This window comes from Manis pentadactyla, chromosome 4 (assembly GCF_030020395.1).
Source record: "Manis pentadactyla isolate mManPen7 chromosome 4, mManPen7.hap1, whole genome shotgun sequence".
In the NCBI taxonomy this organism is placed as follows: domain Eukaryota; kingdom Metazoa; phylum Chordata; class Mammalia; order Pholidota; family Manidae; genus Manis; species Manis pentadactyla.
This window is the reverse complement of record NC_080022.1, coordinates 185,758,824-185,826,792: the sequence shown is the minus strand read 5'-3', so window position 1 is coordinate 185,826,792 and position 67,969 is coordinate 185,758,824. Positions and strand designations below refer to the sequence as shown.

The 67,969-nt window shown below is 45.2% G+C and overlaps 1 protein-coding gene and 1 long non-coding RNA gene across 3 annotated transcripts in view; both read right to left on the bottom strand.

The window, feature by feature from the left end:
- Window positions 1-8,823: 8,823 nt before the first annotated feature.
- On the bottom strand, window positions 8,824-60,613 carry SEC14L1 (SEC14 like lipid binding 1). 2 transcript variants are annotated; one of them, XM_036899984.2, is made up of 18 exons: window positions 60,408-60,610; window positions 59,146-59,250; window positions 58,251-58,343; window positions 26,846-26,995; window positions 26,602-26,733; window positions 25,215-25,343; window positions 24,186-24,420; window positions 22,772-22,881; window positions 21,194-21,383; window positions 19,215-19,303; window positions 19,055-19,125; window positions 18,001-18,172; window positions 17,527-17,661; window positions 15,146-15,280; window positions 12,760-13,011; window positions 11,562-11,740; window positions 11,158-11,259; window positions 8,824-9,378 (listed from the first exon to the last, which is right to left on the bottom strand). In XM_036899984.2, exons 3-18 carry the CDS (start codon window positions 58,311-58,313, stop codon window positions 9,363-9,365), a joined length of 2,160 nt encoding a protein of 719 aa, XP_036755879.1. In that variant the 5' UTR covers window positions 58,314-58,343; window positions 59,146-59,250; window positions 60,408-60,610; the 3' UTR covers window positions 8,824-9,362. The 2 variants fall into 2 exon arrangements, with proteins under 2 accessions (XP_036755879.1, XP_036755880.1); XM_036899985.2 differs by lacking the exon at window positions 12,760-13,011 and having other exon boundaries at window positions 60,408-60,613.
- Window positions 60,614-67,572: 6,959 nt separating this feature from the next.
- Window positions 67,573-67,969, bottom strand: part of LOC130683617 (uncharacterized) — a 7,165-nt gene continuing 6,768 nt past the window's right edge. Inside the window, exon 4 of the long non-coding RNA XR_008997475.1 lies at window positions 67,573-67,969. This exon is cut by the window's right edge and continues 1,743 nt beyond it. This is a non-coding gene — a long non-coding RNA (uncharacterized LOC130683617).

Sequence of the window (67,969 nt, the reverse complement as noted above, 5' to 3'; positions counted from 1 at the left end):
AAATATATAAACCAGGGTGACATCACTAGCAAACAAACAAACTTGCCCTCGCATAGAACCCACTTGGGCTGGCAGGGCTGGCTTCCGCACACACGTGAGTCCTTGTTTGGTCTGGCTCCCGCCTTTGTGGCAGGAGAGGCTGCCCAGCACTGCTGCCGTCTGAGCTTATACACAGGTGACGCGTCTCCTCAGTGACGCGACCCGCCCCCAAGCAGCTCAGTCCTGCGGTGACAGTCAACTCCCATGGTAAGACAGAAAAAACCTAGAGGTGCCTAAACACAGAATGGCCAGATAGCTGTGCTTGTTCACTTTCTCATGAGTCACTCAGACCTTCCCTATTTCGCTTTCAGACACGCAGGCTTCCCACCTGCTCATTGGTCAGGGGGCCTGGCGGGGAGCAGGGGCTTGGAAATCAGCCCCCACACACCCCTCTGAGCTTCTGCGCACACAGACTCTTCCCTGCCCTACAGCCTGGACATTTTCTTGAAAGTGGCTCAATCCAGAAGCCAGCTGCACCTCTCCTGCTGCCTCAGTGGCTGGGACTGGATGGCGGGGCCTCTCCTCACCCCTCCAGCAGCTGTGGGCATCCGGGGGTCAGCGCTTCAATGGGCACTGGACACAGAGAAAAACCAGCAACCATCCCGGCCCCACAGAGGGCCCAGGCCCAGGCCAAGGCAGGCTGGGCCAGAATGAACCGAGGGCTGGGCACGAGCTCCTCACGCAGCAGAGAGGACGGCTCCCGGCTCCACTCTCCCGTTCGCACATACCTGCCCTTACCTTGCTGAAATGCTGGCAGTAGCCCGGGGCAGGCCGTGCATGCACACACTCCCATATGCCAGGGATCACGACTTCTCTGGAAACACTCTGGCCCACGAAACCTAGTCCGAGGACCCAGGACAAGCAGCAGACATGGGAGCCCACCCACCACGTTGGCACAACCCAACCCTATCACCGAGGGACCGCCCTCCACCACACAGGCCAGCGCCTTCCCTGGGCCAAGCGCTGTGCTGGGTCCCAATCAACAGACAGTCTCCCCCACCAGGGAGCTTCCAGTCTGGAACGGGGCGGCAGACACCTGACACGTCAGCTCCAGAAGGCCTTGGGGTGGCAGAGTCCCAGCAGGGCTCTGAGTGACACGAAGAGAGTCCTGGGGTCTCCTTCTCAGGAGGAGTTGGGGTTCCAGGTGGAGGGAAGAGCATGGGTAAAGCCAGGTGCCTGGCAAGTGTGGGGCTGGGGCCGGAGGTGTGGGGGCTGCTGGGGGCCAAGCAAGCTTAAGTGCTCAGATCCTTTTACAAATATCTTAGCGCCTCTGGGAAAAAGGATTAGCATGGATTCGGCTGGGGAGCTTTGGACTCGACTTTCAGAGTCAACAAAGAATCGATTAACTTGCCCATTGCTCCCCCAGACTCGTGCCGCCCGGCCCCCCGCAGCCTGGAGGCCGCAAGTGAGCCAAGCCCAGCTGCTCGAGAGCCCCAAGCAGATACCCCTGGATCGTGGGGTGCGCCAAGAGGCGGGAGGCAGCTGATGCAGGGAGCCCTCCGAGGCGAGGCCCACTGGTCTGCCCTCTGCACCTCTGCGGCCAGCCCTGCCCTTCTGCCCACCTCCCCACATGCTACCCTGAGCCCTCCTCAGGTTGGCTTTTTGACATTTTATGAGCCTTACTTAGGCAGAAAAGTAAAAATGAGAGACAGAGGAGGTGGGTGTATGGAGAGAGGACCCGAGGACTCCGGGGCAGCTCAGAACCAGCATGGCCTGCTGGAGATCACCAGGTCCCTCCCCAGACCATCCCAGGGCAGAGCGGGGGCAGTCCAAGCAGGGGCTGTCACAGTGCCCGACAACCCCAGCCCCCAGCCCCTGCACTCGAAGGCACGGTGGGCATGTGGAAGGGCGAGGGAGAAACTGCAACAGGCCCCAGCTCACCCAAGCCTCCAGGGAGCGCTCCTACAAAGCCTAGGAGCCTCAGACAAGCGGTCAGAACTGTGCCCCTCGGACGTTCAGACTGAGCTGGGGGCTGGCACCTCCCTCAGGGCATTCAGACAGCGTGGCCCAAGGGCCAAGTGACCCACAGGTGGGCCTGGAGACCCCAGGAACCCGGGCGTGTCGCCACCCCACACACCACAGGCCTCTGCAGGGAGCTGAGCTCTGCCCCCATCCCAGCGGGCAGGGGGCCAACACAGACACAGCCATGTGCCAATGCCCAGGACACTAGAGGGCACAAGGGGGTGCACCAGCCTGCAGGGAAGGGCTCAAGGATCACCTGCCAGTAGTGGGATCTGGACTATATCCGACTTTGTGCCACCCCAGTCATAAAATTGACCCATGAACATTTTTAATGGAGAAAGGCAAAATCGTTAGGGGCCCATGGGGCCCGGATGTGGCCACCTTCAAGGCCAGAACCTCTCACTCACTCCACTTTTATTCCTCAGATATTTGGGGGTGTTGACCCTGTGCCAGGCATCGTCCTAGGCCCCAATGGGGACAGATCCGTGACAAGGCAACGCTGCCTTGTGAGTTCAAAGAGCTGTGCCTCCTGTGCCTTCTGGCTGGCTGGGCCCCACGGAGGGCAGTGTGCGGGCCGACAGGAGGCCAATGCGCGGGGAAGGGAGGAGGTGTGGGAGGCCCGGGTCTGGCTCTCCAGGGCCCACCGTCTCCCTCCCAGCCCCTGGATCTAATAGGCGCTCAGTCTGACAAACTGTCTGCCCTCTCCTCCCATGGGCGCCCAAGCTGAGGGGCAGTCAGGTGACTTTAACTTCATCCCTGGGGTCACCTCATTTCCTTTCCTGAAGGAAGTGTATTGTTAAGCTGTTTTATTTGTAACTTCAAGTTGCTCTTTCTGATCCTCCCTCAGGGGCTTGTCTTCTGTTGGATGCCCAGGGGCCCTCACCCCACGGGCACAGGCAGACACAGGTATCTCCTTGGCCTGGGCCACCAGGCTGTGCTCCCAAACCCCTGGCACTTCCAAACCTGAACCAAACCCCTCACATATGCAGCGAGGACAACATGATCTGATCATCATTTGCTTGTTATGTCTTGACAACAACCCAGTGAGTTGACTTGCTTCCTCCTATTTCACAATCAGTGACAGCAAAGCAAGAGGAAGGGACTTTGGAGGTCTCGGACTTGGCCTTCACTGTTGACTGCAAGGCGGGCCTCTGGAAGGCTAAGTGTCCTGCCCGGCCTCCCTCAGCCGCTGCACCCACAGTCGCCTGCTGGGCAACAACCTCTCAGCTCTCTGGGCTTCACCTTTCTCAAGCTGCAAGAGCTGGAATTGGGTCATTCTAAGCTTTCCACCCCAGCTTTAACAGTCTCTAACTTTCTTCTACATTCAGAAGGCAAAGTCTAATAGAAAAAAACCCAAACCAAAACACACATACACACATAAACCCAAGAGAGACGATTCCAGATTTAACCAGTGTTTTTTGCAAAAGTCAAATGCTTTGCAGTTCTAGGATTCTGGAGCACACTTCCTGTATTAGTCAGGATTCTGCAGAGAAACAGAATCAATAGGATGTATATATATATATAGGGGGATTTATTATAAAGAATTGACTCACAAGATTACAGTGGCTGACAAGTCCCAAGATCTACAGTCAGCAAGCTGGAGACCAGGAGGGCAGGCAGTCTAATTCTAGCTGACCCATTTGAGCCCCAAGAAGACCCAGCAATGACAGTCTGAAGGCAAGAAAAAGTTAATATCCCAGTTTGAAGGCAATTAGGCAGGAAGAATCTCCCTGGATTCTTCGGGGAGAAGGGCCTTTTGTTCTATTCAGACCTTCAACTGGTTGGATAAGGCCTACCTGCATTAGGGAGGGCAACTGGCTTTACTCAGTCTACCCTTTTAACTTAATATGATCCAATAAACACCCTCACAGAAATATCCAGAATAATGTTTAACCAAATATCTGGGTATTGCATGGCCCAAACTTACACATAAATTAACCATCACACCCCTTCCGAGGGAAGATTTCAGTAGACATGAGGCTGGAGTGCTGTCTCCCACGCCTCCAACTCCAAGTGGCAGAGCTGAAGGGATCAAGGGCTTTACGGCCCAGCCGGGTGTCCAACATGTGCATCTCCGACCTGGCCACACGGTGGCGCCAGGAAGGCGCCATGCAGGCTCACAGACTGGTTCCAATCCAGCCCTGACCACCTTCGGTGTTCTCTAGGTGACACAAAGCACAGGCTCAAACAGTAACTACTGTTAGGTCTTCTTTCCCTTTCCAGCGGGCGGGAAAGAACGTGCTCCCCCTCGGGAGCTGAGGCTGGGTTTCACACTCTGGGTTGTCAGATCATGGGGGCACGGCAGGTAGACTGGCCATGCAAAAGGGAAGGCAGACAAGGCCTTAACATCCAACTTCCTGGAAATCCGGAGGCTCTACAGATGGAGCTGGAGGGTCCTGCTCTCTGCAGCCAGGCCTCTGGCCCCTCACTGGTCCCCAGAAAGAGCCCGGAGACATAAGACTTTTCCTCCTTCATGTCTCACTATGACACAGAGTGGCTGGGGATGGTGCACAGAGACTCGGAAATTGCACTATCCAAGGGCTCGTGATTGTTTCTGTGTTACTGTCAAAATTGGTCCCTGGTGATCAAGTTCTTAAATACAAAGGCAAGGTTAGTGTTCTATCTGAAGAGAGAAAGGACGGGTCATGGGCAGCATGCGGCAGGGGCAGAGCTTTAGCGGGACTGGCCTCACATTTTCTCCTGGAGATCAGCAGGGAGCCTCACTGCCAGCTGCCGCCAGCTAGTTTGCTCTGTTTTGCTGTCCTGGGCACCGACACAAAGCACAGGCTCAAACAGTAACTACTATAGGGTGCATCCCCCCAGCACAGACTCCAGCTGGCCGCTGCCCAGTAATTTGGGTGAAAAAAGGAAACCCAGGTCCCAGCTAATCCGTGTAAGCCCTAACTAAAAACAACCAACAAACCTTTTGACTGTAAAATAAAATAAATAGATATAGAAGAGCACACAAGTCAGATCAATGACTCAGTGAACTAGAAATGCCACGTGCCCCCACATACCATGTGCTTACAGTGAGGAAGGGTATTTTAAGGCCACAATCTGGGTGCTTGGGATTCTCAGTTACTGGGCTGGTCACTGTTTCCACGCAGGCACACAAGTGCGTGTGTATGTACACACTCATACCTGTATATTACAGACTAAGGCTCTTAGAATAACCATGTCAATACTGCCACTGATAGGATTACTAAAAGCTCCATCTTTGGCATATGCCCGCCCCATCCTCCCATTTTAATGTGTCTGATGTGGGCATTGTTAGAGACACATGTGCCACACTCTTCTGTGCAATCTTGGGCCTCGGTTCTAAGGCAGAGTAGCCCTACCGTCCAGCCCAGCTCCCGTCTCTGCCCTTGCTGGCGGTTGAGGCTCACCCTACTGGGAACAGGAGGCTGCACCACGTCATTCCCGGCTGGCTGCAGACACTGCCGTGGGCGTCCTTTATACCAAAAGGCAGTGTGGCTGGATGTACATTCTTAAGCTCACTCTTTCCTTCAATTTTCCCTTAATTAAACCATTTTTTCCCTGCATACAGCTCAGCCTTTGAGAAGCCTGATTTCCCCACTAGACACCTCAAGGGTTTCTTTTTCTTATAAAGTCCAGCACTTTCACTGACAGGCTTCTCAGGTACTTGGCCTCCCGCGACCACCATGTGCTTCATCATCTTTATCTTCATACGTGTTATGTTTTACATCTTTTCACCTTTTTCCATCCTTTCAGATTTATGACTTTCCTCTTTTGCACCTTCCATTTCTCCTAAAGGACCATCTCACTTTTTGTTCCTTCTAATTTGGTTTTATTTCTGAAATGATCTTTTCATTTCTAATTCTTTGTCACATTTCTGAGCTTTTCTAACTTTTCTAATTCATACTTTTCTTTCACGTCATGTTTTCGAAATGTCTTTTAGTTCACTAAAAACCAAACCAGGTGCATGTGTTTTGCAGGCATGTCTTTCTGCGCGGGCTGTAGGGTGCTGTTCTGCTCCTTACTCTCAAGCTTTTATTGATGCTCCTTTTCATGTAAAAGTATTTCATAAACTTTCAGAATGAAGTAGCCTTCAAGAAAGCTTTTCTAGTTCTACCGAGTTCCCTCTTCTGCTGTTCTATGAAATGTTTTAAAAATGGGTCCACTTGCTTCCCAAGCTTTCTGGCTCCTGTTCTCCCCTGCTTTGGCCTGGGTCCTTTCCTGTCACTGTCCTGTGCAATTTTTTTTTTTTTTTATCCAAAGTAGTTTTTTATTGCACCAGGAAGTTTCAAATTCGTGACCGAAGTTATTTAGTCTGGTTTTTTAAGCCCACCATAAATATTGAACTGCTTAAGGAATACGCCTTATTCATATTTACATCATAGATACATGATAAAGTTTTTTGACATACAATAGACATATTTGGAATTAAACATTATTTGCTGTCCTGTGCAATTTTAATTCCACTCCGGGCAGTTTTTCCTCAGTGTGGGGTCACTCCCTGGAAAGGAGCCCCACTCCTGTAGACCCCCCGGCGTGCCGGCCCAGCCCACCTGTTGTGCTCCCCTCTGGGCTGCCACCTCCCTGCTCCCCGGCTCCATCAGACGCCCACTGTTGAACACGTGGGTCTTGTGACTATTACTGGTTTGTGCCTCTATTTGGGGCTTACAGGGACAGGACACCTTATTGCCTAGTTTGCTGTAAAAGATGTCCACAGGGATTTTTGGTGGCAGGTAGTATATAGTAAATTTTGCCATTTTAACCACTCTTTTTTTTTTTAAGTATAGTTGATATACAATATTTTGGTTGCAAATGTACAACAGTGATTCGGCACATACATTATGAAATGCTCATCACAGTGAGGGCAGTTCCCACTGTCACAGTTATTACAGTATCAGTGACCATGTTCCCTCTGCTGCACTTTTCATTCTTGTGGCTTATCTATTTTATAACTAGAAGCTCATACCTTTTGGTCCCCTATTCCCCTCAACCATTCCACCTGTTCACCCATCTGTTCCCCTGTGGTGACCACCAGTTTGTTTTTTTTCTGTATTTATGAATCTTTTTTTTTTATTCCACATGTAAGTGAAATCATATGGTATTTGTCATTCTCTGCCTGGTTTATTTCACTTAGCATAATACCCTCTAGGTCCATCCATCTTGTTGCAAATGGCAAGATTTCATTCTCTTTTATGGCGGAGTAACATTCTATTGTGTGTATGTGCCATATCGTTACCCATTCATCGACCAATGGACACTGAGGTTGCTTCCCTATCTTAGCTACTATAAATAATGCTGCAATAAACATACAGGTGCATCTATCTTTTCAAGCAGTGATTTTGTTTTCTTCAAGTGAATACCCAGCATTACTGGGTCATATGGTATTTCTATTTCTAATCTGGGGAGACCTCCACAATTTTCCAGAGTGGCTGCACCTGCCACTTCACATTCCCCCCAGTGCACGAGGGTTCCCTTTTCTCCACATCCTCACCAGTACCTGTTACTTCTTGTTCCTCTGATACTAGCCATTCTGGCTGGCGTGAGGTGGTATCTTGCGGTTTTGATTTGCATGTCTCTAGTGATTAGTGATGTGGAGCATCTTTTCATGAGTCTGTCAGACATCTGTGTCTTCTTTGGAAAAATGTCTCTTCAGGTCCTCTGCCCATTTAAAATCAGATTATTTGGGGTTTTTTGGTGTTAAGCTGCATTTTAACCATTTTTAAGCCCATAATTTACATGTCCGAAGGTTTGTTTTAAAATCTAGTTGCTGGCTTTAAGTGTGGATCCCCCTACCATCTCCCTAGAATCCCCTGCTTTCCGAAGCCCTAACGTTTCAAACAAAATTAATTCACGAGTTTGCTTCACAACATTTTAACGAGAACAGCTCTGCCGTGATGCAAGGGCTGCAGGGCCCCACGAGTTCAGGCCCCGTCAACGTCAGGCAGAGACCTAGTTAGGCTGAGGGAATGACAGGTCTGGTGGCCCCATGTAGCAACACAGTGACCCCCGTTTAGGACATTGCATTTTACGCGGCACTGAGAGTCGGGACGACAGCAGGTCACAACCCTCACCTATTTTTTGTCGTACCTCTGGCTTCTACCGTGGGAATCTGATGCTAAATTAAAGGCTTGGTGAAGTAGGCCTACCTGGGTAGCAGGCACACCGGAGCACGAGAGGGATTCGTGGGAAAACCGTCCCCGTCCTCTGGGAAGAAGCTGGTTAAGTCATCAGGACATCATTTTGGTGCTGCCGAGGTAGGAATGCAGCACGTGACTTCTCCTGCTGCTGGCACAGTCAGGCATCACCTGCTCCCCACCCGTCCCGGCCCATCTCCTTGGCCAGCCCCTACCCAAGGCAGACCCAGTAGGAAAGGGGTGACCTCACAGTACACGCCTCCACTTGGCGCAGAGGCAGTGAGCTCCTGGGCCACGCCACCCCTGCACACCCACCTGGCAGGAGCCAGGGGCATGGTGGCCCAGGTTTCTGACGTTCCACAGCTGTCTGTTTTATCTTCTCTGAGGTCACCTGATTAAAGGATCCACTGTATTACTAAAGAAGCATCCCATCAGGCATCACGCCATCAATCAATCAGATCTCATGGAGTTTGAGAAAAACTGTCTTCTATGGAAGCAAGGATTCCAAATACTGAGTTTCACTTCTGTGTCAGCAGTTTGCAACGGCAATCTGTCTCTGGAGATGGTCCACGCTCCTGCAAAGTGGTCCCGGACGCCCCAGGCACTGCTCCAGAGCACTCTGACCCCAGAATCTCTTTCTGCAATCTCTAATGTCTCCTAAGAATGTCAAACTCTTCGAGGGAAACTGTCATTTCACAGTAAGAAAAAGACATTCTTTTCTTTAAACAGTTCACATTTATTATTGATAACAATAAAAAAATCTTTTAAAGACTATCAGTATTGTATTACCAAGAGTGAGGTAATATGTTTACAAAACATTTACAGAGTTTGATATGTAAATAATGAATTTAGGAAGGAAAAGTGAATTAAGACACTAGTAATAGAAAGGGAAGCAAAAGAACTATTAATGCTGAGGAAGGGAGAAATGACAGCAGCATTTTAAAAAGAGTGCAGGGCACTGAGAGTAGAGACCTAACGCAAACCACAGACCCCCAAGGACATGCCCCCCTCTCCCAAGGAGGGGCAGGGCTGTGTTCTCAAGAGTAAACCCTGTACGTGTTTGTGCAGTCATGTGCTTTGAACTCTTAAAGATGCATTCAACCCTTTGGGGACACAACGGTGCCACTTCTCAATCAACTTTAAAAGAATACATCTTCAAACTGGGGGGTAGGGGTGGCTGCAGTTCAAATAGTTTTACAAACATCCCTGGGCTGCTGTGGGCTGTTGAGTGAAGCATTTTCCTGGCGGCTGTCAGTAAAATCGCCATCTGAGACAGAGAAAGAAAGAAAGAGAAAGAAGGGACCGTCTTGGGGTCCTGAGAGTTTGGGAGCAGGAAGCACTGGCTGGAAGCAGTACGGACACTTGAAGCAGCCACTGTGCTTTCTGGAAACGGTCTGTAGATGCCAATGATGAGCTTATCTTTTGAAAGTAAATGCTTAGCTTTGCCCCAGGAAGGCCAGCGGGCATGGAGAAGCCCAAAGAGGTCTCCAGGGCACAGGCAGCCACTGGAGCTTCCTGGCGGCATGTCCCCCAGGCCCTCCCATCGCCACCCCCGGGGGCACACATGCCCTCCACAGTTCTCCAGCCACACAGCGCCCACCTGATGCCTTCAGAGCCAAATTAAAATATCACACCCCTAGGTTTGCCTGCCTGCCACACACTCCACTGATGGCCTTGTGGGTTTGGCACTCATCTTTAAAAGCACAGCCTCTGCTGCACACCACACATACCCGTCTTTATCCTGGAGGCTAACCCAGGGCAACCTCTGGACAGGTACACAAATAACCTGCTTTTCCCACAAAAAGCTGAAAAAAAAACGAGGGCTGACACAGGCAGACCAGGATTCATAACTGGGAATCAAAAGGAACATTTTAAGAGTAAAACCAATCTCATATTCTGATTTGCTTCCAGGAAGAATCCTTGTTATTTGCAGATTCCTGTTAATTTGCTTCCTCTTGCCCCACTCCCCCTACACCCACACTGCCATGCACCCACCCACATGCACACCCGCACCCCAAGTCACAATTCCCTTTTACAAAGAAGCAGGGTTCTGACAAGCCACACGCTATCCCCATGTACCCATGCGGCAAGAATGCTGGTTTGCTAAAATGAACAATGGACGGTTTCCAAACGGCAAATGGGCTTTACTCTGCCTTCCAGATGCCGTCTAGAAGCGAGAAGGACCATCAAGGCTCCGACACTATTAAGTAAACTGAGGAGCCCAGGAATCTAGAATGAGTTCAGAACTAACACCCGCAGGTAGGAAGAGCAACATACCAGAAAGAAAAGGGAAAGAATCCCCCTCACCCAAATTCACATACAGAAAACTCCTGCTCTGAAAGTATGAAAAAGATTTGAAAAGGAGGAAAGAGAAAATAATGTTTAATGATGGCGGTGTTTTTTCCTGGAGTCCCGGGGAAGCCCCGAGAGTCCCACCAGCACCCACATTACAGCGGTGGGTCCATCTGGCCCTCGGGCGCCAGGCTGGTGCTCCCAGACAGCCTCTGAGTCCTTCCAGTTTAAGTGGTGCCTGCTCAGAGGCAAAGGTACCTAGCAGGCTGCCCCTGTCCACGGGCCAAGGTGGCTGACAGCAGGGAGAAGGTGAGGACTGTGGTGCAGTTAGGGGAACGGCTGGCAGCTTCTGCTCCACGTCGGGAGGTGGGTCACCTCTGAAGGGTGGTGTAGGAATTCATCCACTAGAGGACAGTGTGGAGGTTGCTGGAAACATTTTTTGCATCGCCATTTGGGACAGTTAACCTCTTAATTGGCATAGAAACTACTTTTTTTTCAAGGGAGCCCTTGTGCTCTGGTTTGATTTTGTGCACACTGTATACAAAATCTATGGCTGCTGAGTGAGAGTCAGAGTTAAAACTACCTGCTGAAATAGTCGGGGACCGGGACTACAGTGACCGTCTGGAGAGCTACGTGCTGCCTAGAGGTGAGCGGAGCCTGCAGTGTGCCGCGGGGCAGGCGGCAGAGCGCGGCGGCCTGTCCGAGGCAGCGCACAGTCCCCTCCACACACTGGGCACGGGCGTCACGGCACTACCTGGAAATCATGGAGCTGGAGTGAGACTGGCTAGAGGAGGTGGTAGCGGCGCTCAGCTGGGAGAACCCGCTGTGGCTGGACTCCAGGCTGGTCATGGAACCTCTGCAAACAGCACAGGGAGGGGACGAGGTGTGAGGACCCCTCCGTGGGCCCCCGCACGTCCCACACTGCCTGCCGGGCTTCCTGCCAACCCTGCTCTCTGCTCCCCGCCTCAGCCCCCAGCAGCACTTAAAAAGCAGGATGACCGGGAAGACCCCCCAGCCCAGGACACGGCTCCCAGCTGCCCTCACACACAGCTAATGTAGTGAACTGAGCCATAAATGGCCCCGAGGCCACTCCTGCCCGTACCCAAGACTGGCGGGACCTGCCAAGCCTCCCCCGGCCATGCAGCACCCTGGCCACACCTGAAGTCTTCAGAGCCGATCACCTCTGTGTAGTACATCACTTTACACTTGTGTGAGGAGACCTGCAGGGAAGCCAGCACGTCATCCACCCGGGGCAGGTTGGTGGCGGCACACGCTGGCATACTGTGGAATTTCCACTGCAGGATGTAGAAGCCTGGCCACCGTGTCACGTGTGAGCCCTGCAACACATCAAGCAGTGCCAGCTGAGGACTTCCTCCCAAAAGTCCCTGTCTTCCGGCGGGTGTGACAGATGCCCAGGGGAGCCCACTCGGAGCTGGCAGTGACCACCAGCCAGCTCGGGGGTGAAGGGTTTTGGCTCATCATCAGGACCCTGCGGTGAGGCCTCGGCCTGGTGACGAGAGAGCAGGTCACCTGACCACCCCAAGGACGGCAGCCTCGTGGGGAGGAGAAGGCGCCTGGTGGGGAGGGAGTGCTCAGGGCCCTTCACTCGGCCTGAAGGGGGGTCACAAACGATCACGTGGACAAGGCCATGCTCTAACACGCTTCCAATGATCTTACTAGTGTGTTCTGGGTTAAAGGGTGTCTATCTGAAGTAGAGGTCAATCTCTGAAAATTACTTTCTCCATTAATTCTGGAATTAAAGGCTGTGATTCAGCTTAAAATGTTCATTATTTTTAAAACTGAATAAAACACCCTCTTTTTCTCTACCTCTAACACCACCAAAGCACTGACAGTCTTACCCCTGAAAACTGTAAAGGCAGCAAAATTATGCATCTGTTATGAGGCTAGAAGCACCCAAGAGCTGCCATTCTCGGCTCAAGCACTTAAGGTGATAGGTCAAATGTCAAAGTGAGCAGATAGAGCCTTTCTGGGTGAGTGAGACCGTTCGGCAGTGGCAGCGAACAGGCCCTAAGCACTTGCTCCTCTGGCTCCTCTCGGGTGCTTCTCCTCTGCCTGAGACACAGAGCAGCCACAGGGTGCCTCTGGGTGCGGCCCTTTGCACGAGGCCTTTTCCTGCCTTCCAGGCACTTCTGTGAAAGTACCTTTACATGCACTTTAGATATAAGTTGTGGATTCTGCCCAGAACCATGCTCAGATTTGAGTTCTCCTCTGGGACCTACTTGGCATCCCAGTCATTCCAACAATAACTAAAGGTGGACACAAGGAACTGCTTGTCCAGACACCCAGCGCCTGCCAGGCAAAAATCTTGCTTCCGGAGAGTCATAGGTGCTTTTACCTGCACGCTCTCCCCTTCTCTGCAGATCAGAGGTGATTCCACCGAGCTGTAGTCGCGGCCCAGCTGCCAGACCCTGTCTATTAGCTGCACATTATTCCCTCCTGGGGACGTGATGCTGTGTGCCCCCAGGGAGTCCTTTTTGGGTGGCTGTGGTGACCTCTTGGAGTGATAGATGTTGAAGACAATGTCTCCTTTGCACACGTCAAAGTCCCAAGTGATCACGGAAGAGGCGTCCACAATCTGAACGAGAATCTGGAAGAAGATACTCTGTCAACGAACCGAGGTAAGCACGAGGCCCCACGCAGTGTGCTGGGAGCACCGACCCCTTGGGGGGTCAGCCCTGCTGTGTGTGTTAAGGGGAGGGAGACATGTCCCATCAGCAGATCATTCAACCACCAGGTGTCCCACTCACTCTTCTTATTCTTTCAACCAATGGCTCCCACTATGTGTCCTGTGCTGAGCTCTGGGCTCTTGCTTAGCCACACCTACAGTCCAAAGTTTCCCACTATATGCTCCTGAGACAGCACTCTAAACTACCCGGCCCTGGATGTAAAAAATGTCTTAATACAAAACAGACACAGCTGAAGATGGTGCGAAGGGGTTCCATGGATTGCTCTGGGCCGGCGAGCACAGGGAAGGGCCCAGAGAAGGTGGAAGCGAAATGAAGAGCACTTGGAGGAGCAGAGCACAGAGGCAGCCTTTGCAGAGGCTCACACAGGGAGAGTGGCAGCTGGGGCCGGGTGGGAGGACAGGAGCCACACGGCGTGGGGGCCGGGGGAAGCGTGCGGGGTACTGAGTGCCAACCTAAATCTGGACTTTCTGTGGTGTCCCTCTGAAGTTCCCCAGCAGAGAATGATCAAAGTTACAGAGTTTCAGAAGATTACTGTGGGAGGGCTGTGAGAATTAAAACCAGCTGTAAAGTTATGCATTCGCTAGAAAACGACAGCAGAAGCCAGGGCCTGCGCCCCCTCCCTCCCTCCAAGGCGCCCGGCGAGCCCTCTGCGTGCATCTGCTGCGCTGTGCTTCTCGTCAAGGGAGCTCTTCCTCCAACGCCACCATGGCTGCTCCACGCTGCAGGAACACCACCATGGAATTCCGTTCAGAGCAGATCCCATGAAGCACGGGAGTCATGTCTAAGAACAGCAGTGGCGATGACATGGCCCACTCTTTCTTCAGCAAAGTGGCTCCCCAGGGGCAGATCTCTCCTGAGACCTGAGATGCCTCTGCTAAAGACACCCTCTTTCTTGCATTCACAACAGGGATACTTAATTTAGCCTTCATTTTAGGGCTACCACTGTCTTTGATTTACATTTTACTTAAACCCCCACTGGAGGGACTGAGGTTTCTACTGTTTTAATGTAGAAAAACCTGGCTGTGCATTTTCACAAATACCTGGTGACTCAGAAGCATATTATGTCACTAAGTTCTCTTCTGTGTACAAGAGCAACAGCTACCTAAAAAAGGACAAACAAGAACTCCGCCACCTGTAGACTCCCTCCAAATAAAGAATTAATACAATCCTCAAGACATAGTCATGACAATCTGAGATTTCCCCTACAGAATCTACGATCAGCCACACCAATTCGTCTGCTCATTCAAACCACAGCAACAGTACCCACCTGCCCCACAAGGGGTGGGCAGGCTGTACGAGGAGGTACACCTGAGAGGACAAATGGCAGATGGTCGAGCCACGTGGCAGGAGGTACTCAGGGGTCAGCTCCTGGCCACCACCATCGGCCTGAGCCAGAAGCCCGTCCTCACTGACCATCTGCTCTGTTCCAAGCTGCCGCCACCCTCAGCAACAACTCTGAGCCACAGACCTGCTCTGGAGCTCAAGGGAGGGTAGCTCACACCCAAGGTCACTTAGTGTCCCAGGACACACAGGGGACTCTTGCTTCTGCATCACAATGTAACAGTGAGAAGGGAAATGGGGATGTGCTAGTTTTGCCTCACTCCATTAGACTCACCAAAACGGGCAAGTGCCCTAAAAAATACAGATAACCAAAACCCAGTCAAGAAAACACAGAAAATAAAATTGGTCCTATAGAATCTTTAAATAAACTAGAGAGTCAAAAATCATCCCACAAGCTCAGACTTGCCTCTGTACCTCTGCCAAGGTCTCTGGGAAACCAAGGTCAGGGGACCTGGCTTCCCTCCCAGCAGCCCTGATCAAGTGTAACTACCTTCTAGCTGAGACGTGCCTTTCTTCAGGGTTGACATGTACCTAAACTAAAGCTCAAAAATCAAGAAAAGTCTAAGGACTGGACCAGAGAAAGCATGTGATTCTTGCAAACTAAATCCTACTGCGAACTGGGATGGTCACCCAAACAGCTTCTGTGTGGAGGAGCAGGGCCACAGCCGCCCTGTGCCCCCCACGCGGGTGTACCTCGTGCGGGGCTCCTTTGAAAACGCTTGCAGACTGGTAGATAGTCTCAGTCCACAGCCTGAGGTCTTCATTCTCCAGCTCCTCCGCAGTCCTGTACAGAGATTTGGGGACCAGTCCACCCTCGGGCACTTCACACTGGAGATGCAAACACAGCAATGAAAGATGTGCAGACCCGAGCGATTCCTCCAAGAACCTAACATGCCAGCAGGCGCCCCATCCCAACCCGCTCACCTCCTCACGGCTGCTCGGAGGGGACAACACTGGCAATGTCAGAAAACATTTTGTAGGACTTAGAAAATAATTTTTAAAAACCACTTAAATACATGTGTCTTACTTTATATAAATGTGAACACACTGAACCTGATTTACCACAGAATTCACACTAGTATGTATGTGGTACTGGACTCAATTACTAAAGCTGCTTTATGTAAGAATTACAAGTATTTATACTGCACTGTAAAGGGAAAACATGTTCAGAAAAGAGTTTTACTTTCAGCAGCTACAGGCATTATTTTTATTATATGAAATTAGAGTCAAGATATATAATCAACAGTTAAAGTTTCATGTCTAACCCAAGTCAAATGATCGGTGCATTAACACCAGCCCAAAAGTAATAAAGGAGAACGTCTTCTTGTGGATTTGCATGCAACAGGCTAAGCTGAATTAGAATTTGTGCATTTCATAAACGTCCTAATTGACCTTGATATAATGACTTAATACTAAAGTTCCTAAATTCCGAGTACTTCCCATATGATCAGCACTGGGAGGCAAGTACACAGAAAACAAACACTAAGTCTTCAGCGGACATGTCACAGCAATGATGTCACGTTAGGAGAAAGCAGAAGGACGTGGTTAAAACCCTGCAGGCGCAGGGGAGCAGAGGGGAGTGCCGCCTCTTCCCACCAGCCTCAGCAGTAGTACAGAACCAAGGAGGAGGCTGACAGGCCAGAGTGCGGAGACCTCCACTGGCGACAAGGACCCACCACAGGCAGTGCATTGAGAGGCGTGGGCACGTCTACCCGGAGCCGAGCTCCCTGCCCCGGCCCGGCTGCCGTAACCAGGAGGAGCGGCGCATGGGCTCCTGCTCACACACAACACAGGGCACTTCGGGGCTGCTCCGGATCTGGCCTCAGGTCCAATCTCATGGGCGCTTGGTAAGCTGGGCTCCTGCACTGCACTGTGCTTATGCCCACAGTTCCTCACAGCAGGCTTGGTGCACTGACTTCACGTGCTCTTTAAACTCCTCCACCCAACCAGGAAGACCCCCAAAAGCTCAGCTCAGGAGCTAAATACGAGTCAAATTAAATGTGTGCACATCTCAAAAGAATGAATTTATTTTCTATGGAGGATGATAGAGACCCTTTCTCTAATAAGAGCCAAATGTATGATACCATGACTGGCTGTTGGCTTCATCTGTCACCTCACTTGTCACCTGGACCTCTCCAGGCTACAGTTTCCTTCACCCTCACATCAGGCAGCCATGGCCTAGAGGCTAAAGGGTCCTCAAGGAACTGAACTTCTCAGATTCCCTCTTCACAAGGACAGGATATAAAAATGGAAGCATTCACTTGATAATTTGGCAACTCAATGTATTAAAACCCCTAATTACATAAAAGAAAACTAGTTCCCTTAACTTATCCCCTTTAAAATGTTACCTGATTTACTGTCAAAGGGAAAAACCTTTCTGAGAATCATTTTGATTTAATACTTTATCTAATAGCACAGCTCCTCTAAAAGGTAAAAATCTGATTCATACAAAGCTGACTAAATCAAGCTGCAACTATATTTAATTCTAAAACAAATTCCCATTAGTATTTAAGAATGAAAAAAATGTGCATGTTATCAACAATTACCTAAATGGTTCAATGTAGTTTGCCATGGATCAGATGCCAGCCAAGAAAACAAAAGAAAGGGAAAACAAATAATAAATATGGAAGCAACCTAAGTGTCCAGTGATACAGATGACGGATAAAGAAGATGTGGTACCTACGTACAATGGAGTGTTACCCAGCCATAACAAGAATGAGATCTCGCCATTTGTGACAAGACGGATGATGGACCTAGAGGGTATTATCCTAAGTGAAATAAGTCAGAAAAAGACAAATGCCGTATGATTTGACTTATATGTAGAAACTAAAAAACAAAGCAACAAAACAGAAATAGAATCATAAACACAGAGAAGAGACTGGTGTTTGCCATAGGGGAGAGAGTGGGGAATAGGGGAGAGATGACAGGGATAAACAGGGACAAACTTCCATAAAATAAAATGATCACAGGGATCAAAGAACAGCAGAGGGAATACAGTGAAAACAAAAACAAAAGAAACAATTCAAACTGAAAGTTCTGAAAATCATCATGTAGCTCCTTGCCTAAATACATACCATGCACTCTCCACTCAGGAAATCTGGAATAATCTCTTTATCAATGTAATCCAGCAGGCCTCCAGGACCCTGGTAGTCATTGCCTGCATAAATAAGGAATTTCCTCCTGGTGTTGTCATCAATGAATGGACTGACCTGTAAGTAATCAGGAGACCATATGTAGTCATGCCGTGCTCTGCTGTTCAGTTTTCAAAGAGTCAAATTACAATGTGACAGTGTGAGTGGGCGGGCCAGGGTGGGGGAAAGGGCGTTCAGTTTGACAGACTTTTTCTGTAAAGTCCATCTGCGTGAACACAGGGCACTCAGCAATTCCTTTCTCCATTAAACAATCTGAGAAATTTTACTTCTTCCCATGCTTGCTGTGTTTTTTTACTAACTAGTTAAGACTTCATGTCACAGACACAGCTATACAAACGCGTGCACATCTGCCTTCCAAATGGCCAAGAGTCATTGCAAAACAGCATGTACACCTACCAGCGTCCAGAGGACGGGGAATACCCTGGGGGCCCGAAGAATCAGAAGGCGGCCCAGCGTCTCGGGGTAGTTGGCCTCCACCACCTCGATGGTACGCAGCAGGGCTTTGACCCCCGGCCTCCACAGGTGGCGCATGTTCAGGCCCTCCAGGTCCACCAGGCAGGTCCACGAACTGCAGGAGGCATAGGCACATCCCGTTCAGAGGTGGCACACCTAGCACACTGTGTCCTGGAGCTGTTTTTCTTCTCTGCTATTCTAAGGTCATTTCTATCTATTCCCAAAAATAGACCATTTAAAAAAATGTACAGTATTATGAACTATACCCGCATAAAGCATAGTGGATGAGGGCAGCAGGGCCAATTGCTGAAATATCACAGAAATTGGTGGCTGGTGAGGGTAAGAACCTGCCTGACAAGCCCAGCAATCCAAGGCGACATGCCACCCTTGACTTGCTGGGGCCCTCCTACTGGACCCACAGGGCATGTGCCTGGCCCTTTAATATGCAGTCTGGCTGAACTGCAAAGAGCCATTCTCAGCAGTTGTTTATTGAGCCAAGCACTGCTTCAGGATCTGAGAAGATAGCGATGAACCAAAAACCCTCAAAATCCTTGCCCTCGTGGAACTTACATTTTAATGAACCAGCTATACCCTCTCGTGCCAACCTCTGAATCAGCGAACACTTCAAAACATTTAACTGTTAAGTATGGTTTAGGAGCACAAAACACTTTTTCTGCACCCGCCCCCCAATTCCCACCAAAAAACAAAAAAATCACCTGCAACCCTAGGATCCCAAGGAGCACGTGTAACTGGGCAGCCAGGCTGACCCTCGGATCGAGGTGACAGCGATTCCCTGGGGCCTGAGACGCTGAAGTCCAGCAACTGTCCCTCACAACTGACCCCAGAACAGATTTATCTATTTTCTACCTTTTAGAACAGTAACAGTAAACTATTTAGATTTGGTTCTAAAAGTCAAACGACATTTTGGCTATGAACTAAAAATATTTTTAGTCATTTTCTCCAAAAGCCAGAAGGAAAAACAAAGTCGCACATCTACCTGATAGGCCGACCAAAGACTTTTGTATTTTCTTCACATCGTCTCAGCCCTTCTTCATTTATGGAGAGAACCTATGAACAGAAGGCCCGTGAAAATGCCGTGATCTGTCTCGGAAGGTAACATTGCCGCCCCAAACCCCGCCCCCAGCGTGAGCACGTACGTATCTCAGCAGGGCTTCCTCGCCGAGGGCTCTCACCAAGCCTTTGGTGTCCATCTGCCCCAGCCTGAGCACATAGAGGGGCCGCCCATCTGCAGGAAAGGGGAAGGAAAGGCGGGCGTCACGGCTCTAAAAACCTGAACGGGGAAACGTGCTCACCCCTACTCTAGAAGTGCTGCAAGCTCTTTCCTGCTCAGAAGCAGCAGCTGGTTTCTCTGTACAGGCGCCCCCCACAACCTTCCCCCCACAAACTGCAAAAGAAGAATCAAAAGCCAACTATAGGAGCAGCTCACTTAGCAGAGTCCTGGGGACAGCTCTGCCTGGGACGAGCAGAGCTCAGCCTCTGGCTGTGGTCGTCACTGGCCTCAGCCTGCTCACTTAACCCAGAGGCTGAGCATAGCTCTGCCTTTCAACAGTACAGGGATGCTTTTTTTTTTTTTTTTAATATAATTATTTTTTATTGAAGGGTAGTTGACACACAGTATTACGTTAGTTTCAGGTGTACAACACAGTGATTCATCATTTATATACATGATAATTCTAGGTACCAGCTATCACCATACCAAGTTGTTACAATATTTTGACTACATCAGGGATGCTTTTTTTGTGCACACAGAATACTTATAAAATTTTATTTCTTAAGGGAAAACATTTTTTTTTTCATTTTGTAAGTTACCAAAAAGTTAATGGCAAGCTTTTTTAAAAGCCAGCTTCAACAAGATAAATGAGAGCTTTCTGGAAATCCTTAGGTCCACACTAACGAGCATGTGCTGGCTCTCTTCTTTATACCCTGAAGTCTAATGCATGGAGCCTGAGAGGAACCTAATTCATTATGTAAACTCCCTGTCATCATGAGCCAGCTTTGGGGACCAAAGTGTACCCCTAGGGTCAGCAGTTTCTAGACTCCTACCACTTGGTGCCACAGGAGAGTGGAAGAAAGGACAGAGATGGAGTATACTACTGAAAGGCAACTAAGACTTGTCTTTTGTTGTTACTGGAGGATCAATGCTGTCATCTTGACATAGGAACCAAATTTTCCTAGTATTTACCATCTGGTAAAGTTCACCTCCCAGAATACTCTGGGCCTAAACCTGTCTGTCCTACTTTCAAAATGGGTTTTGTGTATCTAAATCTTGTTAAAAGGAAGATTTATAAAAACTCTCTCCCAACATTTAATAACATACATTTGTTAATGTCTTATTACCAAACTTTTAAATCTTTTTAGGGTAAGAAAACAAAATTAACATATGCTTCCAGTAAAAATTAATAAAACTACAATTAATCTGGAAACACAGAACAAGATTAAGTCAGGAAAACAGACAAATCAGAGCTATTCAGCTTTGAAAGGACCTGTTCAAAGGCAGAAGAGAGAATTCCAGAGTGACCCCTACGGCCTATGTTTGTGATTCCATTCTGTCAGACTCTTCAGCAGGAAGCAGTGAGCACGTGCACCTTTGACAATGCGGGATTCCCTGCAAGGTGCGTTACAGAAAACAACCCGGATGAATCACACTCACTTAGGTTGTTCTTCATTTTAGGTGTATCACTGTCCTTTACTTATGTTTTGCTTACTCTTGAAAGTTAGAACTGAAGTTCTTCACTGTTTTGATGTAGCAAACCTGGCTATACATTTTTACAAATATGGCAGGGGTTTAAGTCATGGAAAAGTTCCTTTATGCTCCTGGAAAACTCTGCCTTCAAAGTGTCAGTGTTTCAATTAAGTCAAAACAAACTCTTTTTAACTGAGAAAGGAAGTGAATGAACTTGCCCAGAGCAGTGTGGGCCGTGAGGAAGAAGCCACCTCAAGCCCTCCTCTGCTACTCTATGGGGCACTTCCAGGGGGGCAGGAGTACAGTAGAGGCTGTGGTGAAACGGCTTCGATGTGTTCACGCTGGGAGCGGAAGGGACGGTGCACTCACAGGCCCCACTTAATTCTGCAGGAGGTCTCTAAGCACGTCCTGAATGCCCAGGTCACACGGTACCTTTGTCATGATGGTGCCAGCCTCCTGCGTAGTAGTCCTGAAGGACCTGGGGAGGAGTCCAGGTATCAAGAATGTAGTCTACCTGGTGCTGCTTTCGCCAAGTCAAAGACTGACACATGATCTCTCTGGCTTTGTCAATATTGAAGTCCCGGGCTCGTAAGAACCGAAGAATATGCTCATCTTTTGGGATCTATTAAGAGAAAGACATGTTTCTAAGCAATGTTAAAAGTTGCTAAGGGGGAAAACCAAGTCACTAAGGGAATAAGACTCTAAAACTCCCACTTCTTATCAATAATGGGTTGCATTATTGTATTATTTAAAGTCAGCCATTACCAGAAAACCTCCTAATGCTTTAGAAAATCAGCATTATTAGACTGAATATTCTTCACAGTATTCCACTTCAGTTTCGGCGAAGCAGAGAAAAGGCATAAATAATTTCTTAAATATCAAATGCTACAATTCATGGAACTAATCAACGAATTACTATATTACACTTAAATAAAAAGTTAAAATACAAAAACAGGTTTTAGCAGTGGTGGTTGGGTTACCAACACAGGACCCTTCTTTTAGATTCTGCATTTGGCCATCAATAGGTCAGCTTCCTTGAGGGAAAAACAAGACCAGGACCATGTCTGAATCTCCCTCGGACCAGCTGTCTTCCTCCAGGGCCGCACTCTCACTGAGGCACACAGGAGACGAGGAGTGGGTGCAAGGGAAGCCCCACTCCTGAGAAGACAGCTTGGGGCACTGAGCTGACACCACCTGCCCTCAGCAAGGGCTGCCGTCAAAGGGAAGTGGTGACAGGCACGGGTTCCAGAACGAGATGGCCTGGCCTCAGACCCTGGCCCCTCTGGCAAGTTCCAAGCTGTGCCTCAGGTCCCTCATGGGTGCAATGGGAGATGACAGCAGTGTCCACCTCCTATGACTGCTGGGAGGATTAATTGAAGATCTTAAGATAGTGTCCAGCACATGGTAAGTGCCATTATTACAGTGGTTGTGTTCTTGATAGATGACAGGAAACGGTCCTCAGATATGTGGGCTCGAGTAACCGAGACACACAGAATTAGAGGGAAGAGACCAACTGAGCGCAGCGCTTAGCTTCCCTATGCCGAACAGTGCCAGGAACCCGCCAGACACACCCACCTGCTCTGCTCACAGCTAGTCCATCAGAATGAGGTTTCTTAGAAAAATCTGGTTCCTTATCAATCTAAAATTTTACCAAAAACCTCAGAGGCAAAGCTCAAACACTTTAAATCTCTCAATAACCTATGAACTCCTCCCAAATCTTCTGAAAATTAAAATGTATGAACACTTGAAATTTAATACTGCTTGTAACATTTAACTGTTTTCAAGCAAGACCACTCTGTAAAATCCAGAAAAATCCAACGAATTACACAGAAGGGCACCATAACTTGCCACGAAGGACTGGATGCCACACACAGATACCGACTCAGTGGCTTTGGATGGAAGGGACACGCCCCGCTGCGGCAGTGGGGACCATCACCCCCGGGGAGCGTGCAGGGGGCGGGCCTGCAGTCTCATGGGCAGGGCCACTCCTCCCGGGGCACCGACCCTCACTTTGCCCTTGTGGGTTTCCTGGAGCCACTGGCGAAGCCGGATCAGGCAGCTCTCCTGTAGTGGAGTCAAGTCACCCAGGTATCTCTTGATGTAGTCTGCATCTAGTTTGTCTAGAAAAGAAGTTACATGACATTATTTACAACACACGACACTGGAACTTGAAGGCTTCCAACGTCTTTGTGTTCAGGGAGATTAATGTGTGGTCCTAGGGCCTCAGAACTGAACGAAACCCCAGGGCTGGCAGATGTGAACCAGCCTTCCGGAGGAGCTCACAACAGTCTTTAAAGCACAGCATGGCCCAACCACAGGTAAACCTGATGGCTCAATTATACTCCCTGATCACCCTCAAATCACCTCTATTTACACAATCTCTATACTATTCTTGATAGAAAAAAGGCACAGATATTTAATGACTGTTACAGCTCAAAGTTACATAAAAAAGACTTACATGATACAAAACTATGAAAAAAAAGCAGTGCATCTACACCTACTTTGAATAGAGCTATACGTTCAATAATACAATAAACCTTTTTTTAGATTTAAGGTACCACAAACTAGAATGCAATTTCAAAATAAGTATAGCAAAGAAAAATTCACAAGGTGGGAAAATAAAATGTATCCCCAAATCAATTACATTATCTACCACCTGCCACTTGTTGAAAGCTAACAAGTGGCATAGTTCAGCTACAGAGAGGAATGTACGGAAAGATGAACACCAATAGTTTAACAAAACCTGTTAGTGGTAGAATTTTCTCGTTTTCTGGTTTTACAATGGGCTTTCCTGTGGGAAAGAGGAAAGGGGTGCGGGTGCCTGTGTGACACGCATGGAAGGCAGCAAGGCACGGTGCCGCTGAGCAGACTCCGGAGCCAGACCCCGGGCCCCATCCAGGCACTGCTGTTTACGAGCTATGTGCCTCCACACAAAGCATGGAGTTTCTCTGTGCTTCATAAACTCATGTACAAAATGAGGGTAATATGCATTTCCTACCTAAAAGGGATCATTATTAAATGAGTAAACATTCGAAAAGTGCCCAGAACAGCATCTAACGCACAGAAAGCATAAAAAGTGTCTGACAATGACATAATTGTATGAAAAGGATTAGTTGTTACATTAACTAAAGAGAATGTAAGGTAATCATTCAGCTAAAATAAAGGAAAAACATTTCCTGGTCTCAACAACTTGATATAACCCTTCTTCCCATTAAAATAAGTTCTAAGTTCCTTCATTCTAAGGATAAGATAAAATGAATTTGTTATACAGGCTGGAGGGAAGGGGCAGCAAGTGATATCAAATTGGCCTTTAAGTAATATACACACTTCCTGAGGAAACCAGACAGGCTGAGTAGCCAGACGGGTAAGGACCCCGTGCAATTCACTAGTCTTGCTCTCATAATGAAGCATCTTTCAGACCCACCATCAGGGGGCCCCACCGCAGGCTCAGGGGCCCCACTTGGGCTGCCGAGGGCCTCCCCACTCAGCCCTTCTTGCACAGCAGCGTCTGGGGTGATGAGAGCCAACGTGGCCGCTTGCTTCTTGCCCTTAGAGGATGCCTCTGAAGAGGGTGCAGTGGACGGTGGAGTCCAACGGGGCACAAAAGTTATGCCTTCTTCTTCTAACTGATGGAGATAGTATTCAATTATTTCTTTTCCCTTGAAAACAAAAACAATTTTAAGGTTACTATATACTCAACATTCAAATTATTCATCCCTCACAAGTTTTTAAAACCGGTAATAGAAAAACTGAGTTACTATAGAATAATGAGTAAAAAGAAATCAGCAACTGCCTTTGTGTGTTTTTCATAATTCTTTACTTCCTGTTTTCCAAAGGTCTAGGAAATAATATCTGAAGAGATGGAAAGTTTTTATGACTAATTAAAAGCACTGGTGTTACCGCACTTATACTCAATATTTGCTGTGTGTCTCAATCCAAATTCTTTCCTATACCCTGAAAATAAAACAAGCCTTCAAAAAGCACCCATAATCACATGCCTGATACACTTCAAAACCAAAACTCCACAACAATAATGAGCAGCAGCACAGAAATGAGAAGGAAAGTCCTTCCACAGAAGAGGAAGCGAACAGTCCAGGCCCGGGGACCTGAGAGATCGCCCAGTAAGGGCTGCTGCCGGAACAGCGGTGGGGCTGCAAGCAGGCTGCTCCTTGCTTAGGCACCTCGCCCTTCCCCGCCATTCCAGCACAGCTGCCATGCCAAGGGGCCACACGCTCCTCCTGAGTCGCAGGGGCAACCAGCACTGTCCATAGCCCCTTCCCTGCCCCGCACTCCCTGGGATGTAAGGCAGGGGGACATGTCAAAGCGTTTCCTCTTCAACAAGTGGCTGGGATGCCTGACTAACCCATTCCCAGCCTTCTGAAAAGACTGTCAGCTTGGATCATCCCAGAAACTCCTGCCTACTCTTGTCCATAATATCCCAAGACAGACTCACTTTTTTAATGTTGCTGGTATACTGTTTCATTGCAATTTTTTCCACTGTACTTTCAAAACCAAAGAAAGATTTAATATCTAAACTTGCAGACTGTTCAAAACATGTCCAATCTTCATTTTCAGGGTGAACCTGCAGAAAAATGAGGAAACATTCCTATTACCTGTACTGACAACTGAGAATATCATTTGCCTGATCCTCAATCAACTGGTAGCAGAAAGAAAACACTCATTTTACTAATAATGTCATCATCATGAAAGTAGCAGATGGAAAAATTACAAAGAGGTTCAAAATCATGAAAAGAACCAAATAACACTTCTAAAATATTCTAAGAATGACTGTAAAAAGGAGAGCTCCATTTTCATTCTTTGTTCATTCATTCATTCACCCTATCTACTGAGCAGCATGAATAAACAAAGATCCTACCTTCTGAGGCTTACAATCTAGCAGGGGAAGGTAGACCATGGGCCATAAATATCACAGGTAAGAAGTTCCATCATTGTTGGAATAGAAAAGCGGTAAAGTAGGAGCAGGGTTAAAAGGATGGGAGGCAGGTTGCAGAATTAAATAGGGTGCTCAGGGCTGGCTCTATCATGAAGGGGAGATCTGAGCGTAGACTGAAGGAGAAGAGGTCAGGCAACACACAGAGATCTGTGGGTGGAGAGGGCACATGGAGCACGCAGGAGCTCCAGGGATGTGCACCCCCATGATCAGGGACAGCACTGCACACAGGAAGGCAGGATAGCAGAGGTGTGACTAAGAAGGACATGAGGCCTTTAAGCCACTGTTAAGGCCTCTGGGCTTTTCGTCTGAATGAAATGTAGAGACACTGCAGGGTTTGGGGCCCAGAACAGGTCTGCCACGATATGATCTGACATACTTCAAATGGATCACTTTGTCAGTGTTGAGGATATACTGTAGGAGGGTGAGGGTAGGAGCAGAGAGACCTGGCATGTTATTTTCTGGTTATAACCAGGATACATACCAGGTTACAACCTGGCAAGAGAAGTTCTTGAAAGAGGTGGTAAGCAGTGACGATGGCAGGACAAGTAAATGCTCTCAGCTCTGATCTAGCAGTGACAGTACCTGCAGCCCTGCCCCATGCATTCCTAAATGTTAGAGGGGCTAGAAGGGGAGCAGCACACTAAGTACTACCAACAAGCAAACCAAGGCATCACGTGGCTACCTTAACTGCTGCAATAACGTGACCCCCTCTGCAGCAGACCACACCTGTTACCCTGCTGACTGGCTCATGGGAAAAGAGTGACAACAGGTGATGAAGAACTGCCCTCTAAGAAAAAGAAATGTACTGCATAAGCGATGGCCAGACAACCCTGGGAAGCCACGTCAGCACTTGCTTGCACCTCCCGCTGAAGGCCGGACTACTCACGGTGTAGCAGCAGTGTTCATTAATGATGACCCGATTAGAAAACGTCTCATTACGGGCCTCGATATGCAAAGTGCGTTCCCGAGAATTCAGTGAGTTTTTCTGGACAAAGTAAACATAATCAACTCCTGCAATCTTTAAAAAAAAAGAAAAAGAAAAGGGGTTATAACACCCAATTTCAACAGAAGCTTTAAGCGCAACTTCATTAAGGTGTGTGTAGGAAGGGCGGGGGAGATGGGTTGGTCACCTTTTTCAACAGTCTAGGCGCATCGACGTCCAGTTTGCAGCGCCGCTCTATGACATGGATGGCCCCATCCTCACTCCTGAATTCATTCACAGTGTCACTGTCCACAAACATCGGAATCAAAGGACACGTAGGGAACCTCCTTTCATAGGCCTGTGAATACATTTTTAAAAAGACTATTTGATCAAAGATGCAACCTAACATTTGTCATTGATATCCCCCCCAGAATAAAATAATCTTTTTAATACATGTCACCATGTTACATCACAGTGATCTTTGTCTTTACATCTTAAGCTTTCATTTAAAAAGAAAAGGACCTTTGATGCTCATGGACTGGAAGACTCAACATAGTGAAGATATCAATTCTCCCCCTATGGACATAGAAGTTTAACATAATTACTAATAAAACCCCAGCAAAAAAAAATTTTTGTAGCTATGGACACAACTATTTTTAAATGTATATGGAAAGGCAAAAGAGGACTAAAATAACTAAAACAATTCTGAGAAGAAATAAGACTAAACTGGGAGGACTCACGCTACTGGGCATTAAGGCTATCTATATAGTTAATCCAGACTGCGGGACTTGGTAGAGGGATGGACACATAGCTAATGGACAGGGTAGGAACCATGAACTAGTCGACGCAACATGTCCAACTGATTTCTGACAAAAGTGCAAAGGCAGTTCAGTGGAGGAAGGACAGCCTTGCAACAAATATTACTGGAGAAAATGCACATCCATAGGCAAAAAGATGGACCTCGACTTAACCCCATACCTTATGTAAACATTAACTCAAAATGGATCACGGACTTAAAGTATTTTTGAACTGCTTAAATGACAAAATCACAGAAAGGAGAATGGATCAGTGGTTGCCAGAGATTAAAGGGCAGGGGCAGGAAGGAGGTGGTGTGACTGTGATACAGTAACGGGATGCGGGGAGATGTTCTGCATCCTGACTGCACCAGTGTCTACGCCCTGGTGGGGCTGATGGGCTAGTTTCCCAAGATGTTACCACTGGGCCAATGGGGGCAGAGTTCATGAAGCTCTCCGTATTATTCCCTGTGACTAATGTATTATTAACATATTGTGAATCTACAATTACCTCAAAATAAAACACTTAAAAAAAGAAAGAAAAAGACTTGCTATATAATTCATCCCCAACTTTTAGAAAATGCACTTAGACACCAGATTTAGTTTACTCTGTAGCAATCTGTGAAAATTACTGAATTAAAGGTATTGCTGAATTCACAGCAAAACCTAAGCTAGGCAATGGCTCACAGGTGCACATGAACAGGAGACCATAGGACATGGGATGGCAAGTGCTGGGCTGTAAGAAGGAAACCGAAAAAGGAAGCCCAGGTGGGGCTCAGCAGCTCTATGCCCGCTCTGAGGGCACGTATGTGACATGACGATCCTGTGAGAGTGAAGATATCACTTTTCTATTAGGCTGTATTAAAAATTGGGGAAGGGAGGAACTCTGAGTTCCCATTTAAATAAATCACAACCAAGTGCAAATTTAAGGACGAAATTTATGGTGTTAAAAGAATTAATGAAAATGTGAAGCTGGCACAGACTGGTCTGATTTGACCTCTAACAGGGTACAAAGTCATTCTGGAGCACCATCATACTGAAAAACCTTGCCTTTCATGGAAAAGTTTCCCCACGAACAGGTGTGACCATTTAAATGGACATAATACGCAGAGCACAAGAGCAGCCATTGAGGAGCCCTTAAAGCACCAAAGCAACCTATTAATGCTTCCAGCCAGGATTTTCACTACTGTTCCATACCAAGTAATTCTCAGAAGCCATTCTGTACGTGTCTCATCTGCTCTCCACAACACTATAGGGTTACAGCAATCTGAAAATACTTGCTGTGTACCTGCTACTGATAAATTTATAAGGTACTACACTAGGCAATATGGGCAGGAGGTATGAAGGAAGAGAGGGAAAGATGTAACAGAGGGTTCAGGAAGGGAGTCAGGGAAATACACAAGAGTGTCCTAACAACGAGCAAGTGCTAGAAAGGCTCAGGGAGAAAGAGAGCACACCGCTTGGAAGGAAGGAAGTCTGGGAAGGCTTCATGGCAGCAGAGGCACTTACACTGGGCCTCAAAGCATGGGAAGGACTATCACAGCCAGCAATGAAGGGAGAGCATTTCGAGGTGGAAGAACCCAGCCACGGAGCTTCAGGGTGCATCCCAGAGGGAGGTGGTGGTCTGCAGTGGCACTATGACAAGGCCAGAAGGGTGAAGCAGGGACCAAAAACAGCAGCAGGCCCTGACCTCCTGGAGCTGACCTGCTCCACAGGGGAATGAGGAAGGAGGGAACTCTAAGGTCACCTTTTCAGAAAATTCATATGAGAGTCATTCACTGGATGGTCTGGGAGGCAAACCCCACATGGTGACCAATTATATTTGCTTTTGAAATGTTCTTACTTTGGGAGCTGAAAGTATATTCTTCATATTTATCTAGTCAAATATATTCTGAGTCCTATTACTGCTATAATCTTGATAAATCACACAATATTTGCCTCAGTGCATTTTATAGTAAACAACATTTAAGAAGTTTATCCACTGCTCATATATCACAGCTAAGTCTCAGTGAGGCCCTCAAATTTGTTAATGGTAAGTACTGCACACATGAACGACTCCAGAAAAAAATATAATTTATTCTACACACTGACACTGAACTGTCTGCACCGACTCTTAAATTGTATAGCCTAGCCTTGAATTTAAAACACGGTAAAAACTTCCCATTTCCTGAAAAGCTATCCATCTACATAGACTCATTTGCACATTCACTTTCACCTCAATTTGTCCCAACCAAAAGGCATTTAAGGTATCCACGTTAATGACAACGGACACAGGGAATCGGCTCCTTAACAAAGCTCTGCTGGTGTAAAAAGTGGCTATGAAGCTCCTATCTTCCTCTCTCCATGCACGTCACCCTGCCACCAGATGCTCACTCAGCCACACGGCAGAAACTAGCTCCCATTTCTCTTTGTATCCCCAGGAGAATAAGTACCTCATTCAATGCCTAAAAAACAAAGTCACTGTTCAAAAACCATTTCTGAGTTATGGAATAAAAGCTTACTAAATAAACCAATGAATCCAATGTTTCACTTCTGTGCTCACCTACCTTGGCCTGTCTTTCCAAGGTATGTAAGGTTATGGATCCTGCATACTGTTAGCAGAGAAAACCCTAACTTTTCTAGAGGGTTATGACAAAGGAAGACTGCAAAAAGTCGACATAATTTTAGTCTCTGAAATTGCTTAGAGATACTAGTGCCCTGGTATTTCAACATGAACTACAGCCCTGTAAGTTTCTGTACCCTCTAAAAGAAATAGAAGCATTCCAATTTTATTAAAAATATTAATGTATGTTCCAGCTCTATCTATAGGACGGGCCTAGAAGCAATGACACCTCAGTAGCAATGAGCAGACTTGGCATCCAGACCTTGGTTTCTAAATACCATTCCTTAATAAAAAGGAACCCATGCTTCTTGGAGAAATGGCCGATTACAAGTCTGGAGCAAGGCAAGGTCAAACTGAGCCTGAAGCATTTCTTACCAGAAATCAATGACTAATGGGGACATGTCAAAAGGACACAGGAACCAACCTGGAGGGGTTCTACTTGTCAATCAATTCTGAGAAAATATGAGCAAAGACAGTAAAACATTGTGTTACTCAAAAAAAAAAATGGTGAGGAATTTTTACAGAAAATATCACCTAATAACCACGAGAAGGGACAAAAGAATTAGCAAATTTACCATTGCAATCACCAATTTACAATGGCCGACTCAGGCAAGGACCATTAACAGATGCTACTGAAACAGTTCTGGGAGAGATATCACAGTCTCCAATTACCATGCCGCAGATTACTAGTTACAAAGGGACAAAGGGGCCTTTATAATGGGAAGACCTAGCTGACTCACCTTAATCAAAGGACTGAACCTGGGACCAGTAATGGAACAGCTGGAAGTGATGCAACGTTAGCACACACAACCTATACGCCCTCATCACAAAGTGGTGAACATGAAGCTCATGATGCGGAAACACTCAGACAAACCCGAATTATGAAACAGTCTACAAAAACAATCAGCCTGGACTCTGAAAAAAGAAACGATGTCAATCTTGAAAGATGAACCAAAGAGCAGAGAACTGTCTAGAATAAAGGCAGTTTCAGAGACAGGCCTATCAAATGCGATGCTTCATTGGCTCTTCATTGGAATAAAGGCAGTCATAAAGAATATTTAAGGAAATGGGATGTACTCACTCTAAATAATATTACTCTAGCAGTGTTTTTAAGTTTCTTGGATGTGAGAACAATAACAGGTATGTAAGAGAATATTTATTCTTGGGCAACACATGCTTTAGTGTTTAGAAAAAGTGTCAGGACCTGAGCAGCTCACTTTCCAATAGTTCTGCAAAAATAATGGAGGGGTGAAAGATAAAGCCAAAGTATTCATTTATCTGCTGAAAATATACACAGGTGTTCATTACACTTCATCAACTTTTTTTTAAATGTAAATTTCTCAATATAAAAAGTTGGGAAAAAATATTAATAGAAAGGTAACTTTGGGGGAAAAAGTCCACACCTAAAATAACAGTGCTTTTGCACCCAACTGATTAAATATGGCATTGTCACATTTTACACATGAAGATTTATACATATTTTAGGTCTGCCCAAAGCTCTAGCCCACGATGGCCAGCCAGGTGTGCAGTTCAACAGGGGTCTGCATTCTCCCCTGGGGCCTCCGCCTGGTTCGAGTTGTTTAGCAGCTGCGGGCCCAGAGCTCAAGTTTCTGGTTTTCAAGAGAAGCCAGCCATCTGGATTCTTTTTGTTGTTGTTGTTGTTATTTGTATTTTCTTTTCTTTCCTTTTCTTTTGGTATCATTAATATACAATCACACAAGCAACACTGTGGTTACTAGATTCCCCCCATTATCAAGTCCCCACCACATACCCCATTATAGTCACTGTCCATCAGCGTAGTAAGATGCTATAGAGTCACTACTTGTCTTCCCTGTGCTATACTGCCTTCCCTGTGCCTCCCCTGCTACATTACGTGTGCTAATCAAAATGCCCCTTATTCCCCTTGTCCCTCCCTTCCCACCCATCCTCCCCAGTTCCTTTCCCTTTGGTAACTGTTAGTCCATTCCTGGGTTCTGTGAGTCTGCTGTTTTGTTCCTTCAGTTATTTTTTGTTCTTATACTCCACAGATGAGTGAAATCATTTGGTAGTTGTCTTTCTCCGCCTGGCTTATTTCACTGGGCATAATACCCTCTAGCTCCATCCATGTTGTTGCAAATGGTAGGATTTGTTTTCTTCTTATGGCTGAATAATATTCCATTGTGTATATGCACCACATTCTCTTTATCCATTCATCTACTGATGGACACTTAGGTTGCTTCCATTTCTTGCCTACTCTAAATAGTGCTGAGATAAACATAGGGGTGCATATATCTTTTTGAAATTGGGATCCTGCATTCTTAGGGTAAATTCCTAGGAGTAGAATTTCTGGGCCAAATGGTATTTCTATTTTGAGTTTTTTGAGGAACCTCCATACTGCTTTCCACAATGGCTGAACTAATTTACATTCCCACCAGCAGTGTAGGAGGGTTCCCTTTTCCCCACATCCTTGCCAACATTTGTTGTTGTTTGTCTTTTGAATGGTGGCCATCCTAACTGGTATGAGGTGATATCTCATTGTGGTTTTAATTTGCATTTTCTCTGATGATTAGTGATGTGGAGCATCTTTTCATGTGCCTGTTAGCCATCTGAATTTCTTCTTTGGAGAAAAGTGTCTGTTCAGCTCCTCTGCCCATTTTTAATTGGATTATTTGTTTTTTGTTTGTTGAGACACATGAGCTCTTTATATATTTTGAATGTCAACCCCTTATCAGATATGTCATTTATGAATATATTCTCTCACACTGTAGGATGTCTTTTTGTTCTACTGATGGTGTCCTTTGCTGTACAGAAGCTTTTCAGCTTGATATAGTCCCACTTTTTCATCTTTGCTTTTGTTTCCCTTGCCTGGGGAGATATGTTCATGAAGAAGTTGCTCATGTTTATATTCAAGAGAGTTTTGCCTATGTTTTCTTCTAAGAGTTTTATGGTTTCATGACTTACATTCAGGTCTTTGATCCATTTCGAGTTTAGCCATCTGGATCCTTATGGGAAGTTTCCCTCTCTCTAAAACCCTGCTTGAGCCAAAGAGCCCACCACACAGGCGTTCCGTCTCTCTCTGCACGAGGAATCTCCATGCGAGGAGAGAGGAAGAGCCCACATCCCTGCTCCCACCAGCTTCACATCCTGTGTCAGAAGGGCTACAGCAATTTCCAAATGTCTTCTTACTTTTCCACAAGCTACCTGCAATATTATCGCTTCTAACCAATCACACTCAACATTTATCAAATACAAAAATCAAGAAAGGCTGAACATAATTAACTCCTCCAGAAGGAATTTCTGCTGAGAGGGAGAAATGTTCTTTGGTATCTCCTCTTAAAAGAAAAAATTATTTTTGTAAGAGAAATAGCTATTGTAGTCATCTGCTTACTTTTTGTTTAACATAGCAATTGTTTCAATGATAAAAAACAAAACCAGGGCCTCGTACATTTGCCCGAGAGGTGACCTGTCTTTTGAGTAACTTAGCTTCCTCCTACCTTCCTACACCCACTCTTCCTCTTCCAAAAGGGATTTCTGAGCCTACAGTTTGGGAGCTTGGCAATACTTCTTTCAGTTTTTAACCAAATTTTGAATGCAATTCTGAGGTATTAAAAATTTGTTCTGTGCTAATGAAAACCACATTTTAGTGAAGACATTTCAACTTGAGAATTACTGAGCTTAACACTGCATCCTTCCAAGAAAACCCATCTAAAAGAAATTTCACTTAAAGAGCCTACCTCTAAACTGAATTACGTTCATACCCAATTTAGCCAAGAAGCTAAGCCAGCTGGTTTCCTTACAACAACTTGGGTATTCTACGGCACAAGACATGACCGTCAAACTAAAAAACGGATCTGGTTTTACCCTGGAAACACTCAGCAAGGGAAAACACTATGGCTTAAGTCTCTCTTAAAGTTGCTGGGGCTCAAACAGCATATCAAGAAAATATGGCCAGTTGACCCAAGTCTCCCTGAGTTATAATTCTATAATTCACTGACTACCACAATACCAGATAGATACAGAGGGCCTACGGTAAACAGGCACTGTGCTAAGATTCTACAGAAGACAAATAAGTGGAAGACACAGGAATAGAGTTTAGAGGTGAGACATAACTATATATGATAACAGAAAAGACAGAGGGAGGAGGTGATAAACATCCAGTAAACTATACTGACAATAACACTGCTTAAGATAACAACACTGTGGTGACTTCAGGGCAGTGGTTACAGAAGGCTTTGCTGGGGAAGTATGTCTGCACAGGGTCTTGAAGAGCAGCTGCTTAGAGAAGTAACCCTGGGAGAAGGGAGCACTCCTGCTGGGAGGAACATGGGCAAACCCAAAAGGTAGCAAAGCATGGACCAACCTCAGAGTCCCTCTGTTTACGACCTAATTACAGAATGTCAGTTTACCAGAAGCTGGTTCAAGGCAAGAGGCCACTCCATGAAGAGCCTCAAGCACCACGGTATGCTGCTGAAACTCAAAAGCATATACACAACTAAGCTAATCCTAGATATTAAGTGTGACAACTACCCAGGGAACCCGCCTGACACTGCATTTTACCACAAACCAGTCCTTTGTAACCTCCTGCATCCCTCCTCTACTACCACTAAGAAAACTTATTTCTTTTTAGTCCACTAGCAAAGCAAGGTTCCAAATTACATGCTATTTGTGAATAATAAAGCTTAGTAAAATAGAACTAAAACTGGTGAAAATTTGAACTCTTTTAGAGAAAACTTACAATCTAGTTAGTTTTATCTCATTCACCCAAATACTTATCAACAACCCAATCACATTAGCTGTTTTCAAAAACTAGGACAAGATTACAAGCCATCCGACAAGGGTATGTGACTAGCACAATCGCACTGTGTAAGGGCTCTGTTCAAACCAGCCATCCCCCTCAGCCACCAGTCTTCGGCTAGATGAACGCTCAAGTCTTAAGAGACTTGAATACCCGCCGATCAGATCAAACAAGAAAATAATAATGATTAAACGAAAACTAAAAAGAAATATGTTAAGAATTTGATAGATCCCAAGTCATTTCCCTCTAAGAGCAAACATATTTGAAATTTAAATTATGAATTTCATCTTAGAAAATCTCAAATTGGATGGTCCTGATAACACACTTTTTCCAGAGGTAGTATTTAGTCTGGAAAAGATGTGAGTCCACTCACCCTATGGTGCTGTAAGCCCTAAGGTAAGGGCATCTAAGAGAATCTTGACAAATGCAAGGTCACCCAGTAAAGAGGTTGATTTCTTTCCTAAAATCTTCTCATTAAATTATGATTATCATGAATATTGTACAAGTCACAATTACAGCTGAGAGGACAGACGGTAAGCGTGTTACTCATGTACCATGCACCAAGTGTTTGCAATTCCAAATACTTTAGACCTTTTTTTTTTACCAGGAACACATTCTTTTTACCATCTTTCTCTCCCAACACCCGCTCTCAGCTACCACAAAGTGATATAGCCAGCCAATATTTACTTTTGATAAAGGAGCCATTTCAATACATATCACTCCACACAACACAAGAGGGAGTGGGCAAACATTGGTAAGAACCGGGAGGAATTCTGTATCAATATATCAGTTTCTTTCATTCAGATATCCAGTCCTTTGCTCCAAGAGTTCTCAACATGAAGTATTTTTGTTAAAAGGACAGAAGAAACTTCAGAACTTCTTCTAAAACCCATGTTTTCCTTTAGGAAGCAGCACACAGACTCAGAGCATTTGTGCCCACTGGGGCTGCACCTGCATCAGAGAAAAGTCACCACATCCAGGGGCCATCTGTGCGCTCTGCCTCCAGCCTGTATGGGTGTCCAACTTTACCACCTGCCCTTTAACTGACCTTCAGATGACTATTAGCAGGCAACAGTGACACAATTCTAAACAACCTCATAAAAATACCCACAAAATGTAAAGACTTCATATGTTAAGGTTTTAACTTCACATAAAATCACTATAATCTGATTTATCCATACTGTTATTTTTAAATACTGTCAAAAAAAAAAACAAAACAAAACATGGTAGCAGGGATTTTTCTGAATTCTTCAAATTCAGGCGAGACCCAAACTGTACTTGACTCTATTCCAAAAGGCAGTGTTCTTGTGAATCTGAATGAAAGGTGGGATGGAAGTGCTCTGAACCCAAATTACTGACAATGGTCACCTCCTAAATTAGAGCAACACAAATTGGCACTAAATGCAGTTCTATCCATTTTAAGATTCTTTTTCATTTTTTAAATTTTGGTATCATTAATATACCATCACATGAGCAACACTGTGGTTACTAGATTCCCCCTCTTATCAAGTCCCCACCCCATACTCCATTACAATCACTGTCCATCAGCATAGTAAGATGCTATAGAGTCACTACTTGTCTTCTCTGTGCTATACTGCCTTCCCCATGCACCACCTCCCTATGTAATGTGTGCTAATAGTAATGCCCTTTATTCCCCTTATCCCTCCCTTCCCACCCATCCTCCCCAGTCCCTTTCCCTTTGGTAACTGTTAGTCCATTCCTGGGTTCTGTGAATTTGCTGTTGTTTTGTTCCTTCAGTTTTTCTTTGTTCTTATACTCCACAGATGAGTGAAATCATTTGGTACGTGTCTTTCTCTGCCTGGCTTATTTCACTGAGCATAATACCCTCTAGTTCCATCCATGTTGTTGCAAATGGTAGGATTTGTTTTCTTCTTCTGGCTGAATAGTATTCCATTGTGTATATGTACCACATCTTCTTTATCCATTCATCTACTGATGGACACTTAGGTTGCTTCCATCTCTTGCCTACTCTAAATAGTGCTGAGATAAACATAGGGGTGCATATGTCTTTTTTAAACTGGGATCCTGCATTCTTAGGGTAAATTCCTAGGAGTGAAATTCCTGGGTCAAATGGAATTTCTATTTTTAGTTTTTTGAGGAACCTCCATACTGCTTTCCACAATGGCTGAACTAATTTACATTCCCACCAGCAGTGTAGGAGGGTTACCCTTTTCCCCACATCCTCGCCAACATTTGTTGTTGTTTGTCTTTTGAATGGTGGCCATCCTAACTGGTATGAGGTGATATCTCATTGTGGTTTTAATTTGCATTTTCTCTGATGATTAGTGATGTGGAGCATCTTTTCATGTGCCTGTTGGCCATCTGAATTTCTTCTTTGGAGAAGTGTTCATATCCTCCACCCATTTTTTAATAGGGTTATTTGCTTTTTGGGTGTTGAGGCATGTGAGTTCTTTATATATTTTGGATGTTAACCCTTTGTCAGATATGTCATTTACAAATATATTCTCCCATACTGTAGGATGCCTTTTGTTCTGCTGATGGTGTCCTTTGCTGTACAGAAGCTTTTTAGCATGATGTAGTCCCATTAGTTCATTTTTTATTTTGTTTCCCTTGCCTGACGAGATGCATTCAGGAAAAGGTTGCTCATGTTTATATTCAATAGAGTTTTGCCTATGTTTTTTTCTAAGAGTTTTATGATTTCATGAATTATATTCAGGTCTTTGATCCATTTTAAGTTTACCTTTGTGTATGGAGTTAGACAATAATCCAGTTTCTTTCTCTTGCATGTAGCTGTCCAGTTGTCAGCATCAGTTGTTCAAGAGGCCGTCATTTCCCCATTGTATATCCATGGCTCCTTTATTGTATATTATTTGACCATATATGCTTGGGTTTATATCTGGGCTCTCTAGTCTGTTCCATTGGTCTATGGGTCTGCTCTTGTGCCAGTACCAAATTGTCTTGATTACTGTGGCTTTGTAGTAGAGCTTGAAGTTGGGGAGCGTAATCCCCCCCACTTTATTCTTCCTTCTCAGGATTGCTTTGGCTAATCAGTTTGAGATTTTTGACCACAAATTTCCTTAACCCTTTCGGTCCTAGAAACAAGTATTGGAAATTACCAGAGGAAAAAAAAATCAGTGAGCAAAGGAACAAAGGAGTGGGCTCAAAGGAGCAATGGGCAAAAGGCAGAACTGGGCATTAACCACACTGTGTAATTTGTTTTTTTGTGTGTGCTATTTTTTAATTTTGTTATCTTTAATATACAGTCACAGGAGCAACACTGTGGTTACTAGATTCCCCCCATTATCAAGTCCCCACCACATACCCCATTACAGTCACTGTCCATCAGTGTAGTAAGATGCCATAGAGTCACTACTTGTCTTCTCGGTGCTACACTGCATCCCCGGGCCCCCCTCAACACCGTGTCATTTGGCAGTGCTCTCCTACCCTGCAGTCTCCTGCAAAGGGCAGTGAACTTGTGGTTGTGATTTACACTGCACATATGACAGTCATGTGTCCTGCTAACCAACTATTCCTAATGCACAGGAAAGAAATAATTGTATCTCAGCATTTCACAATATTCAGCAATGAGTACCATGGCTTCTAAGTAATGAACCACTGCTGTAAGGACAAAATGAGCAAGAAAACAAAGAACTATGCTTGGAAGAAATCTAAATCTACCAAAAAAATCAGCATGTTCATGTTGCCTAAGCAAGACTACCATTCAGATCCTGGTTTAGATACAATGTGTTGTTAACAGGAGGACAGTTTCACATTGTTACTGGTCAGAGACAAACATACACTACTCTTTTAATTCGTGCTGAACCTGAGTATGCTACCAGCAATACGGCTAAAACTGGATCTAGGGAGATCCTCAGAATATCATACCTTACAGTACTTGTATTCCTCCTTAGAAACTTCCAGGCAAGACCACCTGGAAACTTCTGTTAACAGAACCTAATAAACTGACACAGAGTTACTGAGCTCTCAAATAAAATTCAAAGTATAATCTAGTATGCTTAACTGCATCTTCTGCATTTTAATTTAGATTAGAAAACTAAAGCCATTCTTTGTTCAACCTTGTTACATTTCTGAAAGAGCTCAAGATTAACATCTCAGACAACAGCCTGGGGGAGCGGGGGGTGGGCCTCCCTGCTTTCAGTTTGTTTGCTGTCTTGAAGATAATCCTCGATGACATTTCTGCCTGGTTTATCTGGGAATATTTGTCCTTAAGCACTGTCACATGGTGCTCTGTATCCAAGGGTTTCCAAATTTTGGTTCACAGCACCCTCAGTATTGCAGTAACTTTTTCCCAGTGCCCCAAGGTCAAAAGAAATAGCATTTATTGAATTATTAGGTCCAAACAACTTAAAAGGCATTTGTATCCTAATAACTTATTAACCATTTGAAAAGATAATCAGTTGAAGGCAAAAATGTTTTTGTTCATTCTCAAATAACCATAATCATTTGTGAGGATGTGAACCCCTCTAAAGCATTGCCCAGAGCCTGGGAATCACACTGGATGCGGTTAGTGCGTTTCCTGTCACCCACTGATTCTGATGTGGCAGTTGATAAATTTTTAGCACAGCAACCCCCAAAAACCTGCCTTCACAAAGATGTAACATCATTAAAAGAAATGCAGTGTTGATCTAATCAAGAAATGGTGAACTACCTTGAACAAGGATTTTGTGCAGTGTCCAGAAAACACTGCATATCACTGTTTCCTCAAAAATTAAAAATACCCTGCAGTACTGTGCAGTACTGTAGCACTATAACTTTTATTCATTTATTCACAAATTCCTTTCCCAATAGATGCATCGTTCAAAATCTAAACAACTGAGCTTCTATCCAAGTGATTATTCTTTACTCTCAAACTTTCTATCAAATACAAAGGGTCTAGTGGTTTTAATAAGTTTGTAATTTCTGCATAAAGGCCTTTAAAAATCCAAGAGGGGTGAGCAAGCTTCTTCTGTAAGTGAAGGGCCAGATGGCAAATATTTTCAGCTTTACAGGCCACATCATCTCTGTTACCAATACTTGTCTTCCTTTGTAAGACAAAACCAGTCACAGACGGTACGTGAACAAATGAGGGCAGCTGTGTTCTAATGAAACTGGATTTATGGACACTGAAATTTGAATTTCATATACGTTTTACATGTCATGAAATATTATTATTCCTTTGAATTTTTCCCACCATTAAAGAATGTGGAAACCATTTTTAGCTTACATACATGAACAGGCGGCAGCAGTTTGCCCACTCCTGATCCAAGACATTAACTGTAACAGGTTCCATTTAACTGTTTCGCACAAAAACTCAAAAGAGTTATTTAAAGGGCCAATAGTCAAAACTGTGAAAGACAAAAATCTTTCAATAAAACAGAATGGATTATGAAATTACTGTCAGGTGGCTGCGTCTGGGAGGTCTCTCCCTGCACAATGGATAAAACCTCGAGCCAGACGGGAGGATTCTTGACTCTGATGAAAAAGAAATCTTGACCAGGTCTGACGAGTGAAGCTAAGGAAGGAACTCCTTAACGCAGTAGTAGCAGTGAACAGCAGCATCGTTCGGGCAGCACAGAGCAAAAAGAACAGTGAAAGGGAAGCCCACTGAACTCCTGCTCAGCACAGGGCAAACCTCTTCCCAACTCTGGGGGCCAGGGCCACCTGGGATCCAGTGCCCGTTTCAATCTGCACAGCATGGGAACTAAGCCCCTAAGGCCACCCCAGGACTTGGGGGAGCCTCAGGCACTGGTTGGAGTGAGATTATGTTCTGAGAACTTCCCAAAGGCAAAGAAAGGGCATGATGGTACAGTGGCAGTCCTGTTGGGGTCACCCAGGTGGCGGGAACCTGCAAACCCAAATCAGAGATCTCAGTAGCCCTTCCCTACTTGTCTGAAGTAGAAGAGATTGAATCTAGAAAACTGAATGAAACAGGGGAGTCTTACCACTGGGAAAAGGGTCTCTTATTAACCTCCCAAGAGGCTTGAAAATGCAGTAAGTTTAGCAGCGAGAAGGCTTTATTTAAGGCAAAGTATACACTCAGAGAAGGGGTAGTGCAGGCAACCTCAGAGAGGAGGTGCACTTGAGGGCTTAGGATTCTGTCTTTTAAGGCTTTCAAAAATGGGGCAAAGGGCAGGTGGGGGTAGGGGCGGGGGCATGGGGGTGGCACGTAGGCTTGACTTGTGGTCTCATGATGTCCATCTCTGGTGAGAGACACTATATCATCATCCATAGTCAGTCCTCTAGATATTTTGTAAGGTAAACTTAACACAAGGAATTTCTTGATCCTGTTTTCCAAGATAACGGTAACCCTCAAGCAGTGGAACCATATCGTTTAGGACTACCTGCCCTGCCTTAAGATAGGGTAGGTTATTGGCTGATTACCACAAAGTATGTTCGGAATCTCTCACCTCCTAACTCCCTGGTTTTTAAAATGGAATCTTAGCCTTAAAATAGAGTCCCTCCTGTTCTTCATTTTATCATACACAGGAAAAATTAATCATGACGCTTGTCCCATGTCTCTGCCCTACCTCAAAGTCAATGGACTGTTACTTAATGTTTGTATGTGTATGTATTTAACTAAACTGTTCTCCATTACTACAGGGTTCCAACAACCACCCAATAAAATTCGACTAAAAAGAAGTGGGGAGGAGGGGAGAAGAGAGAGGACTCTGAATAGTGAGATAACCAGACAGGTCACTCAGTGAGCAGACAGGCTCCAGAGCTATGCAGTCTAAACCAGTAGCTGCTAGCCACACAAGGCTATTTAAATTTCACTGAAAGTAAGTAACATTAAAATTCAGCTCCTCAGTCTCACAAGCCACATTTCAAATTCAAGAAATTGCTCTAATATTCTTGGCTACTTACAGTGAACAACTTAATTCTGCAACAAACATTTTGAACTGACAATTACACACCTTTGTCCTACTGTCCTTAGAATGTCTGTGGGACTGTAGTGGCAGATGCCCTGAATAGCAGGTCTTAGGATAAATGTCTTCTCTCCATGAAACCCAGAGTCATTCATACTTACTGATAAATTAATTATACTACCAGGAGTTTCATATCCATTTTATCAACTAGGCTTTGTTATTTGAAGTCTTTTGTCTAGAGGCAGAATAAAAGGCTGAATCCCCTCCCCTATTTAAAAATTTCTGGCATCAGAGGTACTTAAAAAACAAGGCAGCCTCTGAACTCCCACCAACCATAAGCTAACCAAGGCGAAGTTCAGTCACCTCCTCCAAGGGCAGTTCACTGAGGCAGCTCAAAGGTCTCTTCTTCAGAGATTCTGGAGGCAGAGGGCCACAGGCCCCTCCCTACCTCGGAAGCTGTCCCCAACCCCATGCAGATTTACTTCCTGCTCCCCTCTCCCCCACCTTTTTTCACGTTATCCCTACCCCCCTTCCTTGGTTCAAGAGTCACAGATCTAGTTTTACTTTCTGCTTAGACTGTAACTTCAGTAACTATTTCTCTCTCTCCTTTCCTTTCTTTTTCTCTGACAGCCTCAAAGTAGCCCTTTGTTTTCTAGTTTATAAATATTAATCCAGATTTTACTCTTGAGTCTCACATATCCAAAATCTTAGAAAGGTCTATGAAATCAAAGTATTCTTTTTTTAAATGCCAATGTTTTTTGCTGCAATATATAAACAAATAAGTTGTGGTATATCTACCCAATGGAAAACTTAATAGCAGTACAGTGTAATAAGCTATTTATTCATGCACACATTAATGAATCCAAAATAATTATGCTGAATCAAAGAAGATACCAAAAAAAAGTATATATGATTCTTATTTCTGTAGAATTCTAGGAAACACAAACTAATTTATAGTAACAGAAAGCAAATCGGTGGTTGCTCAGGGGTGGAGGTGTGTTGGAAATAGTAAGGAGGGAGAAATGGCAACGGGACATAAAGAACTTGGGGGTGCTGAATATGTTCATTATCTTAATTACAGTGGTTTTATACATGTCACATGTTAAGATTTATCCAACGATATACCTTTAAAATGTAGTTTATTATTGTTGTTATATCCCCATAAAGCTGGAAAAAACAAACAAACATGAAAACATGAGCATATGTTGTTTTAATCAGCAGGCTAACAGGAAGTACTTCTAATAGTGATCAGTATTTCCTGATAAAGAAACTTGATTCGCCATCATTCAGCACAGAACAGGAACATTTCAAGAGTATCTGAAAAGAAATGCAGCATAAAAAACTTTATTCATAACTCCTAAAAACTGAAAGCAAACAAGATGTCAAATGGATAAACAGACCGTGGTACATCCATACAATGGAATATTATTCAATAATAAAGAGAACTGGGCTATCAAAGAGATCTGGAGGAAACGTAAATGATTATTGTTTGATGAAAGATGCCTATGTGAAAAAGCTACATATTATATGATTCCAACTATATGACATTCTGGAAAAGGCAAAGCTCTGGAGAGAATAAAAAGATCAGTGGCTGCCAGCTGTTGGGGGAAGAAGGGAGGCATGAATAGGAGGAGCACAGAGGATTTTTAGGGCAGTGAAACTATTCTGTATGATTCTGTAATGGCAAACACATGACTTCACATCTGTCAAAATCCATAAAATATATGACACAAAGAGTAAATATTAATGTAAAGTATGGACTTGAGTTAATAATAATGTATTAATGTTGGCTTACCAACTGAAAGAAACTTACCACACAAGATGTTAACAACAGGAGAAACTGTTAAGTGGTATATAGAAATTCTCTGTATTATCTGCCCAATTTTCAGTAAACCTGAAACTGCTCTAAAAAATAACATCTGTTAAATATGAAAAAAAAAGGTATCAAGTAACACCTTGGCCAGAGGTTAACTGTTTGTGCTCTAAGAAAACAGAGAGAAAAAGACAAACCTCTTTAAAGAACCTGGAGAAATTCGTAATATTATTTATCGAACAAACATTCACTCCCTTGCCTGCAAGAGGCACTGTAGGACAGGCATGGAGGATGCGTGAACACAAGATATGGACCCTCCCTGTGGAGAGCTTTCACCAAGGGGAGAAGCAAGTCAGAGAGCAGACTGCCCACCCATCTCCTACCTACTACATTCCCACCATAACCAGTCTCACGAAGATTAGTGCATTTACCAGACATTATCTCTCTGTGAAGTAAGTGTCTTCCCACTTATTCAAAATGAGGAAACAAGGGCTGAGAAAAATCAGCTTCCAGCATTTGGGCCCAGGCCTGTTCCACACCAGATGCAAGAGGCATCTAGCTCAGAGCGTAGGCCTGCGAGAAAGGACTGCTTCCCATCCCAGCCCCCGCCAGCAGAGGGCCTTGGCAAGGGCACTAACTTCACCGAGTCCTCATTTCCTCATCTTTTTCAATTCATCACAGTTTCTCCATTTTCTTTAATGCACAGAATTGTGGAAGATTTAAAAAGAAAACAGTGTTTAGCAGGCCTCGACAGAGAGTGAGTATAATACTTGGAACATGTGGCTACCGTTCCATGCAGCATATGAGCAGAGGACAGAAGTGACTTAATACTGAGTAAAGATGCTGCCATTCAACAGTCCAGGAGCCAACCTGGCTATTCAGGGAAACTTTCTAATGCAAACTAAAACTATTCATTTAACATTTACCTTTCGTATATATACTTTGAAAATGCACCCCAAAAAAAATCTATGTATTCACCAAACTAGAAGGATAATTATATCCCACACGGCACTAAAAACACAAGATGTTAATCTCATGAGGCTTTGTTAGAAACCAATTATTTTAAGTTTATAATCAGCCAACTAAAAAATAAGAGACTAGATGTAAATATCATAGAGGTCTCCTCCTTTCTATAAGGAAAAGAAAAAGCCAAAAGAAGATAAAGATGGAAATGATCTTATTTATTATAGGCATTGAGAGTAAAATATTCCCTTTGTAATATGATGTGAATACAAGAAATACACAGATTTAGTTAGTTATGTAACTCATTAACTAAATATACTATACTCAGTTTGCCGGTAGCAGAAAATATGGCCCTGAGGATAAAAACACCCAAAGTTGGGAAGAGAACTTTCATAAAATAAATTGGGGGTGGGGACGGAACAGTCACATGCTGAATAACAAGATGTTCTATGAAAAGGATCTGGTTACAGGTAGCCCTGAATCAGGCTTCATGCTAAAGGTATTAACATTCTCCACAGAAGGAAGAAACACAATGTACTTGGAAGGGAAAGAACTCACATCAGGAAACTAACCGCTCAGCTCCCACTGCGGCCTGAATAAATGTAAACATTAACCTGTTGCTCCCACAGTCCTGGGAGTCACCTTCTGTTCTAAACACAAAAAGCCTCCTCTGGGTCATCTCTCATGACGGCTGCCAAACAGATGCTGCTCCAGCCTCCAGCTGATTGGTTTAAACTCAGAGTCCCGAGCAACCTTCAATCGCCTCCCCGCCAGCCCCGCTCCCCAGTTATCAGTTCAACTCAGCTACCCAACAGTGTCCTTCCCTCTACTCCTGGGCACTGTTACTTTACAACTAAGATACATACCAGGGAGGCACACAACAGAGCAGGAGAGCTTGGCTCTGGTGTCAACAGCCTCATTTGAATCCCAGCAAATCCCAGCTGGGCCACCTACAAGCACAGCTTTCCTGTTACAGAAAAGACTGAGCCACCCACAAGGGAGGACCGGGGAAGAGGTTTACTACCCTGCAGGGAACCCTGTCAGACACAGATCAGAGAGAGAGGGAGATGAGGGGAGGAGGAATGGGGAGGAATTTTAAAGCAAAGACTGAAGAATGGCCATGTCCAGAATTAGGAAAGCCAAGGGTCTGAGTTTTGCTGGCTGGCTGGTGAGATCCGGCTCTGCCTGAAGTGAGCAGGCTGCAGGCAGTCTGTGCGTACATGCAGAGGCCCAGAACTATGGTCCCTGGGCAGCTGGCACCACTGTCAGCAGGCAAGGCAGGGGCAATCACTTGACAAGCAATTTTAAGCCTTAGTTTCTTCATCTAAGTAAAATGAAAAGTAAGAATAAGAGAAGAGCCTAACCCAAAAGGGACAAACTTCCAGTCCCACCGTGGCGGTGACAACAACGTTGCATCATACATTTGAAAGTTGCTAAGAAAGTTCTTCAAAGTTCTCATCACCAAGAAAAAAATGTATACTATTGAAGTGATGGATTAATTGAACTTATTGTGGTAATAATTTCATAGAATATACATACATATATCAAATCATTATGCTGTGCACCTTAAAGTAACACAATGTTATAGGTCAATGGTATCTCAATAAAGTTGGGGGAGCGGAGAGCCTACCCCACAAAGTGAGTATGAACAGTAAATGAGATCCTGGCATGTAAGTACCCCATAAATGATCACCATTATTCTCAGACCTTCTATGTGTTCTTTGAGTGTTCCCCAAATGATAGTTCAGCAATGGGATCCCTGTCTACCCAAAGGGCCCAAACAACCAAATCTTCACACTGACTGTATGATGACCAAGCAGAGTCAAAACATATATACACTGTGCTGATTTCCACAGATCTACGCTAGACAGAAGAAGTTGAGAACATTGCCATCCCTTTTTTCCTTTTTAGCCTCATCAATCAATACTCCACTGACTGTGAAAGGACTAGAACTACTATAGTAGGGTTGCCCACTATTATTTAAAATAGTTGCACCAATAAGCCACTCAAGAGAAGCACAGATAGAATGACCCACGAATGTTTATCCACCTCCCCTCCCAACCTCTGGCCGGGTTTCAAACAAAACCCAACTTTAAGGACCTGACTGATTTGGATTCATGAAAGCACAGCAAAATCTCTGACGCAGAGAAGCTGCTTATCAAGCTTGAGTACTGCCCAAACCCATTTTTAAAGAAAGAAGTTTCCTGGCACTTATACTGTTGACCAGTTACTTTCTCTTATGTTACTTAAATATGTACAAATAAACTGGTAAAAATTCATACAGTTATAATACCGACACCAACTTTAATGGGAAGGATGACAATTTGTTGAAAACAAATTTCTCCTCCAACATGAATAGGGAGGTTAACTGATCAGCAAGACACAGCTGCTCCCCAACTCAGCAGGCCCACATGCCCACGCCGCAAGATGCCGGTTCATGATTCATCACTCCCCCCACTTTCTCTATTTAAATCTTTATTTGTACAGCTCCCTGTCTAAGAAGTAACTTAGCCTATACTTGGTTCAAGCACGTCATTTACATATTAATTCCACCTCTATTCTTTTTCTATTTGCTTTAAACCAATAAAATAGTATTATGTGGTGCCCAAAAATATAAACATAAAAGCAAAACACATACTGTCTGGCAGCACTTAGATATAAATATGGCAGACATCCAGATGATCTGTGTTTATATATTTTTTGAATATCAAAACAAAAACACAACATTAGCCAATGCATCGGAGAATTAAAGGGCACTAGTTAGTAAAAGCAGTGGTATACATATCTTTAAGCAGCTCTTTATACTAAGATATCTCTCAATAAATCTTGAAGGTCAAATGCTTCACAGGCCACAAATGACTTAAGTCCCAGGCAAACAAGAACGTCTGGAGTACTACAAAAGGTTTCTCTTCTCTTTTTCATGTGCTGAATTTTGTATTTAAAGCAATCACATGATTGACCCATGATCCAATGGAATCCAAAACATACCATGATTCTCTAAAACTATTCCCAATCCATAAATTTTTGTCTAATAAAGAGCAAACTGAGAATATGTGGCAACAAAAATAGCAGTTTTATATATTCCTCTTCAAATCAAGTTGGATTTGGCAGAGTACTGTTTAACTTTCCAGAGTGTAAAAAAACAAATTCATGGACTTCAGAAAAGCATTTGGTGTTCCAGGGAATTGCAGCTGTCAGCTTGTAAAGATGCCATGTGTTTGCCCACATAAAAGAATGTAATGAGCTATGGAAATATTATCCGATTTCAGGAACCAGAATAAAAACCCCATCGCTGTAGGCTGATAGTTGGCTTAATCCATCAGGAAAATACCTATCATGTACTTTTTATTACATGCCTATTATACAAGTTGTACCTCATAGACCTTAAGCATTTGCATCTCTCTTTTCTCTACCACTTCCCTTTCCTCAAAGCAAGAGTCCACCACTGTGCTTCAACGGATCACCACCTAGCTCACAAGCTACACCTGCTTTCAGATGCTGTTCTTTCTTAAGAAACTAACAGCAATGGTAATCTTGTGATACAAATTAAAGATATATTTTGAATAGATAGGATAAAATGCAGCAGTTGAATTCCTCAAGGAACTCTTGTCTTTTGGATCTGCAATCTATCAAATATAAAAGACAAGAAAGTAAACCCAGAGAGGTATGCAATTATTTTTGGTTGACATTATAGTCAAAAACTAGACTTTAAAAATGTACAGTAAACACAACAGCCAAGAAGCAAAAGCAACCCAAGTGCCCACTGATGGATGAATTAAAATGTGGTACATAAGTAAAATGGATTATTCAGCCTTAAAAAAGAAATGCTGACACATTGCTACAAAATAGATGAACCATGAAAATATCATGCTAAGTCAAGTCACAAAAGGACAATTATACGATTCCACTTATGTAAGGAATAGTCATAGTCATTCAGAGACAGAAAGTAAAAAGTCAGGGGTAGTGTTTGCCAGGGGTTGGGGTGATGGATAAGGGGAGTTAGTGTTTAGTGGGTACAAATACACTGCTTGGGATGATGAAACTGTTTGGGAGGTGGATGGTAGTGATGGTTGCACAATAATATGAATGTACCCAATACCACTGAATTACATATTTAGAAAAGGTTAAAATGATAAATTTTATGCAACATATATTTTACCATCATATTAAAAAAATGGAGTACCAATCTACTCTACCTGAAAATTAGTAAATGAAGTCATACAAATAGTTAAATTAACACCAGTTCAAGGAAAACACATGCTTGCTAATATAACTTTGGTACCACTAAATAAAACTCACGAACTGTGGTCTGGAGAAGCACATAAAGCAAATGACTAGTCTCCTTTTGGTATATGTTAAGTAAGAGTCTCCTTACATAGCCATCCTATTCTATTTGCTACAATTTGAAATGAAGAAGACCGAAGCAGTGGTTCTCAAACCTGAGCAGTCATGGGAAGGGCCTGGAGGGCTTGTGCAACCAGACTGCTGGGCCCGCCCCCCAGAAATTCCAATACAGTAGAACATCAGCATTTAGAATTGTTAGAATGTGCATTCTAAACCAACTTTGAAGAAACGTAAAATGAAGATACAGGTATTTGGGGAAGAGTTTCCTAAATATTAACAGCATAAATCCTGCAATATAATCAACTATGTCCTCCTTATACTTTTAAATAAGACTTTTGAATATGTTTTTTAAAACATAAACATGCATTAAACTAGGACAAGCAAGGAAACACACACATAGTATGATTAGGACTACCTAATGTTATAGAATAACTTATTCATTAAGCAAAAAAGAATCATGTAATAACCAACCTCTCAGGTTTAAACCTGTATAGCTCTCAAAAGAATATCATTCTATCACAGTCAAGAATTTTTAAATGACTCACAACCTGAAGTTGAACCACAGAAATGAAATTTCGTATATAGTTGGTTTTCACTACTACAGGAGAAAAGCCAGATAAAATACCAAGTGATACATAAACCAGGACACATTTTTCAGTCAAGGATAGTAATTATAAGCTTCAGTTCACTAAACATAAAATCTGCTTTTTACTCACACACCATATTCTGCATCAGATTCCTTCAAAACACAATTGAAGTGTAAGTAGGAAATACTTCCAACCAAAGCAATGTCCAAACTCCCTTCTGTCAAATTTTTCATGACCAGAAACAGAAGTAAACACTCCAAAATTCACTTAATTCTTTAGACAAATCTATTTTTTGAGGGTTTCATGTACAGGATAAAAAGCAGGATGACTTGATTCCTACTCTCAAGATTCTCGAATAGAGGTGAAACCAAAGAGCCTAGTGATCATGGCAAGGCAGAGTGTCCAGTGCAGGGACCGCAGGCATTCAGAGCAGAGAGGGAATTGCAACGAGGAGAACTGAATCTGACCAGTCAGCTAGGTGAGAAAGGGGGAGAAAGGTATTCCAGCCAGGTTTGCAGAAAGGCACAATGGCCATGAGAAATAATGGTATATACTCCATGGGGGCACAAGGTGGAGACGAGGCCACAGAGAAAGGCTAAAGCAGAGGTGAAGGGTTCTGGGCACCAAGCTAAGGAATCTGAACTTCACCTTGAAGGAGAGGTGCAGCCACTTAAAGATTTTAAGACGCATGTGCAGTCTGGCAATCTAGAGACTCCGGGGGCATTGCTGAGGATGGATGGGTGGGTGAGATGGGGTTGGGAAGCAGAGTCATGACACACTTAGATACAATTCAGGACACAGTCTCGACAGGTAAGGGAGTCTGGTCACCACTGAGGCTGAGGAGTGAGGAGGAAGGGCTGTGAGGACACCTAGGTTCTGGCGCGAGAGTCAGGAATGTCATGGTGGCATTCATCAGAAGCAGCAGCTCAGGAGAAAAGGCAGAGCTTCTCAGCAGCACCTCCTGGGTGTGTCTGTCGCGCGCGCACATGTGTGCATGCGTGTGTGCGTGCGTGCGTGTGTGTGTGTGTGTGTGTGTGTGTATTTTCTGTTGGGATGTGTTCTTTGTGCAGGCAGGAGGAGGGGGTGGGTTGTTTTAGATGTACTAGAATGGAGATGTCCTAGCAGGCGGCTAGCTGGGAGTCTGAAAGCTCCTGAGCACAGTCAGGCAGAAGATAAAGAGGGCTTTGGTTTGTAAAGTGACACCTGAAGCCACAGGTTTAAATGAGGCTGCCTAGGGAGAGATGTCAGGTGAGAGAGCTGGCCAATTCTAAAATAGCACCAACTACCAATTAAAACACCTATCATGGACAGAAAATACAAAATACACAACTAGGGGTCCCAAAGTAGCAAAACAAGTTACTAAAGGAAGAGTCCATCTGTAGAGAATGAAAAGCAAGAGCTTCCAGGAAAAGGCCAGAGATGTGAGAGGAACAGAACTCCACATGCACCCATCTAATCAAATATGCAAGACATCTGCAAACTGGACGCTTACAGGTAATTCAAAGTGCACTATGAATACTCCAGTGCAAAAACATGTAAGAGATCTACGAAATACATAGTGCAGATTTCTGAACAGAAAAAGGATTTGGTGCATATCAAGATACATAGAGCAATTATCTTATAGAGTAGTAATTACATATATAGAAAGACTTCTTATAAAAAGGCCAGTACTCCTAACATCTAATTGCACCTTCAAGGGAATCATAATGCAATATATGATTTCTGTTGCAACATGTAAAATTATTCCACTAGAAATACACAAAATGGCTTCACTCTTCACAGGTTAAAAATCAAGGACCATCACACAGGGCAACCAAACTTCGTTCTTCAGAGAATCTCTCTGTGAGAGCTTCCCTTCCAGCCTGATGTTCCTGTACAGGGCGCTAATGACTGACATCAGGGACAGACTGACTGACAAACGCAGCTGGACATCTCAGACCACTGCCAACTCTCACCTCCCCAGCCCAAGGCTGACTTCCGCCAAGCTTCTGCTGCATGAGCTACATAGAAACCCTCTTAATCAGACCTGCCAATAAATTAACTCTTTTCAACTGCTTTCTGTATGAAACATTAGCACCAATGAAATGGGTTAAAAAGTAACTATAAATAAAAAGATCCAGTTTAATTTGGGAAAAAATATTTTGCATCTTAATTGCAACTCAAAATAACACAAGACAATCACAAGGACAAAAGGGGAACAGTCCATTTTAGATTCAATCACTACCAGCAAATGTTTAAACAGGGCTGGCTAAATAGTAGCTGAACTGATTGACTTGAGATCTCCTTGTGCCAATTTGCTGTAACAAACTATTATATCAGCAAAAGGTTAAGATAATTGAACAAGACAAATGACCCAGTTTCCCTAACAAAGAGATGGCATGAAAGGCAACACAGGAAGGGAGAATATGAGAGACTAAAGGAGCCTGTGCAAACCTCATAACCAAATGCAATGGTTGATTTGAAGTAGGGTCCCAACTTCAAAAGTTTTAGACATTGTTCTAGACAACTGAGAAAGTGTGAACATGACTTGGTCTTATATGATATCAAGGAATTATTAGAAACTTTTATTAGCTGTGATCATGACAACGTGGTTATGTTTAAAAAAGAAAAAAGCCCTTACTGGTTAGAGATGTATGCTTAAGTATTTATGGATGAATCAGCAAGATGTCTGAAATCTGCTTTAAGTACACCAGGAAAAAAAGGGGAGCCAATAGTTGAGACAATATTGGCAAGATGTTGACACTACTGGCACTATAGATGATGAGCATGTGAGCTTCTATACTGTACCATTCTCTCTACTGTGTATGCTTTAAAGTTTCCAAAATACAAGGTTGGGGGTTTTGTTTGGTTTGGTTTTCAGTGTTCTTTTGTTGCTCTTTTTTGGTTTTTTTTTTAACAAGAACAACTAAATCAAAAAGGCAAGGAGCTGAATTGGATCCTGCTTTATTATTCTTTGAAATATTTCCTACTAAACCACAACTGTCTTCATGCTAGCACATTAAAAATAATTCAGAATGCATAATGTGTTGGGAGAGTGGGTGGGTGTAAGAGAAGAGAAAATGCCTGGTTCTGTTCAAAGTAGCATGGAATGAAAGTATACTATAGTTGTTCTCTTTCAAACTAAGTTAAATCTAACTAATTACACCCCAGCTTCTATTAAATGCAACAGGACTCACAGTATGGCATTCAGAAACTATAAATGAGAAGAGTACAATCTCTCCCCACTAAAAATTGACCAAGATCCTTAATATTATCATCAGAGAAACTGGATCATTTCCCTCCACTCCTGGACTTAAAATTGGATTTAGAGTCAGCTACCCAAAATACATGAATACTGCTTATTCATTTGAGTAAAAACAAATTCTACTGCATATTAGGCCACTTGAATATCTAACAATACCATGATTAATGAAGCTATATTTCAGTATCAGCAACCATCAGATACTTAGAAACCAGAGTCAGAAATACAAAAAGGCCCATATTTCATCTAGGATGAGAGGAAGATGTGCTTCAAGAAAATGGAAGATGGGCTGAAAATATTTCATAACTAAAATAATGTAGAAAACCCACTATGCAGAGAGGAAGAAAACAACGTTAGAGAAAAAGGGACAGTCAGTTCAAAATATCTTCAGAAAAGGAAAAAAGGGGTAGGAGAATGGCTGGGCTCCAGCTCACTGTCCCAGAGCGAGCGGACACAGCAGGAAGGGGCTCCAGCAGCACCTGCGCTGTCTGCTCCAACCAGCCGGAGGCACAATCTGCCAACGGCCACTGGTGGTATGGCTCGTGTTCTACGACACCGCCTCAGGAAGGAGTCCACCTGTCAGACTACCACACGCCTCACCCTCACCCCCAAGAGACCACTCGATTTAACTCACTGTGACTCCCACCTCCGATGCACAAATCTACTCAGGGTTCCCCCCAGAGCTCCCTGGCTGTTTGGATGTATGTAATCTGAATGAATGAAACAAAACTCAAAGATAAATATAAATGCCCACTTAATCTGAAAGATACATACACATTCACAGCAGATTCATTTACTTACATATAAACTGATCTTATTTCACCTCATATGTGGAGACAGGAGAAGGGCTGGATGTCAGAAAGGGAGAGGGGAGGACATGGGCATTACATGCCCTGCCCTGCCCACCTTTCTATCTGTGGTCTGCTTAATTCTGTCACCTCACAACTCTGGCCCAGTTACTGGGCTGCAGAGCTGGTCTGTGGCAGGGCCCAGAGGTGTGCCCACTCTCACAGCCAATCTCTTCCTCTTCCCTAGAGGAGCCATGAGATAATCTGAGAGGAAAGGGGAAAAGGACTAAAAAAAAAATCAGAGTGAAACAAACATAAAACAAGAGAATGAGAAAGAAGATCAAAAACAAATTTTGTTTGTGATGGGCCACCTAATCAACAACTGTACACTGGCAAGTAGGTTTTTAGGTTATTCAACCTATAAAAATACATCACTTAAACTACATTACGATGTTTGCACAATTGTAAAGATGTAAAAAACAAAAAAGCCAACTTATTCACAAAAGGGCTTCCCTCCTAAGGGAGGCATTGGCTACTTAAGGGTCATGGCACGTTACATCTTTTCCATGGAGAACACATAAATCCCTCGTCTGAAAACAGATCAGTTACAGTTCAGGTCTGAGTTTCCAGAAAACCCACTTCCCAAGTCCTCATACTCAAAACTCATGTGAAACAGATAATAGCTGATCAAACAGAGGTGAGTGACTACTATGTGCTCCACACCAATGCCTGAGAACAGGAGTAATAAAGTCACTGCCCTGGAGAAACATGCACAATAGACGGAAAGCAACACCCAGGAACCTCTGAGAAGAAAGAAACCCTGATTTCAAGAGAATCAGGGAATACACCATTAAAGAGGAATCAGAAGAAAAGGCAAAACACATGAAGGGCATCTCAGAGGCATCAGGTAAGTGGGGTAGGTCAACAAGGTCAAGATTTGGAGAGACAGACACTGAAAGGCAAACATAAACAACTAAGGCAAGGAAGGAAGTGTCGAAAGAAAGGGGGGAGGACAGGAAAAGACATTGTCTATGACAACCGGACAGCACAGATTTCAAAGTTCATGCTGGTAAGTTTGCCTGATTTATGAAATAAGGTTTAAGTGAAGTGCGGAAGATGAAGGGCCTTGAAGAAAAGGCAAAGGAGTTCAGAACAGATATGGCAGAGAGTAAGAGATCACTTAAACAGAGGACTGACAGGTGGAGACAGTGTCCAGCAAGAGAATGCAGGACGTCCTAAAGGGTTAACACAGGTAAGAAAATAACAAGCGAACTCTGGTCTCCCCTTCCAAATCCATGCGGGCTGAAGCAGGAACAATGAGAAAGAGGCAGAGGGGCAGGACTTGCAGGCACAATCTGAAGGATGTGCCTGCTGGGGATACAGCTAATGAAGTGGGTTCTGGGAGAAGGATGGCAGTACTGAATGGGAAAACTGGGCAGAGGAGCTGGGTGAAGAGGAGAGAGCCCTGTGACCAACTGTGCAGAGATAATGAAGGCCCAAGCAGAAGTGGGACGGTACAAGGTCCTGACTTGTGGGACCGTACAGTCAGTGGAGCCTCTCCTATCATGCCTTCCAAACAGTCAAAATGACAGCTGAACGCAGGCGGAAAGGGACCGCAGCCGAGCCCCAGCCTCCCCTGGGAGTGTGCGCAGAGCTCTACCCGCTCCAGGACTGACACTTGGGTTTTCTTCTCCCACAGTGTGCTTGGCAGGAGAGCCCAGGCCCTTCTGTCCAGGCCGCCCTTGGCCCTGCACTTCTCTCCCACTGGTTCTCTAGCTCTGTTACTGTTCTTTGGATCATTTATTAAGGGGCCATTATCACCAGGACTGGGGAAGCTGTAATCAAAAATGTCTGAGCTTTAAAATTTGTGTTTTACCTTAGAAATTTCTAAATGAAACATCCTAACCCAGGCATATCAGAACCATACTTCCCGTTCTAAAAAGCTCCTTCTTTGTGGGGTCACATGCCTATGCCTGTGCGAAACCACAACCCTTTCAGGCACAACCGCCTGGAATGTCCTTCACTGATTGAATTCTCCTCCCGAGTCAGGCAGGACAGCCCCAGGAAAAGTTTTGGCTGAGCCTGGAAAAATTAAAGACATCTTCGTGGACAAGAACCTTGGTAGAACATTCCAGGACACACATCACCGTGGGGGAGGGGAGCATGGTATGCTAAAAAGAGCATTAACTCAAGATTCAGATCTCTATGCTATCTGCTATCTAAGTGTGTAAACTAACTTCTCTGAGTCTCAGATTCCTCACCCTCAAAGGGAGGCTGAGTTAGGTGATTTCTCAACTCACTGAAGCACTAAAATTGTTTCTGAGCTACCATCTAACAAAACAATACCCCTAAAATGCCACAGATGCCCGTCAGAAGATCTTTACTTCAAGTTTGCTTATTTACCATTTTTAATTCAAATGAGTTAATGAGAACATTAACGTGAGTTCTTAATGCTACCAGTATACTGATCCCAAAATAAATCTCACCAAATCAATCAAAATGCAATAAACATTTGATACCCACCTTTTACCTACTTTCACTAAGCAATTTCCAGGCAATACTAAATTACAGTAACACTCTTGGGGAAAACAAATAGGGCATTAAGTTCACTGAGTGGCATTTTCCCCCCATCCTCCTCACAGGACCCCTGTAAATTAGAACTTGGAGCCACCTGTCAATTCCACAGCTGACCCCGGCCACACACTCTTCCGTCCCTGCCACATGCTGTGATTACTGAAACACAATCCCTCTCTGAGGTTCTCACAATTATGTTCACCGAAGCTACAGCCCTGTTCTTTCTTGGACTGTGCATCTCCTTCCGCACTCTGAACCAACGGAAGAGAGCATTTTCGGAGCAACTCTACTACTGTTTTTCCTCCATAACAAAAGAGATAAAGTAAGGTAAATACTGAGGATTTTACGTCATACAGCAACAGTCAGAAAAGCAGTAAATGATGCCACACAAAAATCAAATCACAAAAGGCTCAACATTCTAGTTTCTTACCAATTCTAGAAGTGAAAAGGCAACATATTTCATTTTCAGATTTAAAAATATTTTCTGAAACTCAAAAGAATATTACTACTGCCTCAAAACAAAAGCAATTTAAGAATCAGGGAATGGTTCAGATTTTGAACTTCAACTTCTTCTGTAAATCCATGCATAAAATGGGCAAGGCAAAACTTACCATTTTGAAAATAATAAAGTAAGGAAAATAAGAAAGTTGAACATTAGATAATCAAAATACCTCTTTATTAATCTAGTGTTTGCAAAGGAGACCAACCTTCACCTCAAACAACATCAAACTTTTAAAATCATACTCAACATTATGGAAAACCTAAACACCCCACATGGTGGCTGCTCCCCACACTCAGCCTCATGGGGCAGCCCTCTGCCTTCTGCCTCCACCACTCCCCACACTTGTCCCCTGACCCCCCCAACCCCTACCAACTAAAAGGGTCAGGCATCCGACCCTGGCAAATAACCACCAACCTCCAGTGGGGACACAGCCAGACCAAGTCTCTATAGGATCTGAACTAGGTAGGAAAGGTGACAAGAACTGGTCACCTAGAAACTGAAAGAATGCAGGAAAATGACGACAAAGTTGAACTGAGGCCAGAGGAGTTGTGACCAGCTGAAAAAGCACAGGAACTGAAGCCACAGAGAAGGGAAAGGCAGGAGCACGTACAGCGGCCAACTGGTGGGGAGCACAGGGGGGGCAGCATGCAGCACGTGGCAGCCCCACAGGTAAGGTTCCAGGGACGAGTGCCGCCGAGCCCCCAGAGCTGCTGGGAATCACTCTCCAATGCCAGGTTCTTGGGAGTGCAGCCCGTGCCAGCTCACATTCTTGGGTTTCCGTGCGATTCCCATCACACCCATGTGCTCCCACCAACACGTTTCTCCTTCAACCTCGCTGGACTGGGTCTTTGAGGCCCACACCCAGAAGCCAAACCAGCACACACAAGGTGCAAACCAGAAACAAGCCTTTCTGTAAGCGATTAACAGAAAACATTGAGCAGTCCAAGCATTTACGGGAAATACAGGGCTGATCAAGCTGTACACTTAACATGTGACCATTTCACTGTAGGTAAATTATATCTCAATTTTTTTTAAAAACCCAAATTTCTTAAATTTAAATTTGAACTGTGCATCTCTTTCCGCACTCTGAACCAACAGAGTGCTGAAGCATTTCCCGTATGTCAATTATATTATACCTAAATAGTAACAGGAAAGAGGAGGGAAGGAAAGGAAGCCCACCCACGGGAATCGAAAAGTGACTGGAAAAAGGTTTGTTTTGGTCTGCACCTAGAGAAATGCTTATTTATAGCCAAAATCTTCAGGTAAATAACAAAGAAAATTAAGACTTTAGTTACGCGACTCAATGGAATTCTAATATGACTCATGAATTTGATATTAAGGGGGAAAAACTCATTCATCTGAGTCGTTAGAACAATGTAGGTTAAACTCCATCCTACATGCTCAGTTCTAACCTGCGCACTCCTCCAAATGTGCAGCAAAGGGAAGAAACCATGCTCCACATCCCTTTTCTATTCTAACAAAACAAAAGAGCAAAATCTAGAGGAAAAAGTATTTAGTAAGAATTCTACTTTTGTGTTTTTGAAGGAAGAATTAACTCTAATTCATACATTACCCTGAGGTGCATTTTTTAAGAACATGCAGATTTTGATTTTCAGATAATTATAGTTTAAAAACATTTCACAAACTCTAGATATAAGCATAAAAACAAAGTAAAAGTGAAGCAATGGAGACAAACAATAAAATAAACATCAGTTTACAGATCAAGTTCAAATACTTAAAAAAATGAGAAGCTGGAGAGCAATTTAAAATGTAAAGTACTTACAGCCATAATCAACTCAAAGGGGTGTTTATACACCCTCACTGGTGACTGGTACTTTTGCACCATGATTGTAATACAATAGCAATCCTCTCACACCTGCAAAAAACAAACATAACTGATAAATAACCATGATGTGGAAAACATTAAGTCTGCACTTACACATAATACAAGAGCCTAAGCAATAGAAGGGGACTTCAATATGTCATAATTCTACGCACACAAAAAGCAAAAGGTGATATTTAATTATACAAGGGCAAGAGAAGGTAATAGGACAGTAAGAAAACCCCAAGAGGAATGAGGGAGACAGCACAGGTCTTAGGGCTGGAGGACTCCACTACCCCAGTTGCCTCCCACAGCATCTCCACGTGATATGCTGGATGAGATGACCTGGACTTTGTCTAGCAGTGAAATGCTGGTTCGATTATTCTGATAATCAATACAATTAGTTCTTGAATCATTTTCTTTCCAAAAACTTCCATTAGATGCCAAATAAAAACGGTGGCACTTCAACATATTAAGTCCCAGGACACATGAAAATAAAAGTGGAAAAAATTACTCTTGTGTCCCAAATAATGGACTACTCCTCAAAAGCTACTGTCAAAGGAAACTTGTCAATCCCGTTTTCTAATTTACTAGATTACAATTTCAGAGACTTGTCTTCAAATGGCAGAGACACCAAACGCTGGCTGGAGGCACCAATGAACTCTCCACCCTTAGGCAGCTGCACTCTTTTAAGTCATCAGTTAAGTGCTGGAGCTTCCTTCACAAGTCAAGGAATCCTCTGAAGTGCGCATTCACACTCCAGTCACAGCCCATGGGGGATTTTCCTGAAAACACACTTGTATGTGACCTGACTTCTCTACTGAAAAGTAAGAAAGAAAAAATGCAAAGAGCCTACCTGTCCTGCCGAGGATAATCATTAAGAATGTTATTTCATGCTGGATATGCTGAGGGAATATTCAAAGGTACAAAATGGAGTATACTCAAGGACCACAACGTGTAGCTGTAACAAAAAAAAAAAATGAGGAAGATATATTTTATTTCAGATTTTTATCTATATTATTACATTTAAGCAGGTCTGGTACTTTCTCTACTATGTTAGTTTAGCATACCTGTCAGAAGGAGCAAATTATGGTGAAAAACTGCACTCACGGTACAAAAACGGCAAAGGAATAACTGGGTGACCTCAAGCAAGTCATTTGACTTCCTATGGCCTCAGTTTTACCTCTGGAAAATGAGGTTTTGCGTGAGATAATCTTGAAAGACTTCCAGCTCTAAAATCATGAGAATCCAAGCCAAACGCCTGAGTTCTCCGCCACACTCAACTGGAAGCCCTCATCAATCTTGATTCTGCGGCTGGCAGGTTGTGGTGCGCTGGGACCACATTCTACTTAGTTTTGCAAACCGGATAGTGCGGGCGCACAGCAGGAATTCAATAATCTTTTAAAATATTAATGGAGAAAATTAATTTTAAGGTATCTCCTAGACAAGGAGAGGGTGATTATCAGGTGCAATAAGCAGGGGGGGGTCGGATGTGAAAAAGCCGAACGCTCTGTTAAGACACTGTGACATCCAGTCGGGAGTCCACTGCCCGGCAGAACCCAAAGTGGCTACGCTGAAGAACCTGCTAATTCGCGAGTTTCTGAACTCCTGCCAGTTCCCAGCTTCGGATGCTCTGGTCCAGAAAAAAAGTCCTACGTGGGAATCCGGAGTTGCAAAGACCAAGTGACATCCTGGGCCCCGGCAGCCTCTATTGCATGACAATTGGTGCTTAAAAATGAGCCAATGGCAAGACCAGTGAGTCGCTCCCAGGCAGGCTCGGGGGCGGTAAGGCCCTCGGATGGGTCAGGGGCCCGCGCGGCGGCTTCGGCGGGTCCCCGGCCCCTGCCCACCCGGAGTCCAGGGTCGGCCCCCAAACTCGGCTTCCCGCCGGAGGGCTCCCGAGAGGAGGGCGGCGGGTGGGGGCGGGGTGGCCGGCACAGGGACGCGAGGGGCAGGGGAAGGGCGGATCCCAGCAGGGCCGCGGGGCCGGGGGGCCGGGGGCCAGGGAAAGGCGGGCCGGCGGGGAGGATCGCGCAAGAGCGCCGCGCGGCCGCGAGGGGCCCGGGCGCCGGGTCGGGGGCGCGCTCGGAGAAGCCCGCCGCGGCGACGCGCGCCTACCTTCCGTCAGAAGGGCCGGGCCCGGGCCGCGAGGCGGCGAGGAGTGCTCATGCCGGCAGCTCCGCGGTGCCGTCGCCGTCCCACTGCCGGCCGCTGCCGCTCCGCCGCCGGTTCCGGAGAGTGGGCAGGGGAGGCGGGAGCGGGAGGGGCGCAGCGCGGCTCCAGTGGTTGTTACGGGTGACGCCGAGGGCGGGGCCGTGCGGCCGGAAGGGGCGCGCGTGCGCGAACGCGGCCGAGGGGCGGAGGCGGGAGCGCCGACGGTTGCTAGGAAGGGGAGAAAGGGGAGTCAACGGCGGGCGGGACGAACTGCGCAGGCGCCAACTCCGAGAGGCTGGCGTGGGAGGTTCTCGGAGCAGGCGCCGGCTCTGACGCATGTTGATCTTGCTAATAGCCGCTGGCTCCTCCCAGCTTGCGTCACGGGGCGGGACTAGGGTGAGGGGAGGTGCTCGCGAGTGGCAGGGGGTCGCGGGGCAAAACCCAACCTTGGCGGCGGGCGGCTCTGCGTGGAGTTGGGATGGGGAAGTCTGCGCAGTGGCCAGGCAGCCTGGCGGGGCCTGAACCTCCGGGGCTCTGCCGGTGCGGTCGGCGCAGGGGCGTCCCTGCTTCCTCATTTCTGGTTGACTGCGCTGGAGCAGCCCGCCTGGCCCTGGCGCCCCGATCACATTCTCTCCGGGGAAGGCAGACGAGGCGACAGAGGGGCTGAGGGTCCTGGGGAGAGACCCGCGGCATCTTGTCCACGCGTCGGGCTGCGGTGGAGGCAACGCTGGCCAGGGTCTGCCCTTCAGGACGTGAGGGCTGCACTTCCGCAGGAAAGCCTCAGCCCCAGCTCCAACTTTGAAACCCAAGCGTGACGCACACACACCCAAGGGTCCTGCAGGGGAACTACTGACTTGAAAGGGACCCCACGCATGAACACCCACAAAGCAAGGCCAACATACAGTTTCTCCATCAATGTCGCTGTTGTTCCTTTTGCATGAGTCACTCTGGTGGCTGTACATTTGATGCCACTGCACAGAACATTTTTAGAACTGTTTTGGAATTAACTTCAGGGCAGGTTTACCAGCCACACAAGAAAATCATTCATTATTTGATCACACCTTGTTTTTCTATTCAAACCGTCATTTTTCAGCTTGATCACCCACACTGCTCACTGAACTCAGTTTGGACTGGCTTTTGTCTGTCTGTAAAAATCACATCCACCTCCAAAAGATGCTTTGAGAAAGAGACAACCCAAGAATGATGAGCCTCCCAACAGGCATAAACAGCCGTGCCTATGAAACTGGCTTTCCAAAAATGGACCTGATCTGATCAGCCTCTGGATGGAACCACCAATGCACAGGAAATAGAGAACAAAGGAACAGGCCAAATGATACCATGGGGAAACCACTGGCCAAATACAGACCGTGGGAAACCCTACATGACATTCTTTATCAAATAAATCCAAAGGAAAAAAAGAGAGAAAGGGCCAATCTATGGAATAAAAGTGATTAGAAAATTCATTAAGCCATACACTTACCATTCCTGAGTTTTTTCTATATATAGTATATTTAAAACTTTTTAAAGAAAAAACAGACCTCAGATACCAACCAATTGCAATATATGAATTTTTATTTCCATATTGATTTTAACAAATAAAGTAGATTTTTATGAAATAGGGAAATAATGATATTAAGAAATTATTAACCTTTTTTGGTGGGATAAGGAAATTAAGGCTCATGTTTTTTAAAGGAGCCAGTTTATATTTTAGGGACACATGCTGAAATATTTTTGCATGATGTCTGGGTTTATTTTTGAAATAATCCTGATGGAGAAAGGGAGGCATTGTGGCTTTGATAAAATAAGATTGCTACTAAATTTATAATTGCTCATTGCATTATTCTATCTGCTGTTGTATGTTTGAAATTATCCATGATTTTTTGCATAAAAATGATTTGTCATCCTGAGGATGGCAAATCAAGACATAATTACAAAAGAGATATTCAAAAATGTCTCAAGCAATAGTAGTATCATTAAGATATATGAACAGATTCCCAAGGTGAATAATTTGAAGGAAACAACACTTGTTTAGATGTATAAGTTATGGTATATTTGCTTGTTAAGGCAGATGTCCAAAATCTACAAGAAACTCTACTGAGCCACATACTGCAGTTAAATGAAAAGATTCAGTTCTTGTCCTTTTAACACATGTGCAATGGAGCTCTAATTATGTATCAGACACTGAGTGAACATAAAGATGAGCACAGTGTGGAAGGGAAAATATATCAGGATCAGGTTTGGCTGCCAGTGGCCAAAACCCCAAAGTAAAAGTGTCACAGAAGCTTATGTCGCTCATGTGACTGAAGTCCAGGGCTGGGATGGTGCCTTCATGATCACTGTCAACTGCCAAGCCCCCGCAAAGACCACCAGAGAACCTGCCAGGGAACACAGCTAAGCTGATTTAGCCGAGCGCAGTCTGGGCAAGCACTCCCTTGACGAGAGGCTGCCTGAAGACACACTCAGTTGTTAGCTGAGAGAGGTGCAGGCGGGTACTTGCAGGTGTGGGGGCTTGGCTCCAGCATCCAAGGCTGGCCTCCCAAGGTTTGGGACAGGTCCCAAGGCTGGGGTCTAAGAAGGATCAGGTCAAGTTCATGATGTGGTAGTTTGGGCCTGGCGAACACAGCAAGCAGAAGGTCTTAGAGATGTGAGTCTTGATGAGTAAACAGTTGTCTGACAAACAAGCTGTTTGCCCAGGTGAGAATCTATCTCCCTGGGAAGAGGCTGCTTGCCAAGATGAGACATCTTTTGTTGGGAGAAATTATTTTTCCCAAATCTCCTGAAGCAAATAGCTTTACAGTCCTATCTCCCTGAACAAGAACTTCCCAGAGAAAAAGTAAGTCATGTTGACACAGGAAGTCTTAGGTCCCAGCTGCGGGCTGGCGGTGTGGACGCCGGTGGTCTCATTCTCATCAGCGCGAGCAGAGGCTGCCTGTGTCTGGCTGCTCTGCCCATACGTCAGTGAATCCCCCACCTCCAGCCAGCAAGTAGGAGGAGGGGGTGAAGAGGATCAAATGTCCTTCCCTGGACACCACTTCCTGGGGAACTGTGGCGTACGTGCAGTATCTCGTGTGTGTGTGTGTGTGTGTGTGTGTGTGTGTGTGTGTGTGTGTGTGTGTGCGCGCGCGCGCGTGTGTGGCACAGCCAAGGCAGGACAACAGTGCTCCAGTGGTGAAAACACTGCTGCCCTTGTCCTCAGCAGCACACCGGAGCTCGTCCTACACGCACTCTAAGGTCGTGTTATGAGAGTGCCTGAGACAGCTGGAAGGAGCTCCTAGCTTAATGAGCATTGTTATTAGGAAGCTTCCCGCCTATATGTGTTGCCACCTCTCCCTTAGCAGAGCCTTGACACGCACTACATAAAGCCACATCTGTTAGGTGCCCTGATGATGGAGACCAAGGGTTCTCAAGGCCTGGCATCCACAGGACACTCCGGTCCCGTTGGACTGCTCAGCTGAGTCCCCGCCACGAGCCTGAGTCTGAAGCTGCCGTCCCATGTGGTGTCAGGATGCAGTGTCAACAGCCCGTTCACACCTGCCTGGGTACCACACTGCGGCCGGTTACATCTTCACCTGAGCTGGGGACACTACTACTGATCCCTCTGGCCACATCTTCATTGCTCTTGGCAAAATATGCGGCAGCACGCCAAGGAAAGCATGGGAAGTTGGTGACGCTGAGAGGATTGGGGGTGTGGATTAAGGGGAACATCCTTGCAGGAAAGACACTGGGAGACAAGTGACAGTCTCAGCTAAAATGTCAGCCGGCATTGCCCAACCTTTTCTCCACCACAGCAAAAGAAGAAGGAGGTAAGTCTGAACGATCCCTTCGAACATTACAGTCAGTTAAGTGCAAAGAGGCCCAGTGGCGCTGACTTCTGGTGGACCTGCCCACTGAGGCGTCTGCGCTTTACACTGTGGTCAGTTAGAGGGACGTGTCAGGCCTCTTCCACTTCTGGAAGAGACTGCCTTCTCATTTGATGGTCAAAGGGTAAAGCCTGCCTTGCAAGATATGACAGATTTTCCTGACATGGGCCATCTGGCGAAGTTTCCTGCTTGGAAAAATATGGGAAAATGTAGGTCACCGTACAGGCACAATTTCTAATTGAGGTCTGGCAGTCATCCAGTGGCCTTGAGCTACTATCATTGCATCATTCCCAACCTGGGACAACTTCAGGCCAAGAAGCCAGATCTGCACAAGGTGCTATCCAGCCTTCTACATTTCTAAGATATTTCAAATCAATCTGGGGAGGCAAAGCTCCCATATCTTAATTGGCTTCCTTGCCTAAAAGTCTTCCCTCTCCCAGGGCATTCTTCACACTGAATTCTTTCTTTCAAAATCATAAATACAAACTCACTCCTTCGCTCAAAAACAACACTAATGACAGAAATAACTTTAAGCTTCAAAGCCCTCATCCAAGGTTTCTATAAATCTTGTCTCCAGCTTTCCTACGTCCAGAATGATTTTATATTCATCTCCACTTTATCTGTTCATATTAATTCCTTTTTTAACTCGGTAAACATTGATTCAGCCCCCTAATTTATTTGGACACCATTTATTCCAACAGGAGTGTGACAAGACACACTATCTAAAAGCAGATTTTCCTTCAAGGTACTCAGCCTGCCACAGAGGACAGACACGCAAAGAGTGCAAACGCAGCCTGCTAAGTCCCGTAGCCCATCCCCTCAAAGCCTTTCCTTCAGCCTCTTCTTTATGTCTATGTGCTGAGCACTTCCATTATAAGGCACACTGCCTTAAATGAGGTTGTAAAAGAATGGAGTCTGTCTCTCCCATCCAGTTGTAAGTTGCTTGGGTTGGGGGACCCTACCCACACATTTTCTTCTACCCGCATAGCACTTGGCATTTTCCAGCATCCTGTTAAATATTGGTCGGTGAGCTTTAGACCAGGTCTATTAGATCCATTCTTAGATTAGATGTATTCTGAGTGCCTTAAACACATCTCTCCATCCCGTGGACCGAGATGAAGCATCCTTGGGGGTGACGCCCTCCCCCTTCTCTGCTTTGTCTCCTGTGTCCCCGAGCTAGGACGTCAGGCCTGGGAAGCAGCCCCGCTAAGAGGACTGCTGCAGTGTGTCCCGGGAAGCACAGCTCTCAGCCGATGAGATTTAGGACAACAAAGGAAGACCTGAGGCCTCTCAGCTATTGGCTCAGAGAAACAGAAATAGTCAACCCAATCAAACTTCTTTTTGCTTTGTTTGGTTCACAAGATTAAGTCCACTTTTCCTACTGTGATGCAGCTGGGGTCACTTCTGTGGCCAGATGGGGATTTAGGTAAGCAAGTCAGCAGTTTGTACCTAGGCTGCTCCACTGCTCATCCCACGTGGAAGGTGGTATTGGCCTCACAGAAGAATGGAAGGCTAACAAGGGACAAAGGCCACATAACAAGGGGGGGCTGGGTGAAGAGTAAGAAGCAGTGTACCCTAAATCTGATAAGCAACGCAATTTTCCCAAGACTAAACATGGAAGAGCAAGTTCTCCACCTTCAGTTCTGTGGGCAGAGAGTGGAGTGCATAGGGGAAAAGACAGACGGGGGTCATTTCAACCCAGAGCTCCCCACTTTCTCCTTGACAGAGTGAAAGAGAGGGCCACCTCAGACCCCGAAATCTCCTGTCACCTCAAACAAAAAAAGTTTTTAAAAACTGGATGTTGATGGCATTTGGTGTCAGAAAATGTATTTCACAGGATTGTTAAACTTAGATAAGAAAATGTTTACATGAAAACACTTTGCAAATGATTAGGATCTATATAAAGGCCTTCTGCAGCCAGGCATCCTACAACTCTGCCTCCAGAATGTTCTGGAAGCATAGATTATTATTATCCTTACTCCTCTGGTTGGTTACCAGCAGCATCCTCTCTTTATTTAGGTAAGTTCTTCCCCATCTTAAATTCCCCCAAACAGAAAAATAGTATGAAGCGTGTTGATCAGAAAACAGACCTTGCTTGAATGGCTATAAGCACAGACCTGCTGAAAAAAATAGGAGGGTCTTTCTGGCTAAACCACCTTCAATGATTACAAGCTACATAGGACTTAGAGGGGTCCAGGAAGGCATGCAGAGATGGTCATCTTGCCTAGCTGGGCGCGATGGTCTCTGCCACCCTCCGAGTTCAGAAAGCTGGTGCAGCTAAAATGCTACAGTGTTAATGCGTGACTGAGCCTAAGAAGGGCCCCCTGCCTCTCATGGTGGCCTCTGTCAAGTACTGGGCTCAGGCCAAGGCATGACCCAAAGCTGCCTCCAGAACATTAGCGGGGGTTTCTACTGCTCCCCAGAAATGTGCCACCACACTGACGCAAAGCCAAGAGTAAAACCCAGAGCCAGTGTAACCTTCCTCCATCCCCACGGCTACAAGGCACTCCTGTGAGTGTACAGGGCAGAGGTAGGAGACATTTTACCACAAGCACGGGAAGCACCCAGGCTCGTGAGTTCATTCCCTGAGGCTGCTGGAACGAACTGCCACAAGATAGGTGGCTTAGAACAACAGAAATTAATTCTCTCATGGTTCTGGAGGCCAGAAGTTCTGGAGGCAAAATCAAGGTGTGGGCCGGCTGCGCTCCCTCCTGCCTGATGCTCCAGGGGATGGTTAGGACCTGGACACGTCTTTTGGGGGCCACCACCCAACCCTCTACAGCTGGTTAGAACACAAGCCACTGTGGGAGGGAATGGGGGGTGCTCCTGCTGGCTCTCTTTGCACGGGCGTCAATCATTTCAGCCCCAAGTAGAGAAGAAGGTGCTGGAGCTCATGGGGTGGGCTTCCGGGTCCCCAAGGGCAGGCAAGCTTGCCCGACTCCCCCGCCACTTTGGCCTCTAAGGAAAATGAGACCAGAGGAAGGGACAAGGAGAGCCAGCTGTCCCCTTTGTAGGCCCCCTGCTCTGAAATGGCCTGAGAACAAAGGCATTACTGTCCTTGGCGGCCATGGTGGCCGACGGCAAGGCTGGCCTCCTTCAAAGGCTCGTCATGTGCACTGGCAGAAGAGCTTGACTCCCAGGGCCCACTCTGGCACACAAAGGGCTTCTCTGGGGCCCAGCCTCTTGGCAGCTCAGGGAAGACTTCCAGGAACCCCGGTGACCCTGGCAACCTGAGTTTATTCCACCCCCAGGGAGACTTAGGCACAAGGAGGTGGTTTAATCCTTACAGAGAAACTGGAACTGTGAAGCCTGTTGCTGGTGCGCCTCCCCATATGATAACTAACTACAGTGCCCTCTCTAATTTAGTTACAGTTTAGTAACAGGTCCCTCTGTGACTCCCCACTGACCAGGCCTGGCGCTAGGCACTTACAGCACCTCATAAGAGTCCATTTTACAGATGGGGACACCAAGGTACACAGAGGTAAGTAATTTCCAGGGAAGAGAATCTGAGCATAACAACAGACTCCAAGGATTTCCGGGGTGTTTCTGTTGCATTAACTTCTCTGCTTGACTCACAGTTTGTCTGGCTTTTTGTTCTTTTTTCCAGTTCACCAGCGTCAGGGTTTGTACATACCATTGTCATGGTGAAAAGCCGATTACCCATAA

Bases quoted from the DNA above. Each gene is read 5' to 3' on its own strand.
- SEC14L1 (XM_036899984.2), bottom strand. From the start codon at position 58,313: ATGGTGCAAAAGTACCAGTCACCAGTGAGGGTGTATAAACACCCCTTT. The intron at 26,734-26,845 runs GTGACCAACCCA...TTTTTTTTAAAG, and splicing joins CGCCTAGACTGTTGAAAAAG to ATTGCAGGAGTTGATTATGT. The intron at 19,304-21,193 runs GTACCGTGTGAC...CCTTTCCTGCAG, and splicing joins CTGGCACCATCATGACAAAG to ATGGGCGGCCCCTCTATGTG.